The sequence below is a fragment of the Diadema antillarum genome, unplaced genomic scaffold (assembly GCF_040938485.1).
Source record: "Diadema antillarum isolate AM-2024a unplaced genomic scaffold, OU_Dant_1.0 scf00000205, whole genome shotgun sequence".
Taxonomy (NCBI): domain Eukaryota; kingdom Metazoa; phylum Echinodermata; class Echinoidea; order Diadematoida; family Diadematidae; genus Diadema; species Diadema antillarum.
Genome location: NW_027271094.1, coordinates 764853 through 836941, shown reverse-complemented (window position 1 = coordinate 836941; position 72089 = coordinate 764853). Strand labels below are relative to the sequence as shown.

The window sequence follows — 72089 nt, the reverse complement described above, 5'->3', positions numbered from 1 at the left end:
GCGCTTTCATCGTCTTATGCGGAAAATAACTATTATCTATACTACTACTAATACTACTACTACTTCTACTACTATTACTACTACTACTACCACTACTATTTCTACTATACTACCACTACTACTACTACTACTACTACCACTACTATTTCTACTACTACTACTACTACTACTACTACTACTACTACTACTAATACTAATACTACTAATACTTCTTCTACTACTATACCTCTACTACTACTACTGCAGTAGTACTACTAGTACAGAGTACTGTACTACTATATTACAACCGTATAGCTATATAGCTAGAGACCCCAACCAAAAACAAAAACAAAAATAAACCAACAAAGATACAAACGAACACATACATAGCATTTTCATCTTGTTTGTATACGCTTCAGTATACTTGCTATATTAGGATAACGAGAGGATAATGGACCCCTATCTCCCCAAGAGAGCAAGCCCCAACTATGCCACTTTTGGAGACACCAAATAACCGTAAGCCTTTAGTGATGCATTTCACGGACACCACTCTCCACTTTGAAATTGACTTCTTCTGTATACCTGGTAAAGCAGTACCGAGGCGATATTGAAAATGCAAGTCCGCATCAAAATGAAATTCCAGTGTACATAAAGAGCTTCCAAGTATTACCTCCGGATCCTGCGGCCTCCTCGTTCTGTTCAGCAAAGAATTTCTGCTCAGTCGTTTGCTGACTTATACAAGGATACAAATATGACCATGTCATTTAATGCTCATGCCGGGTCGTTGTAGATATATTGATATCGCAAGGGTCGTCAGGAATATCTTATTTTTCATAGAGGTTTTTTTTTTTTTTTTTCAATTGAGGTTTAACTTTCTTGCAGATTATTGCGTGTGACGAAAGCGACGCTAGTTTCATATCAGCATGAGATAAGCGTCTCAGTGAAATTCGAAGACTTTCAACAATTTTCTATGATAAAAATAAATCATTTACCTATCAAAAGAAAAATGCTTCATGATTATCTGCTTTGGTGGTCATGGCAGTATAGCAGTATGAAATGCATAAACAAAATGGATCTACATTACCTAGATGTAAAAAATGTTAACATGTAAATCCCTATCAAATGATTTGTATTAATATATGTCAAAACAAATTTACAGTTTCAGCTTGTGTGTATGTGTGTATGTGTGTATGTGTGTGTGTTTGTGTGTGTGTGTGTGTGTGTGTGCGCGCGTGTGTGTGTGTACATGTGTGTGTTCTTATAAAGATGAATTAAACTCTTCTACATGAATTTTATGTAAATCAGGATCGTACGACATGACATCTTCAAAAGAAGAGCTCTTTTGTTGTATCATTAGTGCTCCCATGCCACATTTCAATCGACAGATGCTTATGCAGATCAATTATAATTTTGATGATCGAAATTACGAGATTATAGATCAGAGTTTCAACCTCGATTGCAACCCTTATCAGTATCATTTAAGACAAATAGTCGGGGGGATCACAAACATGAACACACACTTTCACACACACACACACACACACACACACACACACACACACACACATACAAGCACACGCATAGAAACATTATACTCACCAGCTGCTCACGAACATTGAATACCTCTCGCCTCCCCCACCCCCCACCCCCACCCCCCACCCCCACCCCCCACCCCCAACCCCCCCCCCCAAAAAAAAAAAAAGACAAAAAAAAAGATACCAACAAATAAATCAGAAAAATCATTGAAAAGCAACACGCAAACTAAAGCAAAATGCCAACAGTTGATATAAAGATCCGCCATTGGCAGCCATTGGCATACGCCTTCAGGACTACAAATATAAAGATGTCTTTATCTGGGACTTCCAGGATTGTAAACCTATCTGTTGTCTGAAACGCCTGAAACTGCCTATGACCATCATCCCCTCCAGTTCTTTTCGAAGTGACAAAATGTGTGTTCAATCGCAACACCGTGTAGCGTTCGCTCCACGTCTTTCTTCGACATCAATAATTTCACTCCCGGCATCAAATATTAAAGGCATACTCTTCCAAACCTCCCGGGTACGCCACCCCCATTAGGAGACCTCGTCTTCGCTTCGTTACCCGTGATGATTAAAACCGTCGGCCTGAAACCGATGAAATAGTTTCGGGCCGCGGGTTGGAGGTCGACCAGAGAAGATATTCGTCTCTAATTAACCCATGGCGTCCTTAAAGGTGGTAGCTGTTATTTTTGCAACACATCGTTAATCAGATTCTGAATGGCAATGCTTTGTTATCCCTTACTAATAGGGAGAATTGTGCGGATGTTAGATAAAATATCGCACTTCGTCGGTATAATAACTATGTAACAACTGTGAAATATCTCGATAGAGAACATACGCCAATTATTTTCAAAGTTGTTTTTTTTTTTTACTATGGTAGACACGCCTTTAATGCTACATCAATATATTCATACGCGATATAAAAGCCCTGTATATATTTCTTCTTGTCTAATACAGCGACCGACAAACGCTTTAAGTACTCAGAGAATATAACTTAGAATTCCATCATCTTTCATATCTGAGTGTTGAGTAAGCAGCTGGTTGAAATAAAAATTCTTCACGAGAAAGAAATGCAGATTGTAACTGCAAAATTAAATCTTCATCATGGAAATAAAGGAATTCTTGGCAAATACGTCTATAAGCATTTGACAAGTCATTCTAAGGCAGGTTATTGTGAAGAAGTGCATAAATCATCCTTCAAAAGTGACTTTCAAAGTATATCATATAAGTGATTCTTCATTTGAGCGCAATTTCAAAGTCACTTCTTCTTCGGTAGAAGAATACGATGCAAATAGTTATTTCTTGTATTCTTATATCTCCATCTGATGATTCTTCTTAAGGTGAAGAACTACACAAAAATATCGAACCTTTAGGCTATCGCTATATACCGCCGGAAATTTGCATCGCAAAGTTATATCGTGTTTCCATCTGTAATGTTTGGCTTAAAGCCCTAAATCACATTTAGCGTCTTAACTGCATTATTATGGCTTGATTTATTTCCGTTGCAAGTTGATCTGCCGAGATTGGTGCAATCTATATGCTCTTCTGCGAAACAAGATATTTGATATGTCCAGAAAACACACGGCGGTTGTGAAGGCAGGCATAGTATTCCATTTCAGACTGATCAAGCGATGTGGAAAGTTTCCCGAGGCACGATGGAGCAATCGCAGAAAATGCGTTCAATCACTTTTCTCTTTGTCTATATCGTCTCAAGCTCTCAATACAGCTCGGTAAACGGTTACTATTTCTATCTTTTTTTCTCTCTTATTATCAAAATAACGGTGATATATCACTTTCTCTGATAAGTGTGCATTACCCCCCAAAAAAAAGAATTTCAAGATAATGAAATAAACACACTGTAATAATGTCATGCCCCTTCTTAATACATCAGGCAAAAGCAGATTTACATTATAATATTCAGTATCTGTACAGTCCCTTTGTTTGGAAGTCAATTCTGTTGCACGTCAACGCTCTCTATATACTTAGCTGACCAACTCTACGGAAAGCCAGAATTATTATTAAAATGTACGGAACTAGCAGTACAGTTAGACGTTTTCACTCATCTAAAAGGAGCAAGTCTTGAGAATGAACGAGAAATAGACAAATATCTATCATTGCAAACGAACCTTCAAAATTAATTCCCTCTCCAATAAGAGATGAAAGGTTACTCTACGAGGGAAAAGGAAAAGGGGATGGAAGAGACACAAAGCAGATAGATAAAACATAAACAGAAGTCGGAAATTTCAGAAATATTTGAAAGAAGGAATTTCAAAAGGGGGGCTTGAGTGAATGTAGAACGCGTACACGCCTGGGTTAAGCATTTTGAATGGAACAGTAATTATTGACGAGAAATTATCGGAAAAAAAAAAGAAAAAAAGTGTATACTATAAAAAAGTATACTTTCGATAAAAGTACTCATCCTTACCTGCTCGCCCGAGGTAAGCATCAGCAGAAGAAGTAAGGACAACAATGTGGCTGCCAAAAAGTGTTTCATTCCAGTAGAAATCAAGTGCCGTAGATAAATAGATCGCTCCCGGCCAGTGGCACTTAAAAACAATTTTTCGTGCACTGCTCCTTCCGAGAACCTGGTGCAACACTAAGCACGAGCATTATGGGTCAGAGGTGCTCGCGGGAGGTTGCACTCATCAACGCAAGACACGACATTGGCGCCAATCGCCCGTGTTGAAGGGGGCACCTTGTCAACTACATTTCCAGATGGTGACAGGCGGAAGGCCCTTGGGGGCAAGTGGGTCCGCTGCGCATGCTCGACCAACCAATGGGCGCAAAGCGATGCCCTCTGCACGAGAGAGATGTGAAAAGACATGAAGACGGCGTTGGCCTGCCGGGAAAGCAGGGACAGCATCCTGGTGATGACCGACAGAAAGAAGAATGGGATTTGGTAATGGTGTGGAGAACAGAGGTGACATAAGTACACGGGAAGACCAGAATACTTGTTTCATAACAACATGACAAATTAGAGGTTTTATTTTTTTTTTCCGTCTGCACACTTGGTACTTATATCTGTCTATCAAGCTATTATATATATGTACTCACATATACTTTATATTGTGGTTGTGGTTGGAACCAATTACGCACACAAACACTCTGGTTAGGTGCTGTTGTTTAGAACCAGTTTCCATGGCGATGAATGGCTGACATCACACTTTGGTTCTCTACTGTCATGTACATAAAATTATGTACATTGTATGTATGTATGTATGTATGTATGTATGTATATATGTATGTATGTATTTCGTGTGCATCTTTAAATATGTTCGTATTTTTCACATGAAGTCATTTTGGCTTTGAAATTAAACACACAATCACACACACACACAAACATGCACACAATCACCCATACAGACAAAAATACAAAGAATATCACGACCTCACAGTCCATAAAGTCTACACCACCAAGGAAATTACTCGCAGCTTGCTGCGTCCAATACATGTAATACAAAGAGGAGCAAAGGTTGAGATACCTGCGCAGTATTTGACACGAGAAATTGAAAACTGATGGGAAAAGATACAATAAAAAACCAAACAAAGACGCTATCATTTTACAGTTAGCTAGCCCTGTCATACCCACATAATCACTTGGAATGATGAAATCATTCCTCCAGGGGGTGTTTCATCAACGTTTGTCAGCGCTGACAAGTTGTCATCGCTGACAATCACCATAGTAATAGCCAGTGACCAGAGCTTCTCAGCCAATCAAAACCAACAATTTTGCTGAAATTGTCAGCGCCGACAGCTTGTCAGCTCTAACAAACGTTGATGAAACAACCCCCTGATCAAACGAGGAGAGGACAGAGACAAGAGTATGCTCTCCAACATACACAAGATGACATTAAAGGAAAAGTCCATCCTGATACTGTAAGCTGAGAACCAGAAGGGCTTTATCACATTTTGTTGTTGTTGTTGTTGCTGTTTTTTTTTTTTGGGGGGGGGGAGGGGTATTGAGTAATTGGTATCATGTTGTAGAGCTTGATCTCCTCTACAACACGGTGTCAATTTTAAATTATTGTAATCTTCAGTCAAATGTTAAAAATTAAAACCACAAGGGCACTATTTTACCTTACACTTGGAATATTGCTAATAAATCTGTCCACTTTGGATGAAATAAACTGTTCTTTTTTTTCATGAAAATTCATTGTTTAGCTTTGTTTTCATTTACGCTCAAATCCTAGAATGTGATAGTGGCCATATAGTACTCAGCTGATGATAATATGTTGCATTGTATGAGTGTAAAAAATTCAGAGAAGTACATCAGGTAATATTTAAGGGGAAAAAAATCAGATGCAGAAAGTTATGAATTGTTTGAGTTTAGAAAGTAAGAAAAATGAGCAACTCTGTGTGACATACACTAGCTGTTGAGCAGCTCTTCCTTCAGTTTGCACAAAAATAGATTCTTTTTCTCAAATATTTGGGGCACAGATAGTCCTTATCAAGTGATGAGGGCATGCAGAGACATATCACTCTTATCATATACCAAGAACAGGTCTGAAGAAAAAATGTCTAGATTGAAAAATAAATATTGGTGAATTTCTGTGTACACAGAGTAGGGAGCTGCTGAACTACATTGTACTAAGTCACAGAGAATCAGCAATTTGCTTTACTTTCTACACTTCATAACAGTTCATAATTTGTCTACTTCTCTAAGTTTTGCTGCTTTCATATAAGGCAACATAGAATCAGGATGGAATTTTTCTCTAAGTGGTGGTGGGGGGGGGGGAGGGAGCTATGCAAACCATACTTTCTGCTCCCATGTTTCCACCTTTTTTTTAATGGAAACCAATTTTCTTTCTTCAAAATCACCTGAACACTTATGAGTTATCGAACATCATGCACACACGTCTACTCCAAATCTGGGTTTTCTTTTTAGTTGTACAAAATAGGTAGAAAATATCTCTTCCGTCCAATTCTAGATACTAAGCTAGAAAACTCTCCTCTTTGCATAAACTTTTGAGCAAATATAACCACCCACATGCCAACAAATAAAAGCAATGCACAAGTTTGTTTTGTCTCTGTATGTATTATCTTTTCAGAATCCATCTAAATCAACAATATGTATATAAGTGAAAATAACAATCGATATTTACATTTCTTCTTTTCTACAACACTGGATCATTGCTTAGGGCAATGGATACCATGGTATGAGCACACAGGAAAAGCTTGCACAGGAAAAAAAAAAGTGGGAAACAATATCACCAGAGAATGCGATACTCTTTTCAAACCATCAAGTAAAACTATTGAAAGTCTGAGGAATCTAATGGAATTGGTGGGAAACATGAGAGGCACGCAATAATGATATCTTTCATCAAATTGTGTATTTCTCCAGTTTCTGCATCATTATTTTAACTTCAAGAAAAAATACAATACACAGTGTAGTATGCATGATGCACTGATCAGCCAAAGACTTTCATGAATCCAGGATCAGCCAAAGACTTTCATGAATTCAATATCAGACACTCAGCTCATTTTCTCATATATCCACGAAAAAGCATTATGTTTGAGTGAAAGCACATACAGTGTATAATGCACACTGGTGCTGATCAGTAGGGATACATCTGGAGAAAAAAAAAGTGAGAATACAAAAGTTGGTTAAAGCTCTTCAGTTAGTTTTTTTTTTTTGTTGTATAGACGAAGTTCGAATAATGTTGATTCTAAATCTCTGAAGTTAGCACATCCTTCAAAATAAAACTTGTGGTTTGTTGACCCAAAATGAAGGAACCATTTTCGTTTCAAATAGTGAATTCTTTCTCTCTTATTTGGTCATGTGCTTCATATTGATAAAAGTTATATCAAATATCACAACTATACTTCATCAATTCAAAGATGGCGCAAAATTTCCATTGGAGAAGATTTTAGGTATATGTATATGATACAGTCTAAATTGCACTAGTATGTACACAATACCATGATAGTTCAGATATCTTACACACATTATGCATGACAGCTTCTGAGTATGTGCATAACATGGGTAATACACTACAAATGAATCAGAAATGGACAAAATTATCATAATTCTAGATCATGCCTACAGTGGGAAAACTAATTATACAAAAATATGCAGAGATGTTAAGTACCTGTATAGCATGGCAGCATTATGAATGTAGATAACACAGAACATTGTAGGTTACAGGAAAAAAATAAAGAACCAAAATATTCATGTACATACACCAATCAAAATTATACAAGCAAACAATCAGAACCAAAATAAGCATATAATGAACATGCATTGTGCAAAGGCCGTTATACACTAGGCTGCGACTTTTAAGTAGATGTTGAAGATGCAAAAGCTAGGAGTACAAAGGAAACATATTGGAAGCAGTGATAATGAAGGTACGGAGCAATATTTACACCAAAGTCCATGTCAGAAATGATAGTTGTGATCGACATCAGAACTGAAATATGCCAGATTCCATTCCAATACACATATTATTGCCATAAATAAGATATAATGCACGTCCCATACCTTAAATATAAAAGCATACACATCCTTGGATCAATACATTAAGCTTATCCCTTATCTAGTTGAGGACAAGAAAGGTGTAAACTCTTCAAACACTAATCAGTATTTTAACATCCTCATGATTTTCAAGTGACTGTGTCTCTATCTATTACAGCACTAAACACCTTGACAGTGGCACTTCCATGGGATACATGCTTCTGTTGATATTGGGTTGATCAGCCTAAGACTTCCAAACATTGCAAACAGAACTTTCTTTTTTCCCCTATGTACACAACATGAGTGAGACCAGGGGCCCGTTTCATAAAACTTGTCATAAGTGACAACTGCCACATTTCTATGACAAATTTGCTCTCAGCCAATCAGATGCAAGGATTTCAGTAGCTTGTCACATCTACGACAACTTGTCACTGATGCATTTGACTTTTGGAACATGGATTCTTATTCTATTATCTGTAAAAATGTGGCCATACAGGAAGTAATAAATGCTTGTAAGCAAACAACCACTGCACTACCGGCTTTAAGTTCCCTCCAAAGCCACATTCTCTTGGCTCTAAACTGAAAGGACCATGTTCATTTTTCACTGGGGGAAAAGAGTGGAGGTCAGAGAAGAAACAAATATTTCCTGCAAGCTCAATACATCAATATTGTTAAAGGGCTAGTATAGTTCCGCTGAGATTGGGCTTCAGGTTTCCAACGTTTTTTTTAATTTTTTTTTTAATGATAAGTTTTTATTGGATAATGAGAGAAACCTCTTATAAAATATGAAATAACATATAATTCTTAGTAGAATTTATTTGATGAAAATTGATTTCGAAATGGCTGAGATATCCAAAACATAGTAAACCTAATAAAAAGTGGTACCCACCTTTTAATAGGATTGCTTTGTTTTCCCTTGTTTTTGAATATCTCAGCCATTCCAAAACCGATTTTCATCAAATAAACTTTCAATTCCTCTTAGAATTGTATGCTCTCTAACATTTCATCGAGAGATTTCTCATATCCGGCAAAAACTTAAAAGCTGAATCCTCACATCAACCAATCGTATATCATCCCTTTAATATACCCAGAAAGATGTGTTGTAATGACTGCAACACATTCAGGATGGAGACACTTACAGACGTTACCTTTCCCCACCAGTACCGTCCCACAGGTGTTACTTCATGTATACATGTAGTGTGAACATCAAACATGAGAAAATTAAGATTTTTATGGACAATACCGCTCACCTCATGAAAAGAAAATACAGAGAGGCATAGATTTGAAAAAGGATCAATCTTCACATATAATGTAAGTCATATCTTCAACCTCAATGTCTAACATATCACTAGAATAATCTATTCACATGATTTCCTGTTTGATGATAAATGCATATACAGTATCAAACTAAATTCTATTCTGACCACATTTCATGCCCTACTGCCCATCCCATTACAAGTTATGATGGTGCCACAATCTCAGGCATACAGACATAACTGCAATCTATAATTACTGTAGACAACATCCACTGGGGTAAGCAATACTTAGGGGATTACACAATCCTGTCCCTTACCCTGCATAGACAATATAGTGTCATCATATCTTAAAGGATCGTATTCCAGCAAAAGAAACACATACCTATGAATTTGTGACCAGATAGTAGTGAGATTTAAAATCATAAGAATTAAACATATCACATTGGGTGAAGGGTCAAATAACCAGTTTCCAAGGCAATTTCTAAACATGATTTAATAAACATTCTCAAAAATACCACTGAAATTTATAATTCATATCATAACCATTATTTCATATCTCTTCACAGCTAGTTAACTTTCAATCTGATAATCACTTTAAGCATACAGGATTTAGTTATGACCTTAGTTCTCAGAAATATACACTGATTGATTTCAGACATGATTAATAAAAGGAAATATGGTATAACTTCTATAACTTTTTGTACATATCTAGTCCTTAACTCAAGGATGGCACTGACTTGCAATTGAAGAACTAGAAGGTATGAAATATAGATTCTATTCTTTATTGTCAGAAAAAGTAAATGTATCCCTTTGTATATTTTGGATCTCTTTGTATCTCTTTTTTTCAATTAAAAATATATATCATCAGAGCATACATTTTATTTGCAGTAAGGAATGAATGTAAAGAAACATAGTAAACTTTGAGTTCAGTTTGTGAGGTCTTCACTTTACATTGGATGGACGAAGCACAACTCACACTAACCTGAATACACACCACTTGAGGTGTGTTTGTGTGTTCTGCAAACCATAAAATATGAGTGCAACTGCATGGCAAACCTATAAATCTGCAAATGCATGTGACAAATTTTCACTGCAAAGCCAAATGATATCATAGTTCAGTACTAATAAACCATGTCTAGCAGAGTCTGTCTATACAAGCACACACATATGTACATGTATCATGTACCTAATTACTAGGTATATGTATACATACATCTACACTGAAGGCATACCATTGGTATGCCCAATAAATTGGTAGGAAGGAATGTAGTTCTTGTAACAATTTTTCTTTTCTTTAACCAAATACTGTACTAGGAGACATGGGTCAACTGCATAAACTATGATAACTTTACAATTAAAGGCAACTCTGTAACTCTGAAATCAGTGGTTACAACCATAGCTGCAATGTCATTCCACAGCCAATCAAAGCAACAATTACAAAAAAATCCTGTTACCACTGATTGCAGTGCAATGCTACCACAGTTTTATGCAAGAAGTTTCTGATTGATATTGCTTTCTCACATTAGCTATGATCTTTTCACACTGGAAATGTTTGATATTTTGACACTCTAGATGATTAATAAACATAATCACACCAATTATCATGAAAATTGATCACCAATGCATTGATGTGCTAAACTGTAGTGATTGCATAGCTGGAAAATGTTTTCACACTTTATAAATTAGACATGATGAATGACTGATTGAACTGATTATTTTTAACTGACAGCATAGGAAGCATGGAATGCTTTAAAGCAAGCAGCCACTGAACTTACAGCTTCAAGTCCCCTCCAAAGGACTTGGCAATAAAGATTAATTACCTCGCCTGCAGGCACAACCACCAGTGCCCAGGGATTCAAACCAGAGACATTGTGATTGATTGTCTGCGGTCTCATCCACTCAGCCTCAACAAATATGATGGTCATCTAAAGCAAAACAAACAATTATACTCCACTGACAAGTGGGCATATGTTGTTTCACATATTTTCAGCATCAAAAAAAGAAAAATAAGATAACAACTAAACAGGATTATCATGGTAATGAATGCTGTCAATCAAAAAGAAATATACATATATCGAGTCAATTCTGTGTAATCTCTTTTTGAATTATATATGCCTACCTGATCATCAAACCACACTATGATCTGTGCATACGGCCGAAAAGATTGGGGGTGGGGGGAGTGGGACTTGTGGGACTGTGCTACATGGCTACGTGTGCTACATACATGCAGCACAAACTTGTGTCGTTTGTGTGGAAGGATACAGATCTTTATGAATAATCAAGTAAAGTACATGAAGGCATACGTTGATAGATGGAAGATATTGAGGTACTATTCAGTGTTGAGCAAGCAGGGGTTTGAATCATAATCTTCAAAAAGGGAAATATAAGTTCCTAAATAAATACATACATGTCAACAATAGCATTGAGTACACCCCCATCAGCAAAAGTAGCTCCATTATACTCTGCAGGCACGGAATGTCCAGGACTGCATTTCTTTCATAGTTGGTCAGTAACCTATCTGTGGGGGAACAGAGGCTTGTTCTAAACAATGATATATAATTGCATTAACATGCAAATCATACCCAATTTTAGGTATTCCTGTTCTTACAGCCAAGTGAGTAGCACAAGGGCCAAAAGTTGACATACAAACCATCTAACACATGTTATAATAACTGTCTTCAGCTAGACCTTTGGCTGCCATGTTTGCTGGATAATTGGTTACCAAGACATGTTCTACTATCTTCCTTGAGATGATGATTATGAAAGTTTGCTCTTATTGTTCACCTTCTTCCAAATGAAAATTTGCTGATTTTCACAAAACTACAGTACATGAAAAGTTATTGCAAAGTAATATGTTATGTGTGCACATTGCATTACCAAAAGAAGGGAAAAAGGATCTTTTCAATGAGTGGAAGATCGTGGGTGAAAAAGTTGTGACCTGGAGTGTATTTCATCACTTCCAGCTCAGTAGTGGTGCAAGTATGAATTCTATTTCCTTCACCAAAATCACTGGCCTTAAAAACTTCCTCAAACAAGAGTTAATATTGTCAAGATATCATAAAATAACTTTTAAATACCTATGACATAACTCCACAGCCTGCTGTTTGCCAACATACACAGTTCCACATCTGGAAGGTGCATGACATTATGTGCAGTAGACTAAATATATTAATTACTTGGTGAATACCGGTATGAGTATTTCGGCAAGGGTGTGGTATCTCTTTCCTACATGTTCTTCTAAGTTTGTAACATGAGGTGAAACATCACAATTCTGTCTCCCCACAATTAGCACAGCTGAATGTGGACACAAGGGAGTGAGTACACAAACTTTGGTCAACTCGAATCAAAAGCTCTTGAGTTTTAATGCATCAAGTACCATCCATAACTCATTGCATTTGTTTTCCTATGCCACAACAGGGCAAACTAGAAATGTCGCTACAGCGACTGGTTATACCCCCGCCAAACAACATTTCATAAGCTTTGGTCAAAACAACATTTCATAAGCTTTGGTCAAAAAACTGAGGAAGTAGTTAAATCCGCAAGATCTTTCCTTGATCTTCTGCCATTAATATGCCGTTACCATGGCAACGTACTTTCGGGTACTGTCGAAAAATGCGTCTTGCACATCTACAACCAAAGGCACACATCTGTACCAAGTTTCATGGAAATTGGGCAAAAACTGAGGAAGTAGTTTGCAACACAAAATTTTCCATCATTTTGGCTCATAATATGTGAGCTGTTACCATGGCAACATACTTTTTGTCACTGTCAAGAAATGTGTCATGCTGACCTATATCCTAAGACAAACATTCAATATGAATTCCATGAGAATTGGAAGAACACTGATGAAGCAGTTTTGCCATGAAGCATTTTGCCCTATATTTTACCAATAACATGCCGTTACCATGGCAACGCACTTTTTGCCACTGCGGAAATATGTGTCTTGCACATTAACATATTCAGATGAACATCTGTACCTAATTTCATAAAAATTGATCAAAAACTGTGGGAGGAGTTCGCGACGCAAGATTTGTACCCATTTTTGCCCATAATATGCCGTTACCATGGCAACGTATTTTTGGGTACTGTCAAAAAATACGTCTTGCACATCTACAACCCAAGGCACACATCTGTGCCAAGTTTTATGGGAATCAGTTGAAAACTGAGGAAGTAGTTCGCGACGCAAGATTTGCAACGGACCGACCGCCCGACCGCCCGACCGACCGCCCGACCGTCCGCTGATTCCTATATACCCCCTTCAAACTTCGTTTGGCGGGGGTATAACTAGGTTTAATCGCAATACAAGAGTGACAACAGCAATCCTTGCACACATCAATGTACATGATAAATGCAAAGTAAACAAAGTTACTTTGATACTAGCTGAACAATCACTTTGGTTCAGAAGCTAGGTGGTCCACACATTTTTGTACAAGTTTAACCCCTTTAGTACAGAGCCTTTCACACCTTTTTTAGACATATGACTGTCCACTGCAATATCATCACAAAGTCAGAATTGGAACACTGAGCAATAAGCCAAAATACAGGACATATGTGAGAATAAGTTGACTTTTTAAGAAAAGCAATATATATTCACTTCTATTGCTATGAACTTCTGATTTATTTTCTTAATCATCCAACTGTAGAACTGTTCATGAGAACTTCATGTTTGGATGATTTCAACCTTTACCTTTTCTCCATATTCTGCGTCAAACATTTTCAGCAATTTGAAATCTTATATACTTAGTTAAGTGGGCAGTGAACACATTTTTTCACGAGAGACCTACTATTTGAAAGTGAGATCTCATCTTCTCAGAAAACAAAAATCAACAAAAGTCTAAGAATTTTTCCAAAAAACATTTTGGTAGGTTTGTAGCTGGTTGCCACATATCAAGCAGCAACTTGACTATCTCTTCTATATGCTTACACTTACGAAGCATTCTCTACGCAGGAATTCTTGTATGAGAGGCTCAGCATTACCAGAGGATCCTACAGTTCCGCTGGGATTATTTGCCGATAGCTGCAGAGGTTGTAGCATGGCACTAGATGAAAGATCTTCCTCACACTCTCAGAAAGAGACCTATTGTGCACGAAATTTGACGGACTAACTACAAGATTTCTGGCAAAGGCTTTCTCTCAGAGCTTTATCTCCTTCCCACATGTCCACTTTGGTCTCTTCCTACATGGTGTCTGACTTGTGGTTCGCCGATCCGTGTCCCTCGGCCTTGCGTTTGGCCAACGCCCTCTTCTGGATTTCCACCAGCTTAGACTGCACCTCACCCAGCAAGGGCCTGTCTATGGGCTCCCCTGCCCAGCAGGCTCGCATCAGGTCCCAGCTCTCCTCGTCAAACTGGGGGCGTAACCGCTCTGGCCTCACTCCTGCCACATTCAGACAGAAAGACTTGTTTAACACCGGAATACTCTTTCTTTTTCACAAGCAAGGAAAGGGTGGTAGTCTACAAACATAACTTGCTTCTCATCTTGTTGTATCACTCTGGGATATAAAGCCTTATGGATAGCAATTCATTAATATGAAAGGCATGTAATGCCTTTGAAATCACCCTGAATGTGATTTCTCATTACAAAATTACTTTCACAGAACTTTGTTGGACAAATTTGATGCATGCAGTTAAGCCGAGATTGTGGCCCCATACTCGTGGCAATGATGGATATTGGATGGCATTGAACTCATACAAGACGTAATAGTAATAACTTTTTCTTAGTCATCTGCTCGTTGACAAACATCAGCATCATTGCACTGAACTTTCCTTTTTGCATACAGGAGTGGAATTCTTGCACATTTTTATACAAACATGTGATGTATGTCAGAATAAAAAATCACAGAATATGAATTCATGACTAAATGAATAATGTTAATTCTAATTTCAAAGCTCTTTTCCCTATATCGATTACCTTGCATGCATTTGGAAATGGCAAGATTGGTGGTCATTACTGAGTGTAAATTCTGAGTGTAAAAGAATATATCGATATACATTTCTGATTTGAAAGGTATGCAGACTTTAAAATGGCTTACTTTCATAAGTTGCTATGTCAAACGTGATACAGTGCTCATTACAACTGCAGAATGCAAAATAATTGAGTTCATGACAACATCACCAACCATCTTTAGGATAGGGGTGGGGGCACTGTTACTACCATTATTCATAAACAAGCCAAGGTATGCCATTTTGCATAAAAAAATATATATATCTATATTATATATTTGTATTGTCTCTTACGGAATTTCACAGAAGTCATCTCATCCTGACAAATGTGAACTTGCAAATGTAAAATTTGTTGAAAGGTTGATCTTTCAGGAGGGTAGGAGCATTACTAACCTTTCTTGACGGATGTCCAGAGGTGGTCCTTGTTGGCACACTGCTCAAAGGCCTGAGGCAGACGCACATGGCCAGCACACACATACCACAGTAGAATACCAAAGGCGTAGGTGTCCACACTGTTGTCGTACTTGCCCGAGAAGAGTTCAGGGGCCATGTGGATGGGTGTGCCCACGATGCTTCCGCTCATCATGGCCTCCGGCTTGCAGAAACCAAGGTCGGTGATTTTGCCACGGTCATGCTTGTCCAGCTTTGTAGTAACGAGTAATGGGGAAATGAAAACCTTCTTTACCAGATCTTTCTTCCAACAGTTTTCATGAAGTTAAACTGACATTCTGCATTGATGTCATGTACTAGTTAGTACCTCAAGCTTTAACACTCGGACACAGCAGGGAGGTGAGACAAAAAACTTTGTCTCACCTCCCTGGATACAGCTAGTAATGAATTGGCCATCAATGACTAGGAATGTCACTGTAGTGTCAGTGAACATAATTTATACTTTATGTATGTGCTTTTCTGAATACGCATATCAAATAGTGTACATGACAAAGAATTTTAGATTTTCCCACAATTACCTGTGTGCTCCTAATGTACTCCTAAATGAGGGCAAAACCCAGAGCAAATTTGGAGTTAAGTAAAAACAGGAGTAGAAGCACATGACTTTTCATATGTAGTATCCACCAGACTTTCAGCAAACTCCATAGCTCATATCTGTGATCAAATGAACACATCCATGAAGGACTCAGACGAAGGGTTGCACGAGTGCATGGCAGGAGGATGGATCTTACAGGCATTGCCAATCTCTCACACACTTACCAGCACGTTCTTCAGTTTGATGTCCCTGTGAACCAAGCCGAGGCTGTGCAGGTAGCGCACCCCCTCCGCCACATCCAGGGCGACCTGGAGCCTCTCGGGTAGCTCCATGTTGGCCTTGATGGCTGTGTGCAGGTCCCGCTGCATCCGCTCCATGAGTAGCAGGACGGCTGGTGAGCAGCCCATCCCACCGTAGCCGTGGTCAATCACAGATCCGATGAGTGCCACCACCCGGTCATGCTCTGGAATCGATCTGAGATACGTTTGAAAGCAAAATTTAAATGGATGGCCAGAAAGTGGTGGGGAAAAGGAAATTTAAATGCATGCAAAATGTGTATTCCTGCCATTAATACGAAACCAACAAATTTCTATTCTCAGTACAATGCACAGGAAGGGATAAAGTACATTTTTATCTAAAATTGATTGAACACATAAAAATTTTTCATCATCTCATAATAATAATGATAATGATAATAAAAAGCACTTAAATAGTTACAAGTAAAATCCAGGGATGCGGACCTTGTAAACAGCATTGCACTTTGCAGTGTACTGAGGGCTGAAAAGGCATATTTTTGGTGGGATTCTGTATAGCACTCACAAAAAGATAGCAATGCTCTGAACAATTCCTTGACCTGTCTGGGATTGGTGCTGTTTGCTACTATTTTGTGTATGAGAAGAGAGTTTAATGTCAAGTAGGATGAGGGGAGAGCACATAATGAATACTAACAATTATAACTGATTGGAAGAACCTAAACTCTTTCATGTTGGGAAGAAAAGATAGAGCTTAGTGTACAGGTTTGCTTGTCAAGAAGCTACCAGAAAAAAAGTGCCTACTCTTGAATCTATAAATTGATGTGTCAATGTCATATGAGTCAAAAGAAAACATGACATCACAAACTAATCTGATAAGTCACAGCAGCAGTTGGGTATGTTGCCAATCTCTACAATACACAGTAGGGTGGAATCATGACAAATCATCTACCAAGTCATTATTACCAAACTTGTACTCTCCTCTCAGACTTCTATTAATACTCACATCATAGCATTAGTCATAGGCCAAGGATGCTAAATATATTCTGCCAAGTGCCAACATTCATTGTAGAGCACATCACAGTGCATCTTCTCAATATGGAACAGGAGCTCAGAATGTCAGAATATACAATATTCTGACAAAAAAAAAAGTCCTAATATTGAAAGGAAACAGCTGAGAGTGTATGAGTGTTACCTGATCGACTGTTAATTCATGTGACAGTAGCAGTGCACTAACCTGCGATCACTTTGAGTAACCAAACTATGGGGAGGGTTAATTTAGATGTTGATTGATTGATTTTAATTCTGCATTTTATTTTCATACATAAATGTAACACAAAGTTGGAATAACACAAAGTCAATTGAACAAACTGAGTACAATATTGTTTAATCTGATTTCAGTTGAAGCAGGTAAGTGATTAAGTCAAGTATTCAGCATTATTCCAAGAAAATACAGAATGAAGACAAGCAGACGTGTATTTTATATGCAAACTTAACAATCCCATGTACACGTGTGCCTGCTGTTCAAAAGACAAATAACAAACAACTATAAATATACAGTTGAACCTCTCGTATCCGGACAAGTCGGGACCGGGGCTCATCCGGATAAGGGATTTGGCCGGATACGGGAGACTCAATACTTTATATATATACATATACATACACATGTACTGATGTAGCCCATTGTAGTACCACTGTGTTTACTGCAACCTTTTCATTGTTACATTTGGGGATGTTTGGGGATGTTAAAATGTCTGAAGGTAAGCAATTTGGAAGGAAATTTGATTTAATATATGTTAATCATGTTGGAAGTAATATGTAATTCATGTGTGTTGGTGTAGGAGTTCTCAAGGAGTTGGGAATCCCCCTTTCCTCCCGTAATTATTTTTAAAAAAATCACGGCGAGATTGCGTCCGTATAATAGAGAGATCCGGATAAAGGGAGGCCGGATAAGAGAGGTTCAACTGTAATAGAAATGATGTTGTGATGCATAAAAGCCTGGTATGGGCTTGTGTTGCAAGCCATTATGGCTTTCGGGTTTTGTTTTTGCATTGAAATCCCATTGTGTTCTTATCTTGACACATACAAGGGTCAGGTCGCCACTCGCAAACATACAACGCTATTAAATACAAACAAATATGGAAATGGTGACCTTAGGTGGTGTTCCCAAATACTGATACCAGGGTGACATGGGCACATGAAATCAATAAATCCAAATTCTCAGTGATATACATATCAGTAGTTGTCATACATTTAAACAAATACAGAGACTCCAACCCAAGCACCTTCTGATCGGGAGATTCTCCCGCCTGAAACCCCTAGCAAATGGGAGACTCCAATTTAATGTGTGTGAACCCATCACTAGCACAGAGCGTGAAGTTCCTTGTGGCCAGGGTCCAGGGCCCGTTTAAGGGCCCTGGAAGCTCTAGGGTTCTAGATGCTCTCTCGTGCTATCTAAGGCTTATTTTTTAACATACAATGATATTAAGTAAGAAATCATTTCAAGCGGGAGACACAGAGTCAGGGCGGGAGAAATTAAATCTCAAGCGGGAGAACAGGAGATTTTGCAAAAACGGGCTTTCGGCGGGAGATCTCCCATCGAAAACGGGAGAGTTGGAGTCTCTGCAAATACCTATTTCACTTTTTTTTTTTTGCAACTATGTGAACTGTGGCTCTTAGCGATTGCCTCCTCAAGTTTCTGCCTTCCACACATTTTGTTGAAATCTGCATGTATGTACCTGTAATTCATCGTATTTTTTCTTTCATTAATGATGATTTTTAATATACAAAACTGTTTTTACATGGAACTTCCTAAATAATATAACGACTAACCTACCTACCCCCAAGATATACAGGTAGCCTCCTACAACATTGTACCATAAGGCAGACTATTACAACCAGGTTGACTATTACAACTGGTTGGAATACATGTATGTCACCATTATACAATGCTCTGCCTCTCATGTCAGACTTAACTCAAAGATTAACGCCAAAAGCAGAGTTCCAGTCAAGGTACTCAAAAGCTAAAGAGTGAAACTAAATCAGACACCAATTTCTCAATTTTGTCCGCTTCAACATTATCTAAACACCAAAGAGCAAAACAGGAAGATTTGCAAGAAGAGCACTGTCAACAGTCTCACATCATGAAGTAGTACCACGTGCAATGCATTCTCTGTCGTTTCACACTGTAATTTCGGAATTTGCGGTCAAACTCAACAGCACTTTCTATGTTCTACTAACTCGTTTTGCCCCTACCAACTACTAGTGCAGAGCTGCACTGCTAAACACAAGTTTCGCAGGTCTCATCAGTCAAAAGTATACAACCACATGCCATCCACTTTATAGAACAATGTGTGTACCCGGAAGTGCCCATAAAAGTATGCTGAACATGAATACCACTCTGTCATAAGGAGTTCTCAGGTAGGTTTACAGTCCAAGGTACAATAGAGAACACAGATAAAAGGTAGAGAACAGGTAGCACGTAATTGTGGCATGAAAGTGCAGTCACAATTATCCGAAAACATGCTTTTCATCAGTGTAACATGATACAAGAACAAGTTTGCATTTTCAGCTCCCTCGTCCAGCTTGGAGCCAGTTTCAAGCAAATCAGCTAGGGGAATTCTTCAAGACTGGTCTGTAACTACCTGTAGGCATAATCTTATGGTTTTGTGTACACATATGCCCTAGATATGTATACATTTATGGTATATTACACTAACAGAAACTAGAAATGTCACTATGGTGACTGATATTTTTACACCTTTCCATCTTGCATTGTTCTCCCAAAACATGTACATCTCTAGTACGTCTTAACAATGTGACACGACAGTTTCAAATGATTGGCAAGAATGATATGCTTAAAAGTACACACTTGTATGACACAACCCTGAAATGTGTTGAGTGGTTCTACAATCCTTGAACCAAATTTCATTTGGACAGCAAAATTGTTTTAGAGAACAAGTACACATGTACTTGGAAATTTAAGCATTTTTACCTGTGTGTTGACCCTTGACCTTTTATCCTATGGCCCACAACTTTCTTCAAAAAACCAATAACAAGTTTTGTATATAAACCAATTTTCACAACACCACTTTCAGCAATTCTCAAAATGTTGCAAAAAAGCAAAATTTTGGCAGATTTATGAGACCTTTGATCCCATGGCTCAACTTGTCCCGTACAGAATCGTTGTGCAGTAAAGCATGTATATATCTAGTTTAAAGTAACATGTATTTAGTCATTTCCATGGTATGGAGAAAATGGTAAAATTTCAGCATTGAATGGTATAATATCATTGAAACCCGACCTCTGACCCCACAACCCAAAACCTCCAAAGAGAACCATTGTCAAGCAGTACCTTTTTATTGTATGTAGACCTACTGAGTTTCATGAAAGTACCTCGAGCTATTTCGGAGATATGAACAAAGAAGTGAACATTTGACCTTTATTTGACTCTAGGGCCCAAAACATTTACTGTAAATGCCAATATTTTCGTGGGAATAATTTTTTGCATGGCTCAACAACATATTCGTGGGTTCTTGAATTCGCCCTGCACAAATTATTATCCCATTCACAATGTGCAGAGAAATAGCTAAGATATTTTGTTAAGAATTCGCATTAGCCAGCAATAGTGCAAAATACGCAAAAATTAATGCACCGTGAAAATTTCTGCGTTTACAGTACTTTGATCTTCAGCAAATGCACTCACATGTTGATATGAAAAGCCATCATCCACTTATACATGACTATAATACAAAATGCCAAGTTTCATTTGGATACCTCAAACGGTTCTTCAGTTACGCAATCCACAAAATTGCTCATGGATTGAAGGACAGACAAAGGGACAGACAACCCCAAAACATAATGCTTCAAGTGACACTTCGTAGTGGTGGCATAAACAAACGATTACAAGAGAGAGCACAAAAGAAAGAAGGATGCAAAAAGTACAGGTGTTTTTACCTTGTGTAGTGGAATTCCATGGCCAGATCATTCCAGTGCTTGTCATCTGGTGGCACTACGGACTTGACTGCACAGTGAGTTATTCCACCCCAAGCCCGGCAGGAGTACACCACTCCATACTGCCCTCTCCCTATCTCACGCTCCAGCTTCGGCATGCCTGTGCAAATTACAAGGATTACTGGTTACATACTGTACTTTCTCGATACACTTCATGCGGAATATGTTCAAGATTCAACAACATACCGTACCCTTTCTTCCCCCCCCCCCCCCCAACATAAACAGTCAAACAAACATTCATATCATCTGTTAGTGATCATACCTTTGCAAAGGGAGACACTCTGAATGCGGGTGGGGGGGGGGGGGAGAAACAATACTGAGTGAACAGAAACCCTATTGATTTTTTTAGTGCACTTTTTATTATTACTGTCATGACAACCAGCATGGTGCTGCTTCCCTGATTTGTCATAGAAAGTGATCTTGGGTGAAAAAGTGCATGATGACCCTTGTGATATGGTTATTATAGTGACAGTAAGAAATGTAGTTTACACACCATACATAGGCTAATCACTTTCTCAGGGGAACATGAAGGTATTCAGAAGCTTTCTAACTCCACCACGGTGTATTCTGAAATCATGCTAGTTATGGGGGTTCTTCCCATGGTAAAGGAAATACCTCAGTCAATGAGTGTACTACAACACGATTGCATGCCGACTACATGTACTTCAGCATTCATGGCCTGCAAATAGTACAGGAAGCCAGGAAGCGAATACATCATTCACAAAGTCCTGTTTCTTATTATTATTACTTCAATGGACAGGAAAGGTCTCTCATAACACTATTGGATTTAAAGCAATTAAACACACATGTATGGGAAATCAAAACCAGGATTTCAAGTTCAATGTTCTTTACAACAACACACAAATGGCATAGCATATCACTAAACTGTCTTGCAATGTTTCATTTTTAAAATCTGTACACAGAATAGATACAATTGATTAACAAAACATTCTGTGTAGGCCTACACAGAATAGACACAATTGATTAACAAAACATGATGTGCATGTACGTAAAATGTTACTCAGTCCCCACAGATGCTAATAAATATGATAGACCAGAACAAGATGTTGCTGTGAGGTAGGGAGCTAGTCAGTATCATAGGTATTCCATGAATACTCATCTGCTCTAAGGGTGCGTTCGAGCGCTCTAAAGCGAACCAAAGCGAACTGAACCAAAGCGTACCGTACCGTACTGTGCCAGTTTGGGAGCGTTCGAAAGCTCTGTGGAGAAAGCGTACCTCTCGAGTTATTTTTAGAAAAGGTCACGCTTGTTTGTAGCGAGAAGGTCATTCACCTTGCGCTTGACCTACTTACAGCTGTCCCGAACAAAGAGAATGATGTTTTTGCATTGTGACGTATGCGCTTGATAGGCGCATGCTTTACAACGAACTTATGGTACGCTTTGGTACGCTTTTGGAGCACATCGGGAAGTGATCCACTTTTGGCTCGGTACAGTACGGTACGGTACACTTTAGGAGCGTTCGAACGCTCCTCTAGCGCGGTACGGTACGGTACAGTTCACTTTAGGAGAGCGCTCGAACGCGCCCTAAGTCTCCTTCATAAGGTTTGATTAGAAGAAAATCGTTCATTATCATGGGCCTCCATTCTACTAAGATGGGGAAGTAGAAAGTTTTATGACTTGAGAAAGTGACCAACCACATGCTGAGTATACCCTCTTACTCTTGCATGTTGACATTAGGCTCTGCAGAGCATTCGCTTAACTCAGCTGGAAAGCTTCCTCCTTCCTATCCTATGATAATGATATGACTATGAAACATTTTGCAATAGGCACATAGCTGCTCATCAACATGTTGATACAGTTCAATAATATTGACCACAGGACTTGAGAATTTGTACCTGCATCTCTCGTCGCACTATGAATGTTTCCGAAATTGATTTCTCCACTACTTCATTACAGGGCTACTCAAGTGGATGTTATAGCTAAGTGCATTTTTGTAGGTGACAATTTTGGCAAAAACTTGGTGACCCTTCACCTAATACTTCACATCACTGGCGTTTTAAGCAAACAATGCTGAAGAAGGATAGATGGCAGTAAGATCTGAAAACACAATACCTCTGCCACCATTTGGGGTAGAAACATTAACTGTCGGGCAGTATTGAATTGCAAAACGGACAATAATCCTCATATCAGAGTCTGCCAACAATGCAATCACTGCAGTACATTATACCACAAGTAATCACTAGGTATACAAACTGGATGGCCACCGAAACTACTGATGGCTCTATGCAACTTCCTTGATGTTCCATTTACAACTTTTCTGCGTGTTATGTTTCAAGATTACTGCGCAAGAGCAATGATGACAGACAGCTCTGCAGGACATGGAACTTACTTGACATTTTAACAACTAAGTACTACAATTTGGTACATGTACTGTATGTATATTACAGTCCATACATTGTAAATACACTTCATACAGGCTCCACACAAACTTTTTTCCTCACTCGCCCTTTGGCCAAGTAGATTTCTTTCTTTTTTTCATATTTTTACTTGCCTGAAAGTAATAAATAAGAAAAAAAAAACATATCAAAAATAAAAATTGTAATTCTCTCTCATTAATCTCAACCACTAAAAGCCATTTCATGTAATTTGAAGTTTGTGGTCTTCAATCTAAGGTTGCAAGAACTGCTTTTTATTATGAATTTAAATACTTTTGCAAGAAAGTGGAAAAGAATCTACACAGGTGGGCACTACGATGGCTTTTATGGACATCTCCAAACTTTGTTTTTAATGAACTGTACATTCATTATCTCTTTAGGTTTTTAAAGTTCATATGGTTATAGGAGGGAGCCCTGGTTCTGATGTCCATGATTTTGATGATGCAGTCATTTGATAATCCTTCAACATGGTGTTTCCTTTCGTAAATTGATTGTATTAAAATATCAAAAGGACAATCATTGATGAAATTCAAATCACCCGTGCTACATGTATGTGCATGAAGGAAAAGGGGCAGAGGAGAAGGGGATGATTACAAATTTGCACACTTCAAGTGATCACTACACAGACAATAAATTCATGCATGAAATTTAATAATTTGGTTGACATATTATAAACTAGAGAAGCACTCTGAGAGCGCAGACCTCCGCCAAGCATGCAGCTCATTTCCACCACTGATCTTGTTCTTCCATAAAGATGCAGTGATTTCCACCCATACTTATTTATAGCATTGTGTGCTGAAAGCAGCCCGATTTCCCAATATAGAAGCCTTTTTTACGTCATTTTAACCCTCAGCTGCACAGCGCGCCTCGCCCTAGCAGAAACTAGAGCACGCACTGCAAACCTCAAATACAATGTACGCACAGCCAGAACTCCTAAGTTCATTGACCCTACCTGCCAAAATATCAAAAATCCTTCATAAATTCCCCCGAAATTCTCGGATCACTACCAAAAGTTAATCGTTTGTTACTTGTGTCATTCTCAACCTTTCCTGCAAGTTTCATCCCAATCCGTTCTACTATTAGAGTTATTTTGCACACAGACAAACTAACTGACAAACCAACGGTAGCGAAAACATGTCATTAACTTCCTCCCTTGGCGGAGGTAATGACACTGTAAATGGCAACAGTCAGCAACCATGATATCAATTTAATTTCTTTTTTTTTTTTGTCATTAACTTTTTCTGTTCTCATCACCTAATACTTACCTGAGCCGAGTCACATGATTGCTCTGTACATACAACATTACACACATGTTCGCATGCGCCTGCACAGCCTCAATATCAAGTTCTCTAGCCTCAGGTACATGTAGCTGCTCTTGGGTTGGCTCTAGCACTGAGATGGCCAAACTAACCGATGGTAATGCAGCGCCAGGCTGTAAACAGCCAAGCACTGTCTCTGCTCACACTCGTACAATACATGGGCAGTGTGTTTTGCTTCCTGGACTTGTACCCCTTTTGGTATGATGAATGACTTTTTAATGCAAACAAATGTTATACATAATAAGCTCGCTTTGGCAAGGGTAACTCCCCCCCCCCCCCCCCCCAATTATATTTATAACACAGAACTATTACTTGCCTGATTGGGCAAGTAAATTCTACCATTTTCATATCCATACTTGCCTGACATGAAATTTTACTTGCCATGCCAAGTGCCTTTGTTGAGCCCTGCACCTATTTTAGCACAAATTACAGAAAGCACTAAAAATTGTATGTATTTTACCACACTGATAATAGGCTTCTACTACTAAATCTCTTCCCTTGATCCAGCATCTACTGGAAGGATTTTACTAGACCTGATGGCAACTATACTTACTCATTCTGTCAAAATAAGCTTCATTAAAAATTACACCCATACAATGTACAAGTACTGTATGTAAACATTTTTAGTTTCAGGGTACGACAAACTTTTTTGCACCACAAGCTTACTGAAGAAAATTTGTCACTTTCACTGTACTCACACCGTATTGTGTACTAACAATCTTGGAGATATTTTTAAAATAAAAAATTAACCTAAAAAAAAAATAAAACATTCACCTCGAAATTCATGAAAGGACAACCAGCAGAGCTTGCTTCACTACCTGGTAAAAGAATGTTTATCTTGCATTGCAAATGTTTTCATACAGTTTGATGAACTACATATCTAATCTTCTTGATGTGTTTAATTACAATAAAATTTCTTGTCTCAATGATATGTGCCTATGTGGGTGCAGGAGTGTCTTTGACAGACACATACACTGTACTTGCAGACTCAAAGTCCAATGCTAACGCTCCTCTACAATTGTCCTGGCCTTATAAAAGCAGCCAGACAGGTCAGAATGGCTTATCAAAAGTGATCATGTTGCCAGTCAATTTAATAATGCACACACAGTTGAGGGAGTGGGATGTGACACTGACCAAACTGGAAGCTATATGATCATATGACTCACTCTGTGATTTTTGACCCCACATCGTACATGCACTCCTTCTGTGAATCACCCAAAACCCATTGTCATACTTCTAAGATAATATCTTCTGTTGTTTGTGGTGAACCACTGCAACACATACACATACACACCCACACACAATCGCTTTGACTGATGTGCATGACATACATTGCACACCTAGGCAGGCTGCAAGTTGACCACAACAGATAATTAAGGTCATGACCTGTTGTGACAATCCTACTTTTCACATGCATATGGGTGCCTCCCCTTCCCCCCCCCCCCTTTTTTTTTCCATGAACACTTTCTGGACCATCAGCCTACATAACAACCCTTTTGACATTGCCTTGCTTCCCACAGAACTGAAAGAGTTAATGCATGGTCATATTTTGTGTGGATGATTGATTCTCTCCAATGCAACAAAGGCTTGCACACTCTAATTCAAACTTTGTGCCAATGCCATTGAAGTGTGACAGAGTCCAATGGCTCATATACTTTAGACCCCTTCTATGTTCAACACAAATTTGCTGCAGAGATTATCCTCTTGTCATCATTAACCTGTTGAAGACCAGTCCCCGAGTATACTCGGGCAGGTGTCTATGGGAAATGTGTGTTATAGCAAAATCAGCCCGTCCTCTATGGGTAAAATCATCATCTTTGAATTTCACTGTGTGTCACTGGATGCAGATTAGATGGAACTCGCTGTGAAAGTTTATTAAATCTGCACATTAATAGAGAAGAATTACACAGTTGAGCTAAGTTGAGAAAGAGACAGTACTTTCCATCTTCTAAAATGTGTTGCCTATCAAGAGACAGTCAAATATGCAGGAACCAAGGGGCTTTTGAAAATTCTGCAGCCAAAACAAATGATAACATATGGATAGAGAAGGTCTCAAATGAAAGATAATTCTTATTTATCACAATAACTTTTGAAACACTAACAATCAATTTTATAAGTGGTAATAAACAGATTTGTAAATTGACAACAAATGTTGGAAATGTGGTTCTGAAATAATAGGTTAAAGCGCTACTGTGAGACCGACCTGCAAATAGAATAAAATCCTCTATCAAAAGTAAAGTCTGACAGAAAAACTGTCCACTGGAATTTGTGGAATGAAGCAGCACAATGTGATCTTTTATTGCAGGCACTAAAAAGGCATCACAAAAAACTCAATCAAGTGTAAGATTATCCCATTCTTTGAATTTCTTATGAAGCACCATTATGCTCAGAAGGGATCATCAGTCGTGTTAAATCTCGGCTACTTGAGACTTAAAGGGTACCATTATTGATGTCGTTGGTATGTCAGAATAGCAGCCTTTCGGGAGGCTGCTGTTTCGAGTTGCCTGGACTGAGTGTAAAGGCAGGCTGAGGACTCACCATAAAGGACCATGTCCCTCAGTGATGTGCTTTCCAGTGCCAACCGAGCCAGACGCGGGGCATACACCTTGCGTACCTTCATCCGCTGCTCCTCCGTCTTCTCGAGGCGCCCGGAGTGCTTGGCTTCAAGCTGCCTCAGGGAGGTGGAGAAGGACTCATGAGAGTTGTTCAGCCTGGCACGGAACTGTATGATGGAAGAGAGGTGAAAAATGTGTGCAAAATGAATATGACACATGACTTTCCTTTATTATGAAACCAAATACTCAACTGCTCCCACCTTTAAAGAAGTTCCATGTTGTTTTCGTAGAGGGGAATTTACCTCAGACATACATTTTACTATTTGTGTCATAATCACAAATTGCTGTAGCTTTCTTATCCAGCCCTGGAAGAAAACTTTCAAGGTGCTGCAGAACACTTGCCTGAGCATGAATTTTACTTGTCTAATAAGTAAGTCTAAATATTAAAGAAAATGATAAAGAAAAACACTTGTAAGTCACAGGCTTAATAAAACAGTTGTAATAATTTGAATAAACAGCACACATTGATTCACATGCTTTAATACATTGGAATATTACAACATATTTGGTTTGATCAAGTATTGGTGTTGCATTGCATTGGTGCTTCTTCACATAAGTGTTTGAAAGTTGCTGAAATGACATTACTGTGCATCCACTATAAGCAGTCATTATATCTGGGCTTCTGTATGGTTGACTTCATGGGTTTGTAGGGGATAAAGAGTGAAAAAAAAAGTGGCTTCAAAGCTTTTTGCTTGCCCATTTCGGGCAAGCATTTTTCTCATCGTTCCAAAACATTAAGGTAAGCATTTTTTCTAATTGTTCCAAAACACTTGCCTGCCTGTAATTTTCACTTGCCCTAGGCAATCAGGCAAATGCAAAGTACCGATAGCAGATTCCCCTGTACGAATATGTGAGTTGTTTTCCCCACGGTGGGTTCATTGTACAGCATTGCCACTTTCTTGAAGCATCAATCACTGCACTGTAAAACCCATAGCTCGTTCTACCCTCAGCTGTGCAATAAATTACAACATATTTGATATTCCATTCCAGCCAGCATTCCAGCTGAGATGTGCTGTATCACAACATGTGCTGGAAAGTGTATTGTTCCAACTAAGAACCATCCTGTGCTAGCTTGACATGACAAAACACACTGTAGCATCACCAAAGGACAAAGTCCAAGATCCTCCACATGACTCTTGACTGTAAATCTTCCTTGCCTGAACAGGGTACATTGTATTACACAGGCATGCTACACGATCAGACTGAAGGATAAGGTCAGTTTGGACAATAATTTCTTATTTGTCAAGCTTCATGCCAAGGACAGAGTGAATGAGGCAAACAAAGTAATAAATGCACAGTGCTTGACCCCAGTGCAGGTCACACTTCATGGTGGGGAAATGGTTGGACAACAAGACATGACCATGGCTGTACATTAACACGAATGCCAAGTTTTAGGTCTGATGAGTCCATAAAGATGCTGAAAACAAAAACAACAATCCATGACTTCCCTTCATCATTATCATACCAAACATGATGAAAGCAGTAGCCAGGATGAGGAGTCATTCTGTGACAGCTGCTAGCCAATAAATGACTTGCTATAAAAACATGGGTGCTCATATTGATGGAACCTCTTTTACTTTCTCTTTCTCTCTTTTAAGATACATCAATGAATAATGTCTCGGGCACCCTTCAGGCGGAGGCATAAAAAGTCCTCAGACACAAGGACAGCTTTATACACACACTGTAACAGATGACATGAATCTAATTAGTGTCTACTCTTGTTTTCCTACTCTCCCATTCAAATGCTTTATGGACACTACATCTGCACGAGATTTGTTTCATTTAAAGGTGCCGATGCACCAACCAAGTATATAAACCGATCAGTGAATGTTTGAGCTAATCAGAAAGCGATGTGACGGTTATGTCCCTTTGAATGCGAGTAAGTCATTCAGTAATCATGTGATGTTGTATATTTCTGATTGCCATGCGAGTCATGTGAGTTTAAAGTCTTGAATATAGCACCCCTCATCTGCAATTCGGTCAAAGTTAAAAAGTCAGACTTTCTTTCACTTATTTGATAGTTTTGACTGATTTTTCTGAGATACAATGTAACTGCTTCATAGGATGGACACATTAAGACTGCATACTTTCTGAAATTTCAGAAAAATCACAATTTATTTCTAAGAAATTGCATTTCAATACAATTTCAAGTAAATAATCATCTACTACTAGTGACTAAATGCAAACCCAATTCAAGTCTTATCTGTTTGTTTTCTTTTGTTTTGGGGGGGGGGCACTTTTGTCAGTTGCTTCATTAACATTGATATTTCTTTAAAAAATGTCTGCAATTTCTCACATCACCACTGATCAACCACAAATTGCATGACTGTATGATTTTCACTGGAAATTACTTTCTCGCTCTGGTACACTATGTACATTCTTTTTATACTTCTACAGTAAAAAGAAAACCTTCAGATCACAAAAATGAATGCTGTCCATTCAGCAATACTAAATCCATACACTGCACAGAAGGTCGCAAGTGACGCAGGTAAAATGATATTTTGTTCACTTGCAGACTTACTCTGGGTACTCAGGCAGGAATGTCAACATGCTAAATATATTAGGTCCTGAATTAAGGAAAAGCTACATTTAAATCTTAAAAATCAGGTCACTGATCATCTACGGAGTAGGTAGTACAGTATACAGTAGCTTACACCAGTCCACGTAATCTTATGCTATTAGGCAGCTAGGAAGAATTGTGGCATTTCATCAATACCTGTGCATGCAACATTTCATGTGAGTGATATTTTTGTCAACAGGCATTAGACAAATTATGGCATAAACAATACATTGTAACCCTCCCACCACTTACAATATGTGCTTTATCCAAAAGAAGCCGATGCACATCTCATGTTGCTACACGTACATTGAAAAGACCTATCAGGTTTACAACACATGCTCACAGCCTATCTCAATGGAGGAGATTTCGCTGAGACTGCTGCTACTGATCAATTGCCTAACTTGTGCAACTCTTAGAGACCAAGAAATGGCTTTTGCTCTCAGCAAGAAGACGATTCCAGGGCGATGTCTGAGACGTCTCCAAACAAGGTGACAATGTATTCACTTGGAAATAGTGAAAACATTTCCACTATGTCTCCAAGACTTCTTCTCAGTCACAGAGATGTCTCCACTACAAAGTGTAAGTCTCTAGTAGGTTGTCAATGGGTCTCCACGAAGTCGCAGAAAAGTCTCAGAGATGTCTGCTGGAGACTGTAAAAAGTCTCTGGAAAAAAAAAATGAACCTGTTCTATTCTCTCATCAATTCCCGGAGACTGCGCTAGTCTGCAGGAGATGTCATGGAGACATCTCCCAGACCACTCCACTATCAGCAAGATTCAAGTCGCCACCGGATGGCCACCTAGTCTCCAAGACAGTGAGATACCCACATTACATAATTTCCCAAACAAGGTTGATAATATGCTACTGACGACGCGCTTACCTGGGAACATATGCTCTTGGCCAGCTTGGATTCATCCAGGTTGTTGATCATAGTCTGGGCCACTTTCCTCTTCCACTCTGTATCTACCTTGGTTGGTGTCTTGAAAGGCTTGATGGACTGGAAGAACTGTAGGAAACAAGAAAATACACTAGTTGAAGAGATTATCATTATGGCTGACAGATGAGAAGAAAATGACTGTTGATTTTAATGTGTAGCTTCTTATCAACAGAACACATTGAAAGCCAACACACACACTTATTAGAGATTGTAACTATCACAAATAAATGTTGGATAAAGAGGAAATCACAAGTTGGTTTCCCCTGATTATAATCCTAATCCTAATCATAACTATTCATTGCCTTCACTCATAGCTAATCTTTCGAGGCTACATTCCATGAAGCAAGTATACAGATAGCTAAATATTCTCAGGTACTGAAAGGTGGGGGGATTTATTTAAAATGACACATACATGATGCATGAATTACATCCGCAGTGTTTACATATTGACTGATGTACTCGGCTATAGATGTGTGCTGACAAATGCAAACATTCCTAATCTGCTTAATATTGTATACATGTACAAATGCAGTTATAACATTGTACAGCACCAAAGTTCAGACATATTGTAAGCATATTATGCATACATTGGGCATAATTTGTATGTGTGCCAAGTACTATGTTTAGTCAGCTCTGAATTTTTATAAACAAACACACAGGCACTATGCATCAACACATGCATCTAAACCTGAAAGTACACATTAATCAACATGGGCTGATGCAATGGCTGCTAAATTCATAGGCACCAAACATTCTTTGCTTTGCAAGGATTTGCTAGTTGTTTCAACATTCTAGTGACATGAAGGCATCCTACAGGCTAATGATTTTTGGGTTACATGTCTCATTGGTAAAGCGTTTCTTCTTTACATGATCTAACATCTGTGTGATTTGAGTGATAACCATACACTAATTTATAAAGTAAACACTCAGATCGCAAAGAGTTTGTCTGCCTGCCTTTAAAGGAAAATACACTCAGCTGAGGCTGGTCGATACTATCAAACTGTCATGTCTATTCTGCTTTAAAAAACAGAAACAAACAAACAAAAATCATCAGTTACCATGCATTTACCCAAAAGGCTCAGGACCATGTGTGACTGCAACTGGATACAATAAACTCAGAAATATGCATACATACTAGTGAGGGCAAACTTTAAAAAACTTGTGCAAGCCCAACAAAATACTGTTATTGATAGTCACACACACTAAGTTTCAAAATCTCAACTATTTTTGTTCATAACTTTGTAAATCAGAAAAGCTTTCAGCAAAGGTTGTAAAGACTATGTTTTTTAAAACCTACACCGTACCACATTTAAATCTGTTGGTTTTACCTGTCATACCAAACCTTTCTTTTATTCATTTGTAAGCCAAAAAAAAAAAAAAAAAAAAAAAAAAAGCTTCCAGCATAGGTGTAGAATAAGATGCTTTCTACACATTTGTATATAGCATACCACTTTTAAATCTGTTGGTTTGACCAGTCTGAACAAACCTTTCTTTTATTCATTTTCAAAACTTCACAAAATAGCTAGGGCATATAATATGCATGTACATGCCGGACTTGCTGAAACACAAGATTTTGACGTTTACGTTTTCAGAGCTAAATCTCTGCTCCTGCATTGCTATGTCACACAGCTGACAAACACATAACCCAATATTGATAGTTCTCTCTACTAAGCATGGATGGTAAATGCTGAAAAAGAGCTAGACTACTCCATAATTATGTAGTGTGCGTGCCTGCTAAAATGTATGAAACCATTTAATTACATCAACACAGTCTGCTACTTTGACAGTTAGATTAATGGCCATATGCATTGTGTGATTAGTTGCTTCGTACAGAAGTATCGCCATGTTGCAGTTCAAAGCACAAGAGAGGTGATGCAAAGCTACAACCACATCATTTGATGTGCAATCTAATATTCAACAATTTCTGTGTCAGGGACTTTGGACAATGCATGTATATGAGAGTTTGGTTTTTGTTTTTTTTAATGTACCAATTGGCACTCAAAAGCACACAAAAGATAATAAATATGGCAGTTCAGACTCAAGATCTAATCCCAGGGACAAACATATTAAAGATACTTTGTATTGACTCTCCCACACATTGTGTGCTCACAGTGCTTAAGTTTGAACAGTGAAAAACAGCCTCCTTTTCTCATAAAACTGCTACAGCAATAAAGACCGAGCAGTGTAAGAAGTCCCTGTGTCATAAGACTGGTTTCAAATTGCATCTAGTGTTTCAAATCACTATTTCATCTTGGAAATAATACAGGTGATTTATTAAAAGGGGGACCATAGTTTAAATACATACTTGTTGGCTTATTTATGGCAAGTCATGTACATGTTTATAAATTTCAAGGGAAATTCCTGGAAACATCGAAGACAATGACAATCACACACAGATTGTGCTATATTTACTTTGAACATAAATGCCATCCAAAGTAGAGATCCACAATGATCAAGACTTTAATACATACATGTACTATGACCAAATGTAAACTACACATCTAAGTCCTAAATGACAATTTGGAGCATGACTTTTAACTGGTGTATTGACTATTGAGATACTTGGTTGTTATTTTTTTAATCAAGTCCATGACACCATTGTGTTAAAACTGCCTATATTAGAATTGTTCATATTTACTCTTACAAGTGCAGTAATAATATTCTCACACTGTGGTAAACAGTCACATTATTCTTTATCCAAAGACAGCACTTAAAATGTTAAAGGTTAACAAGATACATAGAGAGAGATATGTATCAAATAATAGGTTTTCAAATGATCGTTTCAGTTTGTTCAGTCATCTTTCAGCAATCAAATATGCTGTGCTAATCTCACTCAGTATCTCAGTAATCCATGGATGGGAGTCATGGTGACTTTAGTCCCTACTGTGGAAAACTGGGGGGGGGGGGGGGGGGGGAGACGGACGTAAAAGGCTTCATGAAACAAGGAGAAAGCAAATCATTATCACTGTTCTCCAATGATGCACTTCACAGCTGTTACAATCTCTTGTGGAAGGATTCCTGTGAATCTCCAGCACTGCCTGGAATTAAACGTATCTTTAGATAAGACTCTGAATTCTTATCGTCTAATGCAAAGAGAACCGAAGTGTAATGTAGATTGTAAAACAAAGAGTAAAGCTGTATAGAGGATGTTTTGATGTACATGGCAAAGTGCTGTTTGCCTGTGTTTGTGGATATCCAGATTGAAGAAAAAAAACAACAAAAAACAAAAAACAAAAAACAAAAAAACTAACTAATGTGTTCCTGACCGTAAATTCCTCAGAATACTGCCTTTGGCGCCAAGAGTGCAGAGGCATCAAATCTATAATACCTTGACAAGAGTTATTTCTCTCAATCTTTTTCTGTGCCTATGAGATTCTATAGGCCATGAAGCTTCAACTAAGTTTTTGACAGGTAGGATTATGATAAAAGAGTTTTGACATCCACCTTAACTTTATGGGGGAAAAAAAAAAATCCATATATGTGCTAATCCCCTGTGAGTACTCTGATGTATTAACCACAATTGTACAAATGGCTTGACATTTTAAAGTACAGTGTCCATGGTACTTTCAACTGTTAGTATCTCAAACTGATGCTCCTGAAGGCATAAACAACAAGGAATTGGTGATCATATAGTTCCTCTTTCTTGTACTATTAAGCAGCTCTGACGGAAATCTCAGATCTGATGACTAAATGGATCATAGACTGTGGGAAGGAAATACTTCAATACGAACTAGCAATATGACAACCAGAGAAAAGAGACAGGACCTGTCCACAGAAGGTGGTGGTCCTCTTGTGATTACCCTCTGTAATGTCTGCCATCTTTTCAATAAATGACATTACGTGCATCATGGTAAAAGAATAGCAAGCTCAGTTAATGACAAGCTTCCCCAATGAGCAGTAAGAAAGAAAATTTTCTGCTTGAATCTACATGTACAATGTATCTTTTGGGTTCTTCTCTGCGTTATATTGAGGTGCTACAATAGAACAAATGTACATCATGCCATTTTAAATTCTGTTGGATCATAGTTTTGAATTGAACGTATCATGCACATTGCTGTACAGTGATCATGAACTGCATAACATGGCAATAAAATATCATTCCAAACTACTCTGGACTGAAACCTCTTTCTATTATTACTCTGCAGCTTTGCACATACAGTTGTAGATGCTTCAAACATTGAAGGGGCCTTAAGGATTTAATTCAAACAAACCTCTTTCATCCGCTCCCAGATGATCCTCACGACAGACGAACTTGTCCTCACGCTGACCTCAACCTGGTATGCTGCATTCAGAATCTATTGAGGCAAGCATGTCAACATACACCATAGCTTCACTGGTGAATCAAGAGTCTTTGAGTAAATTTACTGTCCTAAGATATGCCATGCAACTGGCCAAATATATGATCAGTGCCCATACATAATATAAAATATCACACATTCAATATTTTCATCTCAAACTCTTGCAGTGATACGCACTTACTGTTTTGACTATCCAGTTTACATTGAATACATCATTCACACTATTTTCTCATATCTATTCCCTTTAAGATTAAAAAAAAAACTGACAGAAAAGGTCGAAATATGACAAACAACTGCCAATAGTCAAGAGGATTAAAAGATGATAACACCTGTCATGAAGAATAGTCTAACAACCTTGTGTACATGTATTTCACCTGCTGAGTGCCCTCGATGTTCCTAGCCTCAATGCCATGGGATTCATAAATGTACGTGGGCATTGTGAGGGTAATGATTCTAGTGTGTCGGCCACAAAACCCTTTGTACCACACCAGGTTAATTTTGTTTTGTTCATTGTGTACTATCTAATCTGTAGGATTTTCAACTCACTGTAAAGTTACATCTGCAGCTTTGTGCTTTCACGGAGATTGATTCATGTAACAGTTTAGTGACAATCTTATCTCTCTTTCCATTTGCACTGACAGTTTATTAAGAAGCCATTCCATAACTACAAGCATTGGAAACTGCCAACTGATTGTTAGAAAGAAACATGTCTACATTTGTAGGCACTTGTCAATATCACTTACCGGGTACACCTCATACTAAGTGTAGATGATGGATGGAAGTTTGAACAACTGTGTTTAATGATTGATTTCAGTATAAATGGTTGGCCATGCTGCACTATACACTCACTCCTCCCTAAAACCATGCCTGCTCACATTTGAGCAAATTAATTTGAATGGGGAAAAAATTACTTTCTTGGCTTCTTGATGCGCTTTGTGTAGCTTTCATAAACAATCACAAAAACGGTAAATGCATGGCCATATAACCTTGGCTTACAGTAGCACTCATATTGACTCCTATTTTAGGCGTGTACGGATTGACAATAATGATAATACGATTGTATGTACAGGATTTTGACTGTTCAGCATCACTGTGAGAATGCACATTTCGTCAAGTATATAATGTTTTGCTCACAATCGTGGTATTCGTAGCAAAAACATTATTAATACTAAGAAAGCAGAAGTTATGGAAAGAAATGATGCAACTAAGATGGGTTGAATTGATTTAAACTGAATTGAACTTTATCAAGTTGAACTACACGTATTCAAAAAGGAGAATTGCATCAGATTGTTTTGCACCAACTTCCACTGAATGGATTGAAGATGTGAGTAAAGTGAATGGCACTGAACTACAGTGTAACTGAGACAAGAGTGAATTGACTGAAGTTGAGTGGATTTGAACTGACCTATGTTGAACTGAACTGCATTGAATAGAGGTGTGAACTCACCTGCGTAAGGGCCGTGCTTGTGGAGGACTCCATGTCACCATCAATCTTCTCCAGGCTCTCAAGGCAACGCTGCAGAGTGCCCAGAAAGCTCTCCCGCAGGAGCTCCACAGAGCCAATCAGCTTCTCCACCACACAGGTGTTCAACTGTGCCAGGACCAGGTCCTGGATCTGCTCCGTGCACTTCTTGATGTCCTTCTGGCTCTGGATCTTGCCCTCTTCACTGACCTCCAAGTCTACAGAGGGAGAAAGGTGTGACAGTCAGTGGCAACAGCTCTACCTCAGGGTGGATTCACACTGGCATTCTTATGGGTACTCTCACTGGAAACAAGGGACACGGTCATTTCGAAACAAATGTGCACATATAATTATCGCATGATGTCTCTCAGAGAGAACTCACATTAACAACTCAATTAACATACTACACAGCATTGTAAATTGGTAATGTTATTTTCATCAAATTGTTGGGCGAACTGAGTCTATCCTAGTACAGTATTCGATTACAATTACAATGAAAATATTAAACAAAAATGTAAAAATATAAACATAAGTACATTTTGGTAAGACAAACAACATCTGTGGTTCAACTATTATTTAGCATCTACAACTACATGTACCAGTAAGCACCCTAAACCTGTGAAGTGCCCTATATTGGAATTCAAGTTTCTCATTTAATAAAGAAATAAATCAATATTCAAAAGAAAGTCACATACAAACTTTGAAAAACATCTTTTCTCTGTGGCCAGTTAGGTCTACAACTGTACTTCTTGTTTCAGGAAATCAAGGATATTTAAAGAAATTACGGAAAATGACAGTTTCTTTATGTTGCACTGCTCCAGCTTCTCAAGCAAAAGTCATGTTATGAATTTACTGCATGATAAGGAGCAGCAAGGATTACATGCGGTCTTTTTCTTCTTTGTGTGGATACAGTTGATGCTGCGTGTACTTTTTGGAAGCAAGAAGGGTTTTCTCAAGAAGTTGTTTTTAACACCAGACTACACATTATGTACAATGACCATGAAACTACAATAATGTATTAAAGTCAAAACTACATCCTTCATGTGATTTCAGAGGAATAAGGTCTTCTGACACATTTCTGTAAAGAACTGAAAATATTTTGGACACTACAATGTATCAATGATCAACAACATTTCTTCTATTTTTTTTTTCTTATAAAGACATATCACATTTTCATGTATGGACCTCACAGCTCTTTGACCTAGACTTCCAATTTAGCAAGTCCACCACAAGTAGCTCACAGTATTTTGAAAGCAACATGGGTTTTACTTCAGCAAAACTGTGTAATTGACTTTTTGAAGAATCAATAATTAAAAAGAAGAGGAAAACAATACAGACACTACAAAACTTTGGATACTTGTTCCTTTATCATGATGCTAGCTCTGGCAGTACTTGAAAGTGGTTTGCATTGTAGCATTAGTATCAGATACTACGAAACCACACTTCATTACTACTACACTGAAAGGAAGTATTGTTGATTTAAAAAAAAAAAAAAAAATCAGTTGCAACGAAATGTTACTATGGACATCAAAGAAGCACTATTTTCGGTAACCAGCAGCATGCATTGCCAAATAATCACTGTTTGAGCTATTTTCTTCTTTCTTTTTTTTATGTGTGCTATCATCACGTACAGTGCATGTGATAAATCCTTCTAATCCTCTATACTCTGTAAGATCCTAATCCAACCCCATAATTTAAACATCTATTGCTAAAACGTAGGGTGGAAACCAAGAGTAATTTGTGTAATGTGAAATAAAAGCAAGGTTCAAGGTTTGGTAAATTATGTTGAATATCACAAGGGCAAGGTATGACTTAACATACATGCCCCAAAAGCCTGCAGAATCTACACAGTATGTCCAATGTAGCATCACATATACCTTGGTATACAGGAAGAATCGACAAGAGTATCCTTCATTCTGCATGTATACACATACTGTAAAAGTGGAAATTTTTGCGGTGTTGAAATTTTTGCGCATTTCGCGCAACCTGAAACTAGCGCGAAGATAAAAGCACGAAAATATTTTTGCTTGCCATATGTTCCAGTAGTTGATGTCTTGATTCCGCGGAATTAAAAAAATGCGAAACTCTTTTTACCCCGCCGAGTGCGAAAAATTAGTTGCGCAAAAATATCCACTTTTACAGTGCCGTACATTATGTAGCAAACAATTCAAAGTCAGTTCATGTTAGCAGTAATTTAAAAAACCTTCAAAAAGAAAAAAAAAATAGTAGCAGCCTTGATAACTAGTGAACATTGACTGCAACAATATTAGTTAGAAAAAGCTTTTGAGCAAGAGGTCAATACAAGGCAGTGACAAGTTTTTGCAAATAATAGAAAGGCCTGCTTTTAGTAAAGTGCAATTTTGAGTGGGAGGTGACTGATCTGTTGACATTTATGAGGGCTTTAACAAGTCACTATCTATGAATACTGACAAATTTTAAATCTCATATCTTTAAAAGACAAACTTTTTGAGATCTACACTAATAATCTATCATTAACAATTGGTCTCCTTTTTAACAAATGTTTCCATTCTCAAAGTGTGCTTAACCCGTTCAAGGATGGACTGATTTTGTTATACAAAATTGTAGCATGCATTTCCCACAGACACCTGTCCGAGTATTCTCAAGTCTTGTCTTCAACGGGTTAAAACTTTATGCAATCGTTCAGCATCTCATTCCCAAACTAAGTAGACTAATCAAAATTAGATGAGATGATCTCTACAAAATATTGGATAATAAAACAGATTATTTCAAACTCTGTCAGACCAGTGCTAATACAAACTAGTGTGTAGCTCCTACACGCCAATATCTCTTTGGATCATGCATACTGTTAATTGTTCGACTCTTGGCCTGCGCAGGAACTGGGCAAATGTTCTGATTTCCCCCCTCCTGCACCAATAAAAGGACAGCACTGCTGCACGCAAAAGCCCAGGCAAACTCTTCACTACCCTCATGGGAAGAGATGATTCATCAGACCTTGCAGCTACATGTAATACACTCAGGCACCAGAGCACACCTTTTGTTTCAGAATATTCATTCTGCTACAAACGACCAGCCACCAGGTGATCAAATTCTCACTTTGAAGAGCCTGGGTGTATAGTACGGACATGTGTCTCCTTCAAGTGGATTAAGTGAAGAAGGTTCAAAGGTACCTCTATCAGGCCTATTTGTATCATACACACTCCTTGGAAAGCCAAGTACATGTACTTGTACATGTACCCTATGCAAGCGCATGCTGCTTTTTGTTGAAACCTCATGATGCACATTGTTAGCAGCAAATTTTCTGAAAGCAATTCATAGGGCAGCTAATGATTTATCAAGTTGATGATCTCAAAAAAATCAAGCTGTTACTCAGATCTTATATTCGAATGTACATGTTGTCTTTCCATGATTGGCAACAAACTGTGTCGACAAAACTGCTGAAATTACATTGCTGTTGTGCTGAAAGTTGTGAAGAGGTTTGAAAAGTATTTCACAGACTGAAGAACATGCAGCTGTATACGAGTTGTAATATTTACATTGTATGCTTCTGAAATTTGTATTTCATCTCTCTGGTCACTTTGACATGAATTATTGAAGAAATCTCTACCACATCGAAAAAACCTGTTTGAAAGAAACATGCGAAGCTAAAAATGATCACATGCACACATGGAAGTGATGTAATCCGCCCACACATGCTTGACACACTATTTTGACGACAAGGCCCCAAACATGAAGGCTGGTCTGTGTACACTGTATGTAGAGAGTAAACATACACTGCATGTACATACTGTTTAATTCAATTACAGAGCAGGCCAAGTCACTTACACTGTACCCAAAGGTATGAAAAAAAAAAAGAGTGCAATGACAATGTGGTCAAAGCAAACCCTTGCTAACATTTGCAGATGAAAAGAAAAAACAACTTTTTAGTGTTTCAAAATAGTTCTAAAATGTGAGGTTAGAATAAAAATAATCATTTTATTCATTATAATCAATGTGAAGAATTGTTAAATATGCAAAATGTAATAGTTTAATAAACAGAAAGTTTCTATCCTAGAATAAACTGTCGTGATGGTTTATTGAGAAAATTAGTGAATATTTGCAGCTTTACTGAAAATTTTTTGTACCATCTAGGGTGTTTTGCAATACAACTTATATACAATGTATGTGTCAAACGTGATTATTTGAAGGAAAAAAAAAAAAGAATCACTGCTCCCATTAGTCCCAATGTACAATCGCGTAGTAGCTTTAAGTTTGCTTTCACTTGCAGTTGAACACAGATTACCCCAATCTCGGGCTCTGATGAGTTTGATTTACTATATGGACTGTATCTACCGCATCATTTCTTGTAATGAGTAGTATTCCTGATTTAAAGGACCAGCCTTCCCACTCTAAAACTGTACATGTATGTTAAAGTATAAATGGGTAAGATACAGTTGTACATTTATGTACAGTAAATGTATGGGCACACAGAACACCACATAAAAGTGTAAACCAGTTTGGAATCTACCATTTGTCAATTTTTAGACAGGCATTTAAAACAGCCTTATGGAGTAAAAATCTGAACAAAATCATCTTTTTCTCACTCACTGTAATTTTGCTGTCCAAAGGTGAATAATGAGTATGGCTACAGATCTATCTCAATTAGCAATATTATACACAGTATTTCAGCTTTCATTTTAAAGGAAAAGTCCATTTTCATATACTTGTACATACATGTGTGGATTGAGTAAATGCAGCAATATCATGAGTAAATGCAGCAATATCAGTAGAACATATCAGTGAAAGTTTGGTGGAAATTGGACAATTCGTTCAAACGTTATGAATTTTCAAGTATCTGCAAAGTCACTGCTGGATTTGATAAGAATACTACTACCAAGGGAGGTGGGAAGCAGCTCCCTGCTACTACAGTGTATGATGTCACATGCTTAGAAAGATCACAAGGAAAATAATATAAAGAGAATTTCACACAATTTTACTTTTTTAAAAAGGCGCGCATTTCCTTGACTTGTCGCTCACACATATTACGGGTAATATTACTCCCCCTGCCTTCTAAAAGAGGCAAGTCAAGTGTTCTTTTATTATGCAAGAAAAATGAAAATAATGTTGAATTTCTTTATTTTCTTTATATCGTTCTACACAAATGACAGTATACAAGCTCTAATAGTCTTCTCATCCAGCTGTAACTGAGTAGAAACTTCAAAAATTAATAACGTTTGAACGGATTGTCCTATTTTGATCAAACTCTCACAGGTGTGTTCTACTAATTCGGTGAATTCCATATACGGTGCGCCGCCTATTGGTTGTAGCGGACAGGCCAAAATCCGCAATGCCTTATGGGAAAAAGTTGACATCAAAATTACTCGCATATTATGCACATGCAGCAGCGCAGCTCAGCTCAGCCGGCCGCGCCGTGCGGGCGGGCGCCCGGGCTGGGCCGGCCGGATATCAATTGCGAGATCGAGAGATAGATCGATACGGTATGGTATTAGCAGCAAACTGGCTTTTCCGTGTTGCATGTTCGACGCAACGTATGTACACTCCAAAATGCAGGCTTTGCTTTTGACTTATTTCTTTGGCAAAAGACACCAAAGCTGGTTGGAAAAAAAGGCATCTCACATGCCAAATTGTTACTTACCTGCTGTTCTAAACAGACTCAACCAGGGCTGCCAAAGCCTACTTGTGCTTCTTGGCCTTCTAGTCTGGCTTGTTGGCCCGCCTCTCCTGACTGCATGGGAGCTATGCCACGGTCATTCAGGTATTTCTTCAGTTCGTCGACTCGCATTCGCCGGAAGACAGCTAGGTCTTGGGGGTCTGCCATTTTCGCCTTGGGCCTTGGGTTTGGGGGGGTTTGCCATTTTTTGCTTTGTGGCGACCGTTGAACGCGTAGGGACCTACCTCTAGTTACCGCGTATACCGATCTCCAGGCGCTAGGCCAGTACATTCATTGTACAGTAAACAGTGCATTGCGCATGCAGCTACTGTCTGCTGCGCTGCAGCATAGCTCTAGCTCACTGAACTCAAACACTACGTAGTGTTTGAGTTCAGTGCTCTAGCTGCATAGCGCGATGTCGACCCCAAAGTTGAAAATCGGCCTGTCCGCTACAACCGATAGGTGGCGCACCGTATATGGAATCCACCGAATTATATTGCTGCATTCTCTAAATCCACTGCACGCCAAAGGTGAACTTGTCCTTTAATATTGAAGATTCTAACGCAAACTACAAGTGAAATGCTTTCTACTTTAATGACCCAGGGAAATACTGTACATAAATTTGAACTGGAAGGAATTGTTAGCAGGGCAAGGTACATTGTAACATTAGCAACAGAAAATGTACAGGGTTTATTTGATGATAGCAACTAAGATTTATAAGCTGGAAAAAAAAAGAAGTTACCTGGGCTGTTTACCATATCCCCACTGAATTTCAAAATGAGGATTTGATTGCATATATCTGTATAGTCAACATTTTTCGACAACTTATGAACACAGTACAGTGCTCACCAGTTAAACGGGAACCGCTGTAACAGGAACCCGCTTTAGTGCAACAAAACTTGATGCAACAAAATTTTTGATGTGTTATTTCCACCGCTTTTAAAATCAGAAGCATGAACTGCTTTATCAGGACAAATCTGGCTGAAGCAGGAGCCCCGCTTAATGGGAGAAAAATTTGTCTCCCGAACCCTCCCAATTAAGCGGTGAGCACTGTTCTTCGGGTGAGATTTACAGTGTATATCTAGACAGAATTTCAAGATCCAGTTTAACATCTTGGTAGCACAAAGGCATAGACTACCTAGTAGTTTGTGGCATACCCAGAATAACTCTTTCCAGGACACATTTTATAGCAAAGGAATGCAGCGGAACCTACATTACTTTGCAGCGTGTCAGTGAAAGTTTGAGGAAACCGACACACAGCCAAGAAGATTTTGCCTATAATTGGAAAGCTGCTAGTCATTCATGAATGAATCTATTGTGCATATTTTTTGCTATTCATAAGACTGTGACAGGGCTTGAATAACATTCCTTACCATCTTAGTGCTAAATGCAGTAGTGTCACATTTTCGCAGAACACAAGTGCCCCAAAACTCGAGACATCAAAGACATTGCTTAAAGTTGTTTACAACACAAATTCCATCATACTGTAAAAGTGGATATTTTCACATAATTTTCCTGCTGGACCGGGTACACACTGTACGCTAAATTTTGTGCGTTTTTATTTCTACATTTCAGGATATTGATTACCAGAACATTTGTATGGCATGCAAAAATATAAAGTAACCACGCTGCTTTTATTCTTGGTTGCACAAAATGGGCAAAATTGCCCCTTTTACAGTATCAGTTGAAGAAGAAAAGGAAGAATAAGAAGAAAAAAAACCCTTCATCATTGCATAGTACGTTGCACAATAAGGGAGGTACCGGTATTCCTACACTGGAAATACAACAGTATTTCTGATTAAAAGCTGATCTCAATATGTCATTATTCCATGAACATCAAACTAAACAGTGTACGTGGACTAATACCATTGCCCATTTACACACTGTACTTGTACGTGTCCTTACTGTGCTCATACTTTACGTGTGTACGTCAAGTAAATGGTCACATTGGGCCTAAAGATGTTGTCTCAACTGCCTAAAAGCGAATGCTACATTGAGAGTTCAACAAGGCAACTTAGAATATCTTCAAAATATTGTGAAGAGGGAATCAAAGTTCCTGTAGAATTGCAGGTAAAATTCCATTTTTGTCTGAATTTGTGTTAAGAAATTTTTTTAAAATGTAATGATTTATCGGGGTATCATCTACATGTAGTTTTGGTCTGACCACACCAGGTCACTGGTCCAGCATATCATTATGAGTACCTAGTCAGCACCTGGTCAGCACCTGGTCAGTCAGCTTCCCGCTTGGGTTGGGGACAAGCTATAATGCATGCTACCATTGGTGCATCAAACACAGCAAATACCATCAGCCCAACCGTTATACTACGGACAGGAACAATTGGAGTGCTATGTAAACTGAAGATTATGAACAACCTATGCTTCAATTTAGGAGCATACCTGTTTAATACAAAACACATCAAGACCATGCACTGCAGATGACAAAGCGTATTTCAAGCAAACAAGGGATAGATTTTGATGCAAGTTGACCTGACCTGAGAACAATGTATACATGACAAGAGAAAGGCTCTTGATGCCGAGGTAGAGTTGGGGATGATTAATTGATTTCCTTGATAAGAATGTCAATTAGGCTAAGTAATAAAATGACTGCTTAAAAATGATAAGAAGATCACAAATGGCTAGGAACACCAGCTCTCATGCATTGTCAGCTACCAGACCTGACTTCACATCCCTTTGAAGTCACAATACAAAGACTCCAGAATTCTGTGGTGAAATCTATGAAAGCATTCAATACAAAGAGTCTCGCCCAGACTTCATCACAAAGAGTACATGCTTGCCTACTATCTTGGTGAACATTGAGAACAAAAACATTAAACAATACAGGCCAGTTCTTTGGTGGAGGTGATCCTACTTAAAGTCAAGCCTAAACAAAAGTATGGCTTAAGTCTGTGCTCTGGTGGCTTCTCATTCACATGATGGTGAGGTGAAAATGACCTTCAACATCATGGCTACAGCATGGGGGGGGGGGGGGGGCAGTTGAATTACAATAGCAGGCTGAGTGCATGCATCTCAAAGTATACACTTTGCACTACAATTCTTGGGCTGAGAATGAGAAGGGCGTTAAGGTGACTTGAAAACTATTGCTTTAGTGGCAACTAAACGCCCTTATCATTCTCAGACAACGAATTATGTTTTCATGAAGCATGCTAAGAGTTGATAAACATCAAGGGATTGGAACATTTTACTGAGAAATTGTTGTTCAAAATCAGTCATTCCTGTACGATAGAAAATATCTGCTTTCTTTTTCTTTCCTTCAATATATTTGAGAATGCGGTACAACGTACAGTGAAAAGAAGCAGTAGAGTACTAGTGTCTTAGACAAAATTGGGCAGATACCCAATGAGAAAAGATATTTACCACATTAATTTTAACAGGAAAATGCTACAAATATGAAATTCCTTGAATGCTTTTGGAATCTGTGACATGATAACCCCAGATGTCAGTTAGCATGCATATTTGGCATAGTTTAATAGCACATGTGGTCAGTTACAATACATTGTATCTAGATAAAGTAAAATGAAATTTACCTGTGAATTGATAATTTCCTGCCTGTTCAAGCAAATTCTCTGTCATATCAGCGACAGTCTTTTGAATCAAATGTCGAAGTTGCTCCTGTTTCTGATTTGTCAGATCCTTCAGGGAATCAAAGAGCTCAGTTTCTCTCTGCCTGGCATATTCAATGCGTCGTGGAGTCACCATTATATCCCGCTGCATATCGAATGCCGTTGTGATGAACAAATTCATACAGTGCAGATGAAGGTCATGCATGGCAGTGCAGCACCGTATCAGAAAATACTGCAGGGAGCGGCGAATAAATTGCACAATAGCTACTGAATTTTGGAGGTCCTCTACCTGGTTCTTGATTGTGAATTCATCCACTTTGCTTCGTATTCTCCCATTTTCCTCAGTGGGATTGACAAATCCTGCAGCACGCAACTGAGCTATCACACTGGGGCCATTGTCATCTGGCCGTGTTCTATTCCTCCGACGAAACCTGCCAAAGAATCCATGATCGTGTTCCCGCTCTCGTTTCTCTTCCACCCGCTCATCAGTATCATATGCTGAGTCCTCATCAAACTCATCCTCGCCATCATCTTCAGGGATGTGTGGTCGTTGAACAGGCGGTTCACTCTGATCTCTGCAGTCCACAAACAAGATAGGAATTCCTTTTGAGACATCCTGGAGTTCATGCAAACCTTGAACATCTTCCTCAGAGAGCTGGTCACGGTCAAAACAGTAGACTATCACAGGAAGAAGGTTGTGTGTGCATAGACTGTACGCCTGTGGCACCGTGACTCCTGGACAGTTATGTGGTGTGACAACAATCTGGAGTTTGGATTGGAGAAGGGGGTGATTAAGAGTGGCTTCGGTGGTAGCACTGAGCAGACATGAATCCTTGATGTCCTCTTTTCTAATTTGGATCTCATGGGGAGGGATGCCTGTCCAAGAGTTTCGCATCACTGGTGAGCTCGGTTCACCATTGAGCAGTTCAAAGCTGTTGGTCAGCGTCAGTCTGGTGGTCCTTTGTGAGCCATACTTTAGGTGCACTGCCCGCCAGATTTTGCTGTTGTCTGACTCGTCCACTATCTGGAACAAATCTTCTCGGAATACTCTATTCACAAATGTGGCCTTACTGGTGTAAGTCTGACCGAAGATGATGAGGGCTGGTGGGTTTTTCACAACTTTGCCAACCAGATCATCTGCTTCTGGTGGTAACACAAGAGTTGATATGACATCTGCAGTAAAGACACATAGAAAAAATGGAAAACATGAAAAACAAGACATGTTTGCTCAGATGGAGACACCAGACGCTGATTTGTCAGAGAATGTTATTAATCAGTAAAGAGCAATTCTCCCTAATTAATCTATATATATGTATAAATTGAGATTTTTTACTCTTGATAAGGCATTGAATTATAACTGGAACATTACATTTGTATATTAAATGCTTTTCTGATTCTGACTTTTTCTTTTCATTTTTATGTGATCAATTGCTATTAATTCTCAAAAGAAATTAATTTCAATTAATCTCAGATCTCATATTAACTGTATGCAAAGTAACTTTACAGTTTTTAAATACACATTTTACTTGTAGAAAATAGGCTTAAAGCGTTTACAATTATTGGTCGTAAATGCATGGTATAAGAAAGAATCTGCCTGAGCTCATATAGAACATTGATTACAAATTTTATGAGTTCAAAGCACGGCAGGGAGAGCAAGAGAGCAAGCAAGAGGAAAAGAAAGGATTAATCTTCAAGGCATAAGAAATGAAAACCAATCCCAGGAAATGCAACAAACGTTCATGCATGAACACAAAGTACAAAGTTTTACAGCAGTCAATTAATCTCAGTTATAGCTCTAGACATGAAGTATGTGTGCCCAAACATTGTATATTTGGGGAATGCAATACTTTCTACAGAATGAATCATGGAATCAAATATCATGCAGCTTGCTACGAGATTACATTCAGGGCAACATGTCGCTCACACATCTTCTCTCATGTTAACTGCCCTTGCCCTGAATCATAGCACGAATCAGATTATACTGAGCTTAAAGTGATCCAATTTTCATGATGACTAAGTGTCTGACATGAAGAAGAAAACCCTGCATTGCAGGTACATCCTGTGCGCAGTACAAATACTGACTACATTGTACATCAGTGCTTCATCTATCACAAACACTGTCAGTGTTCATGGCTATGGCATGCTTCACTACGTGTACATTCATTCTCGTAATCATCCTCAGCAGTTCTTCTTATTATTATTCTTATTATTTCGTTTGTACTGTAATTTCCTCTACCACTAGTCTACACTCAAGATCCAAAGTCTGAAAAATAACAACTGCAAAAGCACATACATGTTCTAAAGTCTTTCCAACTACAAATGCCTCATACTTTTAGTTTTCCACATACAGTGTAATAACAATATCACAAGCAAAACTCCATAGCGAGCTTCAATCTAACTCATACCCTGCTTTACACACTTGGTCTAAAAATCTACCAAAATGTATAACACTGCAGCAGTTTTTGAACTACAGTACGTACATGTACAATGTATGCTAACCTCGAGTTGCTGGTGGGAGGATCACTTACAAGTCAATATATCAAATCACAGCAAAGCAAAAAACAAACAAACAAACAACAATAAAATTGGATTAACACTCCAATTAACTTTTTGAATGACTGAAAACAAGAGAAGACTGAATTAGTGAATACAATGTGCAATTTCTCACCCCCCCAAAAAAAAAAACACCATATTTTCTATAATTTTCCTTTTAAAACCTCTTTTTCCAAGTATGTGAAAAGCTTATTTCACTCTGTGTTAACTGTAAGAAGAACTATAAAATATTGTACCATGACCAATGTTGTACTTTTAAATCTCCAGTTCAAGTACAGCTGTATATTGAATCTGTAAACAAGTTTCAAACAATATGTGTTGACTGTATAATGTACAAGCAATCATGATCTTACAACATACATTGTAACCTATGCACACAAATACAAAATAGCACATTAATTCTACTACTACCATAATTGTACTTGGGAAACATTATTTCTATTGCGTACAATTTGTACCTACAATACACTTAGAGCAAAACATCTTATGAGAATACATTGTAAGGTTAAGTGAAGCCTGATTTACAGGGGATGGCTAGTAACTGATCAGTGGGAATCAGTGGGAATGCTGGGGGATGATTTATTTATTTTTTTTGGGTACATGTGTGTGTGTATTGAAAGTAAATTGTTACTTACAGTATGTTTTGTGATGAGATTGTAAAGCGCATAGGGAACATTCATTTGTTATATGCGCTATAAAAATGTCATTATTATTATTATTATTATTGTTCCAATCCTCGTGAGATTCATTTAAGAGTACATTATATATATCTGTTGTTGTGTGAAAATTATTTGCCTCAGAATGGTCTCATATTCAAGTAATGTGCACTTTAATGTTTCCAGGTAAGCATGCTTGTATAGGGACGGGGCGATCGTTAACGGCCCATTAACGATGCTTAAAATTCCAGTGAATTTAAAACCAAAATGCCTGTTGGTACAAATTACCTTTTTTTCTGCTCATGCGCAAAGTGGAACTGCACACTGGCTTATAGTCTATCAGAAATCCTTTTGGTGATACTGTAAATAGTTCTTGTGCCCTTCCCCATTTCTTTATTTTTTTTCAACACAAGATGATTAAATGACTTTATTTTGTGTCCTAATATTCCTCTCAATACAAAGATCAAACACATTGTTTCTGTATTCTATTAATTTTTCCTGACTTATTTTGCATGTAGCCACATGATTTCTCTCTGAAAATACATGTAGGTATGCAGAACTTTTGCAATTATCGCAAATATTATTTATCAAGAGGATGAATACTATGCAAACCATTTTAAATCCCCTAAAGAATTTGTAATCATTCTAATATTGAAAATAAGCCTAGAATGGATTAAAATCCATGGATTAAGTCACCAGCCACATGTATATTTGATCCCTGCATTATACCTTTAAAGGGATAGTTCAGTATTGGTGGAGATGAGAATTGGGCTTTTAACTTTTTGTGAGATACCAACAAAACACTTATGATTATAGTACAGAGCATACCATTTTAAGAGAAATTCAAAGTTTATTTGATGAAAATCGGGTTTGGAATGACTGAAACATCCAAAAACAAAGTAAAACAAAGCAATCGTAATAAAGTGTGGGTCCCACACTTTATCAGAATTGCCCTTTTTTGAATATCTCTGCCATTTCAAAACCAATTTTCATCAAATAAACGTAGAATTCCTCATAAAATCACATGCTCTTTCATATTTCATAAGAGGTTTCTCATTATCTCACCAAAAAATGTTAGAAACCTGAAATTAGGTCTCAACCAAAACTGTACGATCCCTTTAAAGTGCATTGTACATTGCACGGTCACTACACATAATTCGGATCACAATGAAATAAAACTCAAAATAAAATCTGATAAAGTATTCCAGGATGTAAAATTACCTCCAGTGGCTAAAAGCATTAGAGACAATGTAGACTCATTATCATTAGACAAAATGGCAATGGTCTCTTGCGAAGAGTTACTGGAAGTTTCAGCTAAAAAAAAAAAAAAAAAAAAGAAAGCTCTCTTCAAGTCATTCATACAGTACATAGTGAAATCAAAATTTCATGAGATGTCAATAATTATGTTTACCTCCATGGTGAAAATACTAAAATATCTACATACATCTGTAAACAATATATTGCATACATGTCCTTTCAACTCCTATACATAAATTTGTACATTTGGAGGTTTCCCTACATCATGTATCCAGATATTTTAAGCAGGCCTGTTGAATGGGGTTCCCTGAGTTATAATCCAGGCTGCTGTGCAGGTACATGTAGTTTAAAGAAAGATAATGACTCTCCAATTTTCAAGTTTACTTAATTTTAAAATCTAATCTAGGAAAGACATAAAATCAGAGTGGTAACAACTTTACTTCCTCACCAGGAAACAAAAAAATGGAATGTCAAAGTTTCACATGTTGTAAAATCTGGGCATGTTGCATAGAATCACTGATAGAAATTACTTGGGGTGCTGCTGTTATTGTCTTATTTTTGTTCTATGCTTTACTACACAACACAAACTGTGTATTTTGAAGTAAAATCAGTAGGTCAGTAAGTACATACTGCTTAATCATCAATCAGAAACTAGATTTCAATGACTATCAGTTTATCAAAAAAGTGGAAAATTGTGTGTGTGTTGGTATCCAGTATGAAAGACTCATTTTTCATACATGTATTATTGATCACAATCAGTCTTCTTTAATTCTTTGACACTTCAATCAAACGTCTGTCTGATTTTAGACACAATATTTATCAAACAAAGCTGAACTTGAACATGGGAGTGGCATCTGATGTCAACCCCTGTTGTGGCAAACCCACAGCAGTCACCCTTTGAATCCTCGGTTCCGAGTGCAAGGCTTGATACTGTACTTGTACTTAAACATGTAGTATGAAAAATATGATTAAACAATATCAATGTACCAGTGGGGGAGGGAAAGGGAGGATGAGAGAAGAGAGAAAGTAACGAATGAAAAACACCAAACTCATAGTGCCAAAATGGCTTAGAGCATGCTCTGCAGAACTTTGTTCCATCATTCAGGAGCATATTTAAAGAGAAGCCACCATACCCTGACAGTTTTACAAAGTGACTGGCTAGTTTCAGTACAGCATGCACGATGTATGCGAGGCAAAAGCAAATACGCAACTCCTACGAATGATGATGAGTAGCAAACTGGTAGACATCTAAAACCTAATGATAACAGATGCTATTTTGTGTGCAACCAGCATCATTTATGCCTGGACATGTAATTTCAGTAAGTACTGACTGCCAAAGTTGGACTGTCAGCACAATGTCTAATGACAGCCCATAGGGTCTAGAGAAACTGATAGAAACATAATATGATACTACTTTGTAAACTGATAGAACTAGTCTAATAAAAGTAGGGTCTCGAATTCCTACCTTCAGACAAAGCATGCCCTATCTTATATATCATGCAACTCCAATACGACACAATACAATTATCGGTAAGCATGGTGCACCGATTTTGGCATGCAATTCTGAGCCGGATTTCGCCAGTGGTTTATTGCACTTTCCAAAGTTGAAGTCAATATCAAATCCTCACAATTTTGGTATCATGTCATATGAAAGAAGAAGTTTGTCTCTATAGTTTATAGAGTAAAACCCCCAATTTTCAGACACTTAAGATTTTTTGCAATATTTGTTCAACTCAAATAATACTCTACAAAATTATATCTATAGTAATTGTCTGTTAAATATATCAACCTACTTTTTCTCAATATTGATTTTGTTAAATACATCATAAAATTTCATAGAATCCCCAAATATTTTCACCTTGTCAATTCCCCAAAATTCGGACAGCCTCACCAAAATTCGGACACGTGCGCAATGTGAATACGCATACACGGCCGCTGAAAAATGAGCAAGCGCCATACCTTGTTGGCTTAAGGTTACATCGGGGATGTTGCGGCGCCCATTCGTGTCCGAATTTTGGTGACTCTGCACTTGCATTCAGCCCCGTACATTTATTCACTGCATCGGCTCATACGGAGATTTTGTTTTGCTTTTGTTTTTGAGGATACCATCACACTCTGAGCTTGTGTTAAGGGAAAAATCTCGCAACAGAACGGCGTAATTTTTCAATCTTTAGCGTTTTTTTGGCGACCCTGATTCTTTGCACGGGACCTAATTTGCACATGTACAACGTGTGTATTGGAAAAGTTGCGGCGATTCTGCGTTTTTGACGGCAAAATTTGGGATTTTAGATGGATTTTTGGAGGTGACTCAGGCAGTTCCCTGTGGTGAACAAGTGTGCCTGTATGTGAAACCATGTGATATGCGTGTGTTGTGACAGTAGAATTTGCTGGCTTGTGATAAGTGATATCAAGTGTCCGGATTTTGGAGGCCGGCCGAAAATTGGGGGTTTTAGTACTTTTACTCTACACTGCTATATCTAGATTCTTACTACATTAGAGCACTGGTAGGGGTGGTACAGGACTCCAACAAGAAATTGGTGTACACATGTAAGTGTACGAATGGTGGTAATGTACATCAATTCCAAGGTTGTACATTTTCATGTGAGCTGCTGACGTCAGTGACGATCGCTATGCTTACAATGTGCGATCGATATGCTTGAGCTCACGCTTGCTGTGCTGGCAGACTGCTGGCAGAGCTGATAAAGCTTCCGTCAGCATGAGGTCAAAATCATACACATATCCCTATCTTTTATTCTTCTCAGATTCACAGACTCAGTTGATATCCAGTCACTCCCAGATCCATCCAGATGTAACAATAATTGAATCTAACGTTTTCAGGCATTTCATTCCATTCTAACGTTAGCCCAATCAATGGCAAATGCAATGCATGCCATTGGCAATGCACTGAATACTATTTATTAACCTTGTTACTTATTTAATCAGATTCTATAATCTAACTTACTAAACAGTTCATGAGTTGTGAACAAACTGCCAACTTGTCGGCCGGCCAGCTCCAGTTTATGCAATATTATAATGTTGCCAATTATATTTCTTGTCGTTCAACCAGGCATTTGAGAATAATCAAAAGGGGGTAACATTAGTTTAGCTAGGGCCGGGCTGTTAATGTTAAATGCTACTGCCTGCTACACACAAAAGGACCTAGCTGCTCAGATTGTATTGAAGCCTGCGCACTATGAACGCGAGAACGGGATGGAATCACACAGGCGACCTCATTCACGCACACAATTAGCAGAGAGCTGTGGGTTTTACCTTCTTCAAAATGTCCTGAAGTTTTAAGTTCCGACAAGCAATTGTCTGAATCAAATATAATCTTCTTCAGGTGTTTGGTGAGGCTTCCAAAATGTTTCACTTCGTGGGCCAAATCCCGGCCCCGGGGCCTGGAACTTGAACTCCCTCCCCGCCTGGAAGACATGTTTACAACAGAAGTGGTATATCGATAATGAAGATCGCATTTCATTATTGATCGATCAATCCCAATCACTTGTATTGTTGTGCTCAATATTGTGCTCATGCTATGCGCAAAATGCAGTGCCAAAATGCAGTGCCGTATAGCATGTTGCCCTCTACCGTCGAAAACACGACGCGGACGTCTAGTTTATGTCAGGGAGGTGGGAAGGACTCTTCTCACCTCCTTGATTTTATGTAGGTACAGTGTGTACTAAATATAGTACATTGTAACAAAACCATAAAATATGCATAATTATGTAGTGGACCCTATCGCGTGATTATCATGTGCGCTATACAAGTAGCCACTATTATTATTATTATCGTTATCATTTTATATGTCTGGTCAACAATCAGAACTGGAAAGCAAATCTTTTAAAATGTGGGTCCCAACTTTCTCTTTGTTGTACAGGGTATGCCTACAAAGTGTTTTGCATTAAACGAATAAAAGATATGTAAATGAGGACCGGTGATCAAAGGAAGGGGAAAAAATAAAATTTGCATATAAAATCGCGTACTCATGATAACAGAATTAATAGGGGCCTAAATGCAGCTACTTCGACAAGATTTCTTTTTTTTTTTTATTTATACAACCAAAGATCCTTTCAAATATTGAGAGGTTAATATTTTCCTTCAATTTAATCGAATCGGCGTCTTCTTACATTGGAAATTCATATGCCATGACAATTATTATGTGAACGATACGTTTCCTTTCTCTTAGCTCTCTTCGTCTTTTCTCCTAGTCTCTTAGCATGCTCGAATTATCTTCATAGTTTACCGAAACTTTCTTTCTTCACATAGCAGAAATGAACCATATAGCGGGCAGCTCATTTCTTATGATCGACTCGATTTTAAACTATCAATAACATGCATATATTTTCATATGATCCGTTTCTTGCAAAACATGAATAAATAAATAGATAAAAAGATAGATAGATAGATAGATAAATAAATAAATAAATAAATAAATAAATAAATAAAAATATGCTAATGGTGTGCAGTACAGTTTCTAGTAAACGTAATCCTGGATTATATACATTGTACCCTGGATACAAATGCAAAACATGGTCTTCCACACATTTTACTCCTCTCTGTGTCATTTTATATAAATCGAAGTAGAACTGTTACTGGGAAATTCAAATAGCAGGCTCTAGATGGGGCCTTGAACTGGAAATAGTACCACAGTATCGATCATGAACAATACGTTTCTGCCATTTTTATCATTAATATCGTTATTATTATTATTATTATCATCATCATCATCATCATTATGATTATTTTTATCTTTATCATTGACATCATCATCATGATTATTCCTTATTATGATTATCATTATTGTCAAAACAATCGCAATTACTCTCGATGAGGCTCATTAGAGCCATATCATTTAATATTAAATGGGTTAGTCAAATACCGGTTAGTGATTGGATGAACACAGTCACGTGATGGGGGTACATTCGTTATGTTCTCCCATGGGAAACATTTTCACGTAACAAATGACAGAAGGCCTAGGACCGCGCGCGCACAGTGAATTGGCTCTGCGCGATCGAGCGACGCGAGCGATCGAGTGCGTTGTGCTGGTGGTTGACGTTGACGTATTTCACGTATTTCACGTATTTGACGTATTTGACTAACCCATATAATATAACAGATGATGACTTTTGTTGTCGGGAACATGTACCAAACGTTCCGTCCTCAGGGTTTGAAATGCTATTTCGGGAGGCTACAAGTCCCTCGACTTCGTCTCGGGACTTATAACTTCCCTCAGTAGCATTTCAAACCCTTCGGTTGGAACATTCGGTGTATATGTTCTCTCCCCCGCCAGTCATCATCTATATAATGTCGTATGTTTTAGGTAACAAAATCGCATTTTTATATGTAAAAGTTATGACAAAACATCGACAAAAACGTAATGTGCTTTTGGTAGCTGTGTAAAGACATTTTGTAATTTGTACAATGGAACAAACCATTAAAAAAAAAAAAACCCGGCTAAAATTCATCTGGAGATTTCATAGCATTTAAAAATATACGAAATGCGTATAATGAGAATGATTCGTGAACAGTTGTGCACGAGAAGGTCCCTATCTAGAATCATGTCAACGTGTTCATCCTTGTGGGATCTACATAGCCTCTGTCTGTTGTCAGTGACTACATGTCAGTTTGCACCCCTCCTCCCCCCCCCCCTTTCACTAGCTTCCATGTACTATTAGTCTAGAGGGATGGTCATATTAATACTCTCTATTAAAAAAAAATCGAGTGAAAATATTCACTCTTAAAGGAGTGAATACAAAAAAGAGTGAATTCAGAGTGAAATTGGAGTGAATTTTGAGTGAAAATGTTCATTTTCACTCGTTTTAGAGTGACCTCAGGGATCACTTCAAAATCTTCGAGTGATCATTGAGGTCACTCCAAAATGAGTGAAAATGAACATTTTCACTCAAAATTCACTCCAATTTCACTCTAAATTCACTCTTTTTTGTATCCACTCCTTTAAGAGTGAATATTTTCACTCGATTTTTTTTAGAGAGTAGTTTTTGTTGAGATGGAGGAATTCAGATTCTTATAACTTTTTGCGTCGGATAATTAGAAAACACTTATGGGGGTGTAATATTAATGAGCATACAATTCTAAGAGGTATTCAAAGTTTATTTGATGAAAATCGATTTTAAAATGGCTGAGATGTCCCAAGACAAAGTAAAACAAAGTGATCCTGATGAAATGTGAGTCCCACCTTTTATTAAGACCTCTTTATTCCTGGACATCTCAGCCTTTTCAAAAACAATTTTTATTAGATATAGACTTTGAATTCCTCTCAGAATTGCATGCTCTTTCATGAGAGGTTTCTCATTATCTTACAAAGAAAGTAGAAAACCTAAAGCCCCATCTCAACAAAAACTAAACTTTACTTTAAAGGGAGATTGAAGGGGTCCCGTGTCTAGTGTCACTGATATTACTTCTTAAACGTCTTCCTCAAATAAGCTTGAATCTTCACTGTTTGCATTCGAAGAGCTGCCCCTGGGTACAGCTTTCATAAATCCATCTCTTTTTATTCGCCACTGTTCATTTCAAGTTCTTTGTTCAGCAGTTTCGGCTCCTCTCTGAACCTGCTCCAGTTTCGACTTCGCCTCTTCTTCTTCTGCTTCTTCTTGTAGCTATTATGCAAATTAATGCAAATTAATCATTATTGCGTGGAGATGGTTCGTTTTTATTGCAACTGATTGACATATTGCCCTTCATCCACGTAAATGATACCGATGATTCAATGTCTAAGTAATAGCCAAGATAAATAATCATGGCCTTACATGATTTACGTACAAATGTCACCCAAGTGTGTATGCCCACGATTTCTTTTTTTTTTTTGTATAGGCCTACATTATCATCCTGGCTATTACTCAGAAACTGAATAATCTGTGTTTGTCTACGTCGATGAAGGACAGTTTGTAACGTCACCTGTATTGTTATTATTGTTATTATTATTATCATTGTTATTATTATTATCATTGTTATTATTATTATTATTATTATTATCATTATTATTATCATTATTATTATTATCATCATCATCATCATCGTCATCATCATCATAATACCACTATTTTGAAATCGTTATTCCCGTTATCATTATCATAAGTACGTCAGCACCGTCATCATCATCACCGTATAGCCACCACTGACGTTATCATCCGTTTTATATAGAAATTGCATTTGTTGCACCAGATGTCGATTGTTTAAAATTTTTTTTCAGGTATAATACTCAATGTCTGAGACTATGTTCTTCATCCAAATTGTCAATACAAAATTAAATGTGAATATATAGCATGTTGACAAGCGCTACTTGCGTCACAGGTGGTGTATCAAACCGTGGTGGCGACAGAACTGTGATGATTTTCTTCATTATTGTGGCAGCAACTGTGGGAGCGAATATGGCGACAATACTATACTGCACAGGACCGGAGCAACCGGGAAGGGGGGGGGGGGGGGGAGGGGGGCGGGAGGGCCCCCACTTTTATTTTTCATTTTTTGCATGATACATATAGGATCTACCCACTTGTACCTTTTTTTTTTTACCCCGGAAGTGGAACAAGAGAAAAAGATGTGGTCAAGCTTTTTTTGTTTATTTGTTTGTTTGTTTGGTTTGCTTGTTTGTCGATGTCTATCGAAAGATTGCAAGTTGTGCAAAGGTTTTTGTTTTTGTTTTTTTGCTTGTCAGCTGATGAAACCCGGAAGTGGCATCAGAAATGATAAGTTGCCCCCCCCCCCACACACACCCACACACACTACCACCGCCTCACAAACGCAATACATAGATATTACCATTTTTACTACTACCACTGAGAAAACACGATTATTATTGTCGTCGTCGTTCATTATCATCATCATCATCATCATCATCATCATCATCATCATCATCATCATCATCATCATCATCATCATCTCCAGCATCGTTACTCCCAGTTGATCGTCATTGTCGTTCTGCCTCTGTGAGTGTCCAATCATCACACGCCCCTTCTCGGCCTCGCTGATCAACCTCAATTATCACCTAATCCTCTGCGTGGCACCTGATGCGGATAACGTGGTGCCCTTGACGTCAATCGACTCCAGAGGAAGTGGGGTGGGGGGGGGGGTCGGTGGGGGAGGGACAGAGGGAGAGGGGGTGGGGAGAAAAATCAGTGACAACTAACAACTACGTTTACGTGGTAACGTAACCTCTCCCGTCTTTGTGCTGCTGATGATTTTGCTGGGGATTTTTGTTTTGTTTTGTTTTGTTTTTTATTGTTTGGTGTATATCAGCGAGATAGCGTCATCAAAATAATAGAGTAATATCTGTTTTACTTTCCTCATTTTCGTTTCCTTGTTTCTCTTCCTTTCCTGTATTGCCACTTGTCATTTTTCTTTTGGGTCTCTTTTTATTTTCGTTATCCATTCCTCGTATAATTATGTAACGTTAGTCATCAGTTTAGCACAAAGTTAAAAAGAAGGCGAGGTGGTGACTTGAAGTCGTCCTTCGTTTATGAGCTGAAACTCAATATATTAAAGGACAAGTCCACCTTCATATGCATTAGGATTGAGAGAATGCAGCAATATTAGTAGAACACATCAGTGAAAGTTTGAGGAAAATCGGACAATCCGTTCAAAAGTTATGAATATTTTAAGTATCTGCGCAGTCACTGCTGGATGAGAAGACTACTACAGTGTATGATGTCACATGCGTACAACTATATAAGGAAAATAAAAAGAGAATTTCACAAAACTTTACTTTTTGAATAAAGGGCTCATTTCTTCGACTTGCTACTGACGTATGTTAAGGGTAATATTATTCCCCCTGCCTTCTGAAAGAGAAAGCCGAGTGTTCTTTTGTTATGCGAGAAAAATGGAAATATGTTGAATTTTCTTTATTCTTTCTTTATGTCGTTGTACTCATGTGACATCACAAGCTTACTTAGTCTTTTCATCCAGCCGTGACTGAGCAGAAACTTCAAAAATTCATAACTTTTGAACGGATTGTCCGATTTTCCTCAAACTCTCACTGATGTGTTCTACTAATATTGCTGCATTCACTCAACCCACATGTCTATATGAAGGTGAACTTGTCCTTTAAATTATTCGTGCGTGTGGGTGCGTTTGTGTGGTAGCGTGTGTGTGTATATTTGTCAATTTTTAAGATAGTATTCTTTATGCAAGAAAGGTAGTACCTCCTGGGTAGAACACTGTCTTGTTCTGTGCGTCAAAAGTGTGTGATTTTTCTGTTTGTACAGCGGCATCAGTTGATAATATTACATTTAATTTTGTATTGATTTGAATGTCAATAAAATAAAGGTTATTGAAAAAAGTGCATGTGCGTTTTTCTGTGCATGTGCGTGTATGTGTGGAATATGAGTATGATCTTTAGAAACAGTATCTTATTTCTTTTTCTATTTTTTTTCTACTAGAAGGATTGCGCATTGATGTTTTTATGCGAACACAATATTACCATTCAACAAACGCTGCATAGATTGCGAAAATGGATTTTTACCCCTATTGTACCAAAAGTGTAACACTGCATCACAGCTCGCTGCCATTTAAGCGGCCTGTCTAAAAGGGATGGTATATTTTTGGTTGAGATGGAGGATTCAGACTTTAACTTCCTGTGAGGTGATTAGAAGTTTCTTAAATAAAATTATTACAGAGCATACTATTCTAAGAAAAATTCAAGGTTATTTGATGAAAACTCGGTTTTGAAATGGTTGAGATACAAAAAAAAAACAACAAAGTAAAACAGGTCCTGATATAAGGCGGGTCCCATCTTTTATTAGGACCTCTTTGTTTTTGGATATCTCTGCCATTTCAAAACCAATAATATTTTCATCAAAATAAAGAAAAAACAACTTTGAATTACTCCTTGAAATGTATCCTCTTTCATGTTTCATGAGATGTTTCTCATTATCTCACAAAAAAGTTGGAAACCCCCAAATGCCCATCTCAACCAAAACTATACTGTCCCTTTAAGAGATTTTTCGTGTAGGTAATGAGTGTCCCCTTTGATCTTTTCATAGCCCACACAAAACGTCAAAACCAGTACCGCATTTGAGTTAAACCAAAACTTCTAGTAGTGTCCCAAACTCAAACTACTATACACAATGTCGCCCTCAACGCTCAGACATTGTACACATTGCACAAGTCATTGCTTGGACTCGTGAAGGCAGTACTTGTTGTGGAGTCTTGCAGTTGCGTGCAACGAATGACACAGAAGATGGCGTTTATTTGGCAGGCTTCAAGACCAAAATCTAACGAAGACAAGATATATGTCTTTGAAAGAGAACCTGTTGAGGATTCTCGTCTGTTTCGGGATTATAATCTAATGAAGATTCAACTTTATTTGATATTGCAGGCTCGAAGCAAATTGATTTCTCCGTGTGTATTCACCGATACACATCGAGTTGTAAAATTATTCATAACCCATCAAGATGGATTAAAAGTCCAGTCGAACGAGGCACAATTATGTCAAAAGTCCGCCCGTCAAAATACATGTAGACTGCTAGATGTTATGATGTGTCTTTCGATCTTTCGGATTCCTTTGTATTTTGGGGAGGCCTGGTTAGATTGTCTTTTCTGCAAATATATTTAGTTTTATTCCATCCCAACATAATATGCTAATGCAATATTCTAGGATATCGTTTTCCATGACAAGTCTGTCAGGGTCTCAAATTAGATTTTACTCTGCATTGTGATGATGAATGCAAATGATGGTGAGCAGGAAATAAGAAAAAAAAAAAGGAGGACGTTTTCATGACTTTCATTCCAGAAGAGATTGTATCTCCATTGCAAGCCGTTTTTGAATGAGTACATTTTGATGTTCTTTTTGTTGACATCGGTATATTATTTTATATCATTTTTAGGAATTCACTTTCAAGCTTTTGTGTATAGGAAGATGTCGATTTCACCGAGGTGTATAATTCAAGCAGTGTCTATATTAGCCCAATAGAAAAAAAGAATAAAGTGTACACATAAAGTGGATTTTGTTATGACAGACGTGTACGGAATTCGAGTGACATTAATGACAATTTTTTTTTGTTCCTTATTAGAATAGTACGAGTTAGAGATGACCTAATTATTGTTTTCTCGACCAAATGTCGTGGAAATGAATTAATTTCACATGTCCCAAACAAGCGATGAAGCATCTGACAAAAATTGAATAACGAAGGACAAGTTCATTTTTTTTTCAAATACCGTGCAGGTAATTCTAATCATTTTTTTTTTTTTGGGGGGGGGGGGGGAGGAGGGGTGGCGGGGGAAGGGGCAGTTTGTGTTAAATGGTCATGATGAAAAAATGAATCTTATCTAATGCTTGGACCAGGTAGTTGCTGTTATAGGATCAACATGTCATCTTGCGTTTTACCAATCATAACTGCTTTTTGTAAACAACATTCCATCGTGAATATCAGCATTCCATATCATAATTCAACTAATGTGGCTTAAAGAGTCCGAAAACATATTTACTGAAATAGAAGACAGTAGAATGAAGAGATATGAACGACAAAAAAAAAGAAGAAAACAAGTCCCAATGGCAGGTACGTGTACCTATAATGATGATGATTCGCCGTTTTGACTTTCGTGTTTTAAATCTGGTGTTCATCAGAAAGAAGGTATAAGTCAGGTGAAATACCCCCTATCCCCCCCCCCAAAAAAAAAAAAAATAAAAATAAAAATAAATATCTAAAAACTTAAAACAATAAATGATGTTGAAATGAAGAAGGCGAAATGAAGGCAATTGGAGGAAAAACAAAAACAAACTTCAGCAGAATCTTTGTGTTAGGCATATCTCATGTCAATGTTTATGATGTTGAGCTGAATATCTGGTGCGAACACTCGCAACAGAGTACATGAATACTTTATGCAACGACAGCATTTTCCGTTCCCCATCTCTCATTACCAAGATCATGGTTTCTATTTCCCCTTGGTTTTTTTTTTCTAGTCCTCATTATCTACTAGTATTCATTTCCTGTCTTCTTCTGATAAATACACTTTTTCCGATCCTCTGTCCAGGTTTTCGTTTTGCAACGGTTTTGCCGTCCTTGGAGGCTTTCACCGTCAGACTGACAAAATTGACACTCAGTTGAAATCGATCTTCGTATGTATAGTTCCGCCACGAATCCTGCAGCGACGCTATAGAGAAAATAATAGATATCTGAAATGTCACAATGATACGTCTGGTTTGTTGACTGATAATCCGTCACAATGAAAACAGATTAGAAAGTAAGAGGTGGATTTGTCTCGAAAGAGCTAGACGGCTTAGATAAGAACACACTCGAGATTCTTGTGTGAAATATATTGTCACTGCATCAGTGCATTTTTTGTATTTCTGCGGAGCTAGCAGGACTATACAACAATCCATGACAGAAAATACGATGAGTGGCGGGTTGGTAGAAGAAAAAAGAATTATAATACTGATATAAGACCATCCCATCACAGTTTGATATGAAACAATATTGATATTGCGATTACCTTTGTCATATCATGAATTTGACCCGTTCCCCCCCCCCCCTCTCTCTCTCTCTCTCTCCCCTTAGGAGCTTTCCAGAGAGTTAACCCCAGCTATAGAAAGTAAGCTTTTAAAGGGGAAATCCAGTATAAATGTAAGTTAGTCTGATAAAGAAAGTGAAAATAAGAAAGATATGACATTTTGAAGTTATTCAAATTTCTGCAAAACAGTTCTTGTACAGTGGATATGAATATGTAAATGAGTGAGCTAGCCATGTCATAACATCACAATTTTCCATTGATCGTGTACAAAAAAAAAATGACGAAAATTCAATATTTCTGTCATTGAAGTCTGAAACATGATGTTATTCCTGGTCGAATAACTTCAGAATAGTGATCAGTTAGATATACCAGGATTGGAGCCTCGAGAATTGCATCTGAATAAAAAAACTGGAAATTTCAAAATTTTATGTTTAAACTATATGGTAAGTTGTGAGGGGATGACATGCTCACTTTGCCATTTGCATATTCACATTGACCGTTCAAGAACTATTTCCTGAAAAATTAGCTAAACTTCAAAATGTCATAACTTCCTTATTTTTCACCCAATTTCAATCTAAATTTTTACTGTTGAACTCGTTATATTTACTCTTTCTCACCAGACTAACTTATATTTGGACTGGATCTCCCCTTAAACAACTATGATTTACATAAATACGATGCCTATTCAAATCAACCATCCGATACGATACATTTCAATCCGTCGCTGTATACACGAAGACATAATTTAGCTGCCTTTACTTTTAATTCTTTGAGCCAAAGACCTTTGTGTGAGATACACTAAAAAGGAACATTTTCGAGGATGAAATAAGCCATTGCATGATTAAAGGACTAAACCCTTAGCTGAGGATTCTACCAGCTACTACTACTACTACTACTACTACTACTACTACTACTACTACTACTATTATTATTATGGTAGTACATAGATATATTACTTTGTTACTACTTCCTAAATCATTACTTTTACTCCACTTCATATTGTCAGTTCTACTACAAGCCCTGCCTCTATCGACAAAAGTGCTCATGATGGCTATATTGTTACTTTACTTCTGTTAGGCAATACACGATCAGTATTCAACATAACAGCCGGCGTATCACTATACCAACTGTTAAACTTTATGCAACTATTTCTGCGAATATTGTGGTCGCAACACCGTACGAGGTTTCGAATAAAAATGACATCCCAACAGTCATGTGGCGTTGATATCCGTCCGGTTCATTTTTTTAATCGAACTTGCCAATAACCTGTTGCTTCTCTATTCACAACTTCTTCGTTGAGTCTACATTATGCCTAAATAATGACGCGTGGATAACAATTATTAAGTTAATGTAAGGTAAATGTAAACCGACTGTTGTTTTCAATCCATTTTTACATCCTAGGGAAATAATTGGAGCCATGGATTTGACATTCAAAATCAACCATCCGATACGATACATTTCAATCCGTCGCTGTATACACGCAGACATAATTTAGCTGCCTTTACTTTCAATTCTTTGAGCCAAAGAACTTTGTGTGAGATACACTAAAAAGGAACATTTTCGAGGATGAAATAAGCCATTGCATGATTAAAGGACTAAACCCTTAGCTGAGGATTCTATCAGCTACTACTACTACTACTACTACTACTGCTACTACTACACTGCAAAAAGTCCGGTGTTAAATAGTGAACACCGAGCTGGTGTTAAATTTTCGGTGCTCACATATGGTGTTAAATTAACACCTTCGGGTGTCATTTCCAAATTCTAAACTGTTTTTTGAAGAGTTTCTTAGTAACTGCACTTCTTGTTGATTTTTAATTTAAACAAGACGATCAAGAATTTTACATCAAAATACTAGATTTTTGAAAAAAAAATGTGAAAATAAATTTACACCAAAGTAACACCAGCTGGTGTGATCTCTTATTGAAGCTGGACGGTTGTTAAACCATTGATATTAACACCAACAAATATCAAATTAACACCATGTGGTGTCATTTTTGAATTAACACCAGTACAGTGTCAAAATAACACCAGGTACAGTGTAAAATTGACGCCACGAAGTGTCAGGTGAACACTTTTCAACACCATCACAGTGCATTTTTAACACCTGTGGGTGTGGTCCTCTATTGAAGTTTGATCGGTGTTAGATTTAACACCCGTGGTGTTAAATCTAACACCGATGTTTTTACAGTGTACTACTACTACTACTACTGCTACTATTATCATTATTATTATGGTAGTACATAGATATATTACTTTGTTACTACTTCCTAAATCATTACTTTTACTCCACTTCATACTGTCAGTTCTACTACAAGCCCTGCCTCTATCAACAAAAGTGCTCATGATGGCTATATTGTTCAATTCAATACAATTCAAAGTTTATTTCATTTTTCAACAAAAACATATGTTTCACTTCATTTAGTAACAGAAAATAAGGTAAGTAGAACATAGTGAAATAAAAAGAGTATAACAATTGAGGACCTAAAGTAATCATACATTGTGTTGCAAGAAAGAAACATAAGTGATCAAAGCGAAATACATGTATACCGTTGTTTTAAATGTGAAAAATGGAGGGACCCACTAAAAAGACAGAGCTTGTAGTATGTGGGTCCCTCTATTACTTTACTTCTGTTAGGCAATACACGATCAGTATTCAACATAACAGCCGGTGTATCACTATACCAACTGTTAAACTTTATGCAACTATTTCTGCGAATAATTGTGGTCGCAACGCCGTACGAGGTTTCGAATAAAAATGACATCCCAACAGTCATGTAGCGTTGATATCCGTCCGGTTCATTTTTTTTAATCGAACTTGCCAATAACCTGTTGCTTCTCTATTCACAACTTCTTCGTTGAGTCTACATTATGCCTAAATAATGACGCGTGGGTAACAATTATTAAATCAATGTAAGGTAAATGTAAACCGACTGTCGTTTTTAATTCATTTTCACATCCTAGGGAAATAATTGGAGCCATGGATTTGTCTTTCTTTAAAAAAAAAAAAAAAAACATTTCGAAGAGATTTAGCTTCAGTTATCAAAATCTGTTCGTCTTATAATAGACTACGTACAGTTCTTAAAATTTATGCGAAGTAATCATGATACTGGGTTAAGAAGAAGCTGCCTTCTGAGTGCAAGTGAAAATGCATGTACGAACTGAATTTATTTGAGTAGGTAAGCAGGACGTTTATGATTATGACCCCAAGTATCGAATTAAGTCACCTCTTTGGTTTATTCCGTTATTTTTCGACCTGATATCTCCGTTCTACCCATTGCAGCAAAGCACTTCTAAACACAAGAAAGTTACAGGCGATGCATGTCGTCAGCAATCAGGGGAAAAAAAACCAATTCTAACAATATGATGCTCTGAACTAAAAAAATATTATGAATACTTTGATGCATAAGGAATATTCGATTCTGATTGCCCTGAAAAATAAACGTAAAGGGCGGTTCGCAATGGTATTAGATGCTCATAATATCTATAAGTTTATGTGGCTTCCTCAAGCCTTTTGTTTTAAATATCTATGTACATACGCAAGTCCTACGATACGAATAAAATAACAAATGAAATACTACACAGAATCTTCCCGCCACTCATCTATCAAAGTGTCTATGTAAAGAGATATGGGTCTTACAGCATGATGAGCAGTATCATGTCAGTTGTAAAGTAATTTGTAACATTATAATTCGTGTTTCTGTGCTTATGTGTGTGTTTTTGAATCATGTTCAAGAATACAGAGGGTTTAGCTTTAACTAATGCAAACATCCTCCGTAATATTCTCTCTCTTGTTTTTGCCTGTTCGCTATATAGGATTATGTGTTTGTCATGCAATGTTATCGATGTGCTTTTTTTTTGGGGGGGGGGGGTCAATCTCTCATTAAATGTCATTATTATTACTATGGAAGATTTTAATGGAGAACATGAAATTGACCGTCAGGATGCTATTAAAAGTTTACTGCGTTTCACACGTGAAACTGATTTCTTTGTTTTTGCATGTATGAGTTTGTGAATGTGTACGTGTCTGTGTGTTATGTATATGAGGTGTGTAATTTCAGAGCCTGTCAAAATAATGTGAGAGTACACTGTCATCTGTAGTGTATAAGATACTCACTTATAGTAACGTGATTATTAATATCATGAAAAGTTTAACTTATAAACACAACAAAGACAAAACTCCTGAAAACTAAAATTTAAGAACACGGTGAATGCGCAGATTTGACATTTATATCTGTGCATAACGACCGCACGAGGGAAACATATACAGTGCGCTTGGTGGGCAGGTGCACACTTAACACTACGAACTTAATTACAATTTTCATCATGTGGTGTTTGTTTTTTTCAGTCTAACTGAGCCAAACTATAAGTTTTACAGCTATCACACTTAACCTGTTTTGCTCTTCACTCACAGTATACAAATAAGGGAGATAGATGGGACGTGGGTTGTGTGCTCAAAAAATATTGGATGGATACACTCCATCACACGTGACTATTACCGACGTCACGATTACGTCACCTATGTCTATTTCTAACCTGTTTATGGCGACAAAGGCGAGTCGGACAGTAACTTGTTCTTGATCCTAGCTGTTTACATAGGAAGGGACATTGGCTTATATTACTATTATTCTCTCATAGCAACGAAAAACAACATTTTTAATTATTGAAAAAAAGTAACAACTAGTTGATCATCTTCTCTTAATATTTCTCACTTCAACCAAGTCTGTTTTCTCTCCCCGATTTCAAATTGATGTATTAACCGTCCTGAAAGTTTTACATAAGTAATATTCAGTGTAGGCCTACATCCTGTATGGTACAGAATAACCGCAGTTCGCAGTTCAATGAATACGAGGTGACCATATACAACTCACTTTAGTATTTGCAGGGCTTTTTGTCCTATATATAGCCACCACCCAGCACTTCCTGTTCCGGGTCAAGAGTGGGCCGACAAAGGATCCCTAATGCATCTTCAATGAAATTCTTCATTTCAACACGTTCCACCCTTCTCGCTGTAAACGGCCACAACTATACAAAGTGCCACTGTGACACGCGAATCCGTGGTGGAATGTATCGCGGGAGTTCTGTTTTAGCAGACACAGAAACATTACAATTATACTGCATTTTAGAATGACAGCTTTGACTGTGTTAATGATGTCGATTAATTGCCCTCATCGATCACTCGTCAAACATATATACAAATCAACAGCAACTGAAAACAAAATGATATTTCTGATATGCATATTCTCCTCCTCAGTCATTTTTTCCCTTCGGTCTGCCTGACAGCACAAACCTTTTATCGCTGAAGTGAAAAAAAAAAAAAACGAGTTACGTTTTGACAAAGATCCAATAAACATAAAGCGTGTGGGTATATATTATAATATATTTATTATGTACATGTATTATATGATATGATATGATAATCTATGATACGACGTGATATGATATATTAAATAGTTTGCATAAATACTGGTCGGCAATAGTCATGATACAATCACGTGACTGATGCAGCTAGGATGGAAATTGTTATACATGTACACTTTGAGTATTGACGTCACGTCAGGTATATAATAATTTCAAACTTGACTGGCTATATTCATGTGGACAGCATAAACACATATTATTGCCTTGTCGATCGTTGTGATATAACACTTGACAGACCGATGAAAGTAACATTTACCCCTTGAAACAGTATTATCTCATCGAGAAAATATAACTCTGCGGGAACGTGAAATGTTACACCTCGAAAAGGCAATATCGGCATAATATTCTAGCATATTATTATGTGCTATCATAATTTATCATATAACATTATTTCATAGATTATAATACACCTTTTGCTTCAAAATAATGATGTAACCGCAAGCTATATAGGAACTGACATGGGAAAGGGCAAATTGTGGGTGAATTAGGGTATTAAGTTAAATTGATTCCAATCAATCTATGAAAGCAAACCACGCAATTCGGAAACGGAACGCTGAAATTTCAAATTTTACCAACATCACCATGCGTCATACTGACTTTCCCGATAGAGCGACAGGGGAAACAAAAATGCAAAACATTTTGTTGGAGAAGGATATAGAGGCTGAAATGCATGGATCACTAAGCGAAAAAAGACTGTCATATGCGCTTTCAGGCCGATTAAATTGATGCATGACACGGCAATTACATGCAAAAAAAAAAGGCGCGATAAATTGTCGATTTTGCGGGGACCCTGTTAAAAGAAAATCGATGATTAACTTTTCCACTCAATTTGAGTGAACGAGGAGATGTCACGTCACTCTCGCAAAGCTGATAACCGGTCACCGCTTATACAACTTATCCCATTCCATCCCCCCCCCCCCGTAGCTCTTTACATAATTTCATGAATTTGGGAAAAATAGTGGCATTATTAATTTTCATCTGAAGGCAGCAGGAAATCATGCGATTTCTCTCAATCATGTTTTTGTCAGTTTCTTTCGCTGAATTACCCTGTCTGTAGTCTTCGTTGTTATAGAGTATAATTATTGAGCAAGTTAACTGTTTTGACGTTGAAAAGTAATAAAGGACACCACAGGTCTGAAGGTATAAAAGTGCAAGATTAGCGAATACCTCGCTGGAACATTTTAATTCTGAATTAAATTATTGAATATTATTATACCAAATTGATATATTGATTTGTGAAAGACATGTCTAGCGGGGTGCGGTATCAGATTTACGTACTTGTCACTATATACACTATACAAAACAAAAACATCTTGTCCGACTATGAACGCATAGAGCTTCGAAACCAATATTTATTGTACTTGCAAATCTAGAGACTTGTCAACTATACCGCGGAGATCACATCAAAAAAATCCTGACAAAATTCTTGAAAATCCCAATTTTACTTCCAGCAAGTGTCATCGTATGTACATGCCATCTTATATCGCACCTCCAACGGGCAGTCCAGGACTTGGTCCTACTTTTCTGCTTACATAGACGAGAATAAATGATGGGAATCCTGAATTTCAGTAAAATGAATACATGTAGTCATTAAAAATAAGGTTCTTGGCTATTAGCATGCATTGAAACCAGCCATTAATATTGCTTCCTTACATAGGGAGATTGATCAATTTGTGACAATCCATGTTCAAACGAATAAGAACTATGAAGTAACTAGACAAGCTATTTTTAAGTGTCCGCAAACGATATCTTCTGCAAGTCTGTGATATACTGTTGACAGTGGTTGTATATTTGCTCATAGAAATTGCCAGATTCTGCTATATTTGTTTGTCCATGTTTTTGTCCAAGTGTGTTCATCTATATGGATAACCTTCTCCTTTGCGTATATTCGCCTTAAAGAAAAAAAAAGAAGAAAACAAAACAAAAGAAGAAAGATAAGTCATACACTTCGACAGATCTTCACATGACTTGTTGTAACAAATTTTCTTATCAGCTATTAAGCCTGTCACCTGAGGGGGAATATCCTCACATCAAGTCAGCCATATACAACTTACCTCCCAGTGACAGTTTGAGCAGCCGGCAAACTGAGCTGGATTAACTTCAACTCCCTCTGACATTTTACAAACTCTTGTCATCTTTTCTTATCTCACTCTGGTACGATAAGATACTCACTTCTTTCGATCTATCATCAGGCAAAATAACACTTACTCAATTTACATAAAATGCCATGTACTTCTCTTATCACATCTTGCACCATATATATATATATATATATATATATATATATATATATATATATATATATGATTTGTATATTTGTTTATCTATGAGGGCAAAAATGAGGACGTTGTACTCTTGACATGACACCCCCAAAATGGGGACAATATAGAGTTCAAACATGGTCACTGGAAAAAAAAATCCCAATACCAGTATGAGAACTGCGACGAACAGTCCTTTGCTCTGCTATCTGAAGATAACGACTATGGACATTACCAGTTTACCGTTACAAGTTTTATTTGTGTGATAATGGGTTCTTATAGCTTGAGAGGAGAAGAGAGTGGCGTCTGGTAATTACTTTGAATACAGACATGGAAATAATCTTAGTTAGCCTTCCTCCGAAAACTCGATGTAGTCAGATCGAGGAGCTGTGTGGGAAGGCAACGTTTGAAGTCGATGTTTATGGGCATTTTTCCTAACTCCTTCTCCCCCCCCCCCCCCCGGAGAGTTCATGGATAAGATGTTGAATATCCTTGAATATCAGTATTTCATGTGCATGATATATTTTTGTTGTTTTGTCGTGCACCCCAATAGCATGAAAGGTCTGCATTTCGTTACTTTACATGTAGGACCTTATAATTCTTAGAAGCCCTAAACTTTCGTTACCGCTACCCAGTTATTAAGTAGTTCTACATACGACGTCTGAACATACGCCTATATAGTTGACACCTGAACTGTATATAATCTGATAGAGATAAGTTTTTATGGTGGAAGAGATTCAAATTCATACCCACAAAAAAAGGAACAAGACAAGGGGACTTTTATCTCACAATCCTGTACGTATAACTGCATCAAATCTCGTGCCAGTAATCATACGTGCGGTAAACATTTTGGTAACTGCGCAGACTTTTGGGCTGAACACAATAATGTCACCAGAATGACGTGGAAAATTGTATGAATCTAAACAACTCTCTATACATTCTTACCTATAAAAACTAATGTGTCAACAAACCCTGCATTTCCATTTGTTGTTGTTGTTGTTCTATTGGAAACTGAAAGAAGGTTGGGATGAACTGAATTAAAATGGTAGAGCTTCACTGCGGTTTGGTAGTGAAATAGAACAAACACGAGAGGGAACAATGAGTCCAATTAAAAAACATATTTGACTACATACTGGTCTCGTATATTGAACTTATATCTGTTCAGAATGCAATTTCCCGTATAGTAACACTCATCCATTATTTTTACCACATTCAATTAATTGGTTTAGTTGACATGACGTCAGTGCGATATGTATGACGTCATTTTC

At 37.7% G+C, this 72089-nt stretch overlaps 1 protein-coding gene across 1 annotated transcript; it reads right to left on the bottom strand.

Moving 5' to 3' along the window:
- Positions 1-13512: 13512 nt before the first annotated feature.
- On the bottom strand, positions 13513-54110 carry LOC139723993 (dual serine/threonine and tyrosine protein kinase-like). Its single transcript, XM_071635191.1, has 10 exons — positions 53948-54110; positions 46176-47384; positions 36987-37219; positions 35453-35536; positions 31185-31310; positions 27669-27852; positions 21359-21515; positions 16376-16625; positions 15560-15809; positions 13513-14600 (listed from the first exon to the last, which is right to left on the bottom strand). Exons 1-10 carry the CDS (start codon positions 54108-54110, stop codon positions 14401-14403), a joined length of 2856 nt encoding a protein of 951 aa, XP_071491292.1. The 3' UTR covers positions 13513-14400.
- Between the last annotated feature and the right edge of the window lie 17979 nt (positions 54111-72089).

Excerpts from the sequence above, each read along its gene's own strand:
- LOC139723993 (XM_071635191.1), bottom strand. The coding sequence starts at position 54,110 with ATGTCTTCCAGGCGGGGAGGGAGTTCAAGTTCCAGGCCCCGGGGCCGG. Across the intron at positions 15,810-16,375 it reads TCAAACTGAAGAACGTGCTG|CTGGACAAGCATGACCGTGG; the intron begins GTAAGTGTGTGA and ends GTTACTACAAAG. Across the intron at positions 14,601-15,559 it reads CTGGACATCCGTCAAGAAAG|GAGTGAGGCCAGAGCGGTTA; the intron begins GTTAGTAATGCT and ends TGAATGTGGCAG.